At 36.2% G+C, this 72,089-nt stretch overlaps 2 protein-coding genes across 3 annotated transcripts; both read right to left on the reverse strand.

Moving 5' to 3' along the window:
- Window positions 1–10,026: 10,026 nt before the first annotated feature.
- LOC120297442 (polymeric immunoglobulin receptor-like) lies at window positions 10,027–42,914 on the reverse strand. The gene is made up of 11 exons (XM_039320073.1): window positions 42,745–42,914; window positions 23,815–23,903; window positions 21,423–21,761; window positions 19,620–19,949; window positions 19,185–19,508; window positions 16,584–16,898; window positions 14,989–15,127; window positions 14,229–14,347; window positions 12,871–12,993; window positions 12,653–12,711; window positions 10,027–11,697 (listed from the first exon to the last, which is right to left on the reverse strand). Exons 2-11 carry the CDS (start codon window positions 23,870–23,872, stop codon window positions 11,599–11,601), a joined length of 1,905 nt encoding a protein of 634 aa, XP_039176007.1. The 5' UTR covers window positions 23,873–23,903; window positions 42,745–42,914; the 3' UTR covers window positions 10,027–11,598.
- Window positions 42,915–46,333: 3,419 nt separating this feature from the next.
- Window positions 46,334–71,730, reverse strand: LOC120297443 (polymeric immunoglobulin receptor-like). Of its 2 annotated transcripts, XM_039320074.1 has the most exons (9): window positions 71,511–71,730; window positions 67,228–67,350; window positions 65,214–65,549; window positions 62,701–63,024; window positions 60,854–60,959; window positions 58,821–58,871; window positions 56,616–56,731; window positions 52,150–52,284; window positions 46,334–50,952 (listed from the first exon to the last, which is right to left on the reverse strand). In XM_039320074.1, the coding sequence occupies exons 2-9, from the start codon at window positions 67,262–67,264 to the stop codon at window positions 50,891–50,893; spliced, it is 1,167 nt and encodes a 388-aa protein (XP_039176008.1). In that variant the 5' UTR covers window positions 67,265–67,350; window positions 71,511–71,730; the 3' UTR covers window positions 46,334–50,890. The 2 variants fall into 2 exon arrangements, with proteins under 2 accessions (XP_039176008.1, XP_039176009.1); XM_039320075.1 differs by lacking the exon at window positions 58,821–58,871.
- Window positions 71,731–72,089: the final 359 nt, after the last annotated feature.

Raw genomic sequence — 72,089 nt, forward strand, 5'->3', positions numbered from 1 at the left:
TGCTTCTCCATCTTTCACAAGTTGATATCATACCATAGCACCAATTACATATTTCTTAACTAGTGCAATTTTTGCCTTCATTTTACTTCTCTGTTGTTTCATACATTAGTTGCACTAATACATAAACCTCAGATGTTGTAGGAAATAAAACACTGTAACATTGTTGTATGATTTCCGTACTCAGTGCACCTTCAGTTATCTAAGAATTTTTGTGTTTGTAAATAGAAAAAATGTTTCTTCTTTTACGTTTATGTCTGTGCATAGCATCTCAAGTTTTCTCTAATTGTGATGGACTTACAGTACATCAATGATGTAATTACTTATTAAGAATGCAAATATATAACCTATACAAGAGAATTCTTAGTAACCACAGGAAATAATGTTTCCTTTCTACAATCCAAGGGCATCTGACTCTTCCTGGTCTTTCAGACTTGTTTGGGAAATCCCAGCTTTGAAAAACCTCCAGAGAGGGAACATGTCAGGTGGAAATTAAAATATGCCAGGTGTTTTACATGATCACAAAACTGGCAAAAATTCAAAGGAGAAAAGAGATAAGACTGCAAATATTTGAAACAAAGCATTAGTAGATTCAGTACATTGCATTGAATTATATTCTTGTGAATCAGTTTGGAATTCAATAGATTTCTGCACATTACTCACATATCTATATGGGGCTGCCCTTGAAAAGCATTCAGAAGCTTCAACTGGCACAGAATGTGGCTGCATGGATAGTAAATTGTGTCCGATAGTTGATACATGTAACATCACTGCTATGTGAACTGGTTGCAATTCAGATGCTGGTTGTCATTTTTAAAGCCTTTCATAGCTTAGGACCAGGCTACCTAAGGGGTCCTCTTTTCTCAGTCGTTTCTTACCCATCAGATTTGGTCTGGCAGGCTGGACATGTTACAAGTCCCATCAGAGAAAGTATATCAACTGGCAGGGACAAGGAGACGTGCTTTCTCTTGCTGTAACCCTTGCCCTCTGGAACATTTTCTCTTGAGAGATTGAGATGACCCTCAACCCTATTAGCCTTTTATAAAACTGTGAAGACCTAGTTATGTGCCCAGGCTTGGGGTCTGGAGTGTCAAGCACATCTCTTGCCAATTGACATTCTTTGGCTACTGGGATTCATAACATGCCCAACCTGCCAGATCAAACTGGAGATGTGTTAATGTCTTGGCTATCTTAACATCTATGGCAATAATTTTATTTGGCAACATATGTATTTATGTTATATTCTTTTAATTGTTTTCAACTGTTTTGTTTTTATGATGTACATAACCCAGTGTTACTTGTTGAGATGGGCAGCTGTAGAAATCAAATAAGTAAAAAATAATATTTTTATTAAATTTGACCAATTATTTGAATTAACTCAATTCAAAGCAAGGAGCATCAGAAAAATACAGGATCTCATCTCATTTCTGCTCATCTGCCAGCAATTAAAGAAGTAACTGGGATACACAGAGTAGTCCAAAGTTGGAGATTTGGGGGATAAACTAGATTATTTTATAAAGGCTGCTATGTTCTCAAAAGACAATATAGATGGGATAAATATCCATTGTCATCCAAAGTAGAAATTAAATATGCTAGAATCAAATATAGTTTTAATCCTCGAAATTTGCCTGAAAAATTATTTAGTGATAACTTTTATGCTTTAGAAACAAAATAGAATATTTATGTTTATGACAATTTCAATCAGTGGACAATGAGGATGAAAGACAGTGTGTCAACTTTGAAAATGAGCATGGCTGCACCCATGTTCCTTATTCATTTTCGGTTGACACATAGCATGGAGAGACGGGGGTTTACCAGGTGCTTCGCTAGACTAAACATTAAACCAAGTCTCCTAAAAACTTCATTTTGGGGGGTGCTGGGCCCTGGCCGCCTACCCATTCACTTGTGGGAGAATGGTAAAGACTTGGTGAAGACTCAAGATGGAGGAGAAAATTGAAACCATTGCTAGCAGCAACAGGACTCAGGCTGTCGAAGTGCAGGCTGGTGCTCCAGCCATTGAGGAGGCATCACTGGCAGGGCTCGGCCAAAAACCAGGTTGATCCAACCTGGGAAACTTGTACCGCAGGAAGGAACTACAGCCTTAGTGGACCTCTTTCAAGCTAAGGCTGCCCCTCAGTGCAGGAGCACTCCTATAACCACTGGAGAGGAACCTTTATTGCTGCTGTCTCAGGGTTCTTCATCTGCGGATGGCAAGAAAGGAAAGGGCTCGATCAGATGGAACAACTCCGGAGAGTGGAGATTTTAGTCAGCAGTCCACAGCTTCTCGCTCAAACAGCTGAAGGAGAAGTTCAGCTGGCTGGAGGTAAAAGATATGATTCCAGGAGGTGGGTGCCATGGGGAGAAATGCCAAAAACTACCCATCACTCCCCCCTCACTGGAATTCCAGCCCAACAGCCAGAGCCGTGCTGCTTCTCTCACCCCCTAACCAGCTGTGATACTGAGCCCTGTATCACAGTCAAGCCCATTGCCACAGCCTTAGAATACCAGTCCCAGAGCCCAGCCAAGAGAAGTCCAGAGAGTGGTTCAGCCACTTCCCCAAGACAGCAAGCTGCCCAAGCCCAGCAGCAGGTGCAGGTGGCCCTGCCAAGATTTGAGCCACCTCCCATCAAGCCCACCTTTGATGATGATCCCGAGAAGTTGAACTTCTTCCTAAACTAAGTGTAGGCTCATTTGGATCGCTACGCTTATGCCTACCTGGATGGGGCTAGGATGGTGAATGCAGAAATGGCAAACTTAGAGGGGGAAGTGGCCGACTGGGTGACCAACCTCCATGATGCGGGGGCTCCTGAATTGCACAACATTAATCTATTATGGAGCAACTGAGGGGTCAGTTTGAAGATGAATCCTGAGTACTGATGGCTGAGAAAGAAATCCACCGCCTGAGGCAAAGAGGTCACCCCACAAAGGAGTACATCATTCGAGGTTTTCCTAATCTATTACGTGAGTGTTGATGTATGGCACTGGTGCTAAACATTGAACTGGACTGCCCCAAAATGTCAAGCAACACCGAACCCAAGCTGCCATGCGTCCAAGAGAAACGCCTCTATGGCCGACATCCCCAAGCCTCTGCAGCCACCAGCATCTCCCAAGCACCAGCATCTCCCAGGCTCCCATCAAGTGCTACTGGTGTGGTCAGATGAGTCATCATGCTGTGGAGTGCCCTGCTCCTCACCCTCAACCCAGGAGTATGCTGGTTGCTGCTACAAAACCATGAAGAGCTCCCATAGGGGGAAGAGAAAAAAACAACTGGGTGTGTCAAGGACAGGGTGTCAAAGTCTCCTCTCCCACTGAACTCGAAGCCAAGCCCCAAGCAGAGCTGCAGCAAATGCCAGCACTGTATGACAGCGATGAGGAAGGCAAAGAGGACTGCATGGTGAATCAGCCCATTCCCCCTTTTGCCATTCCCACCAGACTGATAGTGCCCAAAACAGAGGCTCACATGAATCTGAGCATCCTAATAGACTTGGGGTGCTTTCGGTGCTTAATTAATTTACCCACTGTACTGAAACTGGGCATCTGAACCAAGCTATTGCCTCATCCCATGGGGTTTGAGCAGGCTGATAGGTCCCTCATCAGGTGTGCCCCTGCCATGCACCTAACCATACCTGTACATTTAGAAATGGGAAATCATCCATTTTGTGGTGGTTCTGAAGATGACTGAAGCAGTAATCTTGGGACTAGTGTGGCTTGACAAATGGCATCCTCACATCTGGTGGGAGGAGGGAGTGGGAAAATTAAGACTTGGGACAGGACCCTCCCCACCTGATACTGATGATAAAATAAAGACACTGGCCATCTGTGAAACTCATGGGAAGTCCCGTAAAATCCTAAAAACTAGCCAAAAAGCTGCTGGGGATTCAACTTGTCCCTGCTGAGTACCAAGATTTGGTAGAAGCCTTTAGTGAGAAGGAATGTGACATTCGCTCCCCCACACCAGGCTACGTACTGTGCTATTGAAATTCTGCCCAGTGCCAAGCTCCCCAAACCAAGGATGTACTCTATGACACCCAAAGAGATGAAAGAACTAAGAGAGTACATTGATAAAAACTTAGCTAGGGGTTTTATTAAGCCAGCCAAATCATCCGTAACCACTCCCATACTTTTTAAAGAAAAGAAAGATGGCTGTCTTAGATTTTGCATTGATTTCATGTATCTCAACGCTGTCAGTATGGAAAATACATACCCCCTTCCCCTGATGAAGAATGAAGGGAACCAAGGTCATTGGCTGCTCCTGGTACTGCAAGCTGGGTGTTTCGTGAAAAGCCTGCCAAGAAGATGTATTGGGCAGGGCTTTTTTGTCATAGAATGCCCAGAACAGAGTTCTGGCACCTTTTCTGGATGGAACCTTGTAGGATTTATTTATTTATTAATAAAATTTATATGCTGCCCAATCCCTAGGGACTCAGGGCGGTACAAAATTAAAACAATATAACAATAAAAATGAGTGCATTCGTATAGCATGTCCCAATCGTATCCTGCCCCCACTGGGGACATCAACCCCAGGCCTGCCAGAACAGGAGAGTTTTAATGGCTTTCTTGAAGGCTGGCAAGATGGGAGTAGTTCGAATCTCGGGGGGAAGTTGATTCCACCACGTCGGAGCCATCACAGAAAAGGTCCTTCCCTGAGGGCCCGTCAGCCGACATTGTCTGACGTACGGGACTGAAGGAGGCCTAATCTGTGGGACCTCACCGGTCTATGGGAACTATGCAAGGCAAGGCGGGTTGTATGATGTGTGCGAGTTCCAGTTTTTTTGTTTTTTTTTTTTTACAAAAAAAGCATTGGCATTGGGGAATGTAGTAGCTTGCATAGCTTTATGGGTGGAATTTCTTAACTTTGTATTGGTGATTGTTGGAGGCATTCAAAGTCCACAAGATCAAAACAGGTCATTAACATAATAACACAAATAGTAAGCCAGTCAAATATAACTCATTAGATATACGGTGGTTTATTTTTGCTGCCTGTCTTTATTGAAACTAAATGAAGCAATACTGGAGAGGAACAGAGAGATCTCCACACCTGTTGGGAAACTTTCCATCCAAGAAGATGGATCTGTTCTTCTCAGGCCTCTGGCAGATCAGGTAGTAGAGAATAACACTAATTACCTTTGACAGATGTATTTAAGAGAATGAAAAGGCTAAAGATTAGGGAAAGTAGAAAGTCCTTAAAGCACTTCTAATTATAAACCTTCTACACTGTTCACCCACACAAATTTTTTCTGATGGAGTGAATCTCAGGAAATGACTTCAGCTGTAATTTAAAACTGTGGGTAGGGGTTTTGGGGTGTTTTTTTGTTGTTGTTGTTTTGTTTTTTAGCTCCTTGGCCTCCTGAATCTCCTCTTATTGTTCTTCAGGCCCTACAGGGCTGACTCATTTTACTGTTTTTACATATGGAAACTATTTAAATTTGTGAAATCAAATCATAACAGAGAAAATGTTTTAGGGAGCTGTATAATTGATTTTATTGAACACTTTCCCCTTCTCCAGATTTGGAGAAATTTGAAAATTTGAGAAATTCTAAACTCAATTTAGCATTATTGAATTTCATTGAAGGGACAAGTCACAACTAACCACCTAACCTGTAATGAGATCCTGAATCCAGATTGCTGGCAAGGAAAATGGCCCAGATTAATTTTGATCAAGATCTTGATCTTAATATTGATCAAGATTAGTACTGTTAGAGGAAAGAATATAAGCATTTATAAAATCTCTATACAAGATTATATAAAGACTATATAAAGAATATAAAGATGTATAAAATATATATTTGATCAGGGTTAAAATAAAAACAACAATGTTTGGATTTATGATTGGACAAAGTCAGTGTTATGGGAATAGATGAATTATGTCTAACTGCATAAAGGGTAGGAAAGTATTAATTTGCCTGCAAGGAAGGTATTAATTTGCCTGCAAGGAAGACCAAGAGTCACTTCTTTAAACATTCTTTTTCTATTTTTTCTAGTCTTCTAACATTTTAAAAGGGTATGAACTTATTTTCCATAGCTCCCAGAAGTAGCATAAGAATCAATGGTTGGAAGCTATAAAAAAAGGAGATCCAAATTTTAAATAGGGAGCTTCTTGATTGTGTGAGCTATTAAGCAGAGGAACATTCTATCTTCTGGAATCATGTCTATATCATCATTTTACAAACAAAATTAGCCAGTCTGGGATGGTATGCAAATTCCTGTCTTGGACAGGAGGCTATGTTGTCCCCAGTTAGGGTCTAAGTCTAGTGCTGAAGCAGATGAAGAACACCAGACACCAGGTGCAAGTTTTGTTTCCTTTTATTGAAGCGCTTCAAAAAAAGGGGTCCTGGACAAAATGCGAAGGATCCCTGAAAAATAGAATTATGAGAGGTTTTATACATTTTCGCTAAAGCAGAAGGTGGGATAAGCAGGATATATAAGAAATACCACCTAATAAACAGTTTAGTAATGTTCTAACAATTATTCTATTGCTCTCCAGCTGTCCCTATTCTTTCTTTCTTTCTTTCTTTCTTTCTTTCTTTCTTTCTTTCTTTCTTTCTTTCTTTCTTTCTTTCTTTCTTTCTTTCTTTCTTTTTGACTCCTTGGCCTCCTGAATCTCCTCTTATTGTTCTTCAGGCCGTACAGGGCTGACTCGTTTTACTGTTTTTACATATGGAAACTGTTTAAATTTGTGAAATCAAATCATAACAGAAAAAATGTTTTAGGAAGTTGTATAATTGATTTTATGAACACTTTCACCTTCTCCAAATTTGGAAAAATTTGAAAATTTGAGAAATTCTAAATTTAATTTAGCATTATTGAATTTCATTAGAAAATTGAAGGAACAAGTCAAATGTCTGCCAAAAGGACAAGTCACTACTAACCAACTAACCTGTAATGAGATCCTGAATCCAGATTGTTGGCAAGGAAAATGGTCCAGATTAAGATCTTGATCTTTGGCTAATGAATGCTTCAGGAGTTAGCTAATAAACATTCTATTTGCTTCAGGCCATCTCTATTCTTAACTTCTAGCTGAGCTATACAAAATGCCTAACTCTTTGTTAGCTTTACATGTGCATATTCTCTGTAAATAAACATTCTTTGTTTTTACCAGACAGACCACACAATTACAGGCTTCCTGGTCTCCTTTCATGTGTATGTCATAACCTTGCTTTATTTTAGCAGCCAGTCAATTAACTGGACTAGAAAATGTTCAAAATCTCTTTGAAGCCTATAAATCTATGAACCAGTTTATCTGGATGATCTATTATTTTCACTTCTATTTGCAGTTTGTAGATCCAATTATATAACTTAATTCTAGCTTATTTGTAAACAAATCTTACAGAAGGAAAGAGATTTGGACAGATTTTACAAGTTCTGAATTGTGTACAGCCTAACATAACAACTAAAACTATGAAGAGTATAGTTAATTGTGTTGCAAGTTGCCACAAGAAAATCTGGGTTTGAATGGTGACTCACAAATTTCAGAAAAAAATAACATAAATATGTGTGGTTTACAAAATATGGTAGATTTTACAGTATATTCCAAATTGTATCTTCTTACATCCTCGTGACACAAATATTGTTTCCCTTTTGTTGTGTCCTGGGCCTGATGAGGAAACTCAGCAGGCCCAGAATTGTTGCAAATGGTCCTGGGCATTCTAAAAGCTGCCCAGGACCAGACAGAGTGGCACTAGCCTTGCGTGCATGCGCAAGGCGTGAAGAAAGAAGAACTCTTATTGGTTCACTCTGTCTGGGGGTCAAGCCCTATAAAAAGGCCTGCGTGCCTTTGTTTGTTGCTTGGAGTTGGAGGAGGAGAATAAAGCATTGTTAGTTGCCACCTTGAGCCTTCATCATTCGCACGCGAACGGAGAATTCAACACCTTTATTGCCATTTTAGCACTTACCAAAGTTGGTAATATGACTAAAAATCAATTCAGTTATATAATTTCAAGTTGCCTCAATCAGTAAATTGCAGAGAATTGAAAAGATCATGTAGATTAAATGATGAACTCAAGGACTTCCAGAGGAAGAAATGACAGATAAAGATGGCTTTGTGAAAAGTAGAACTGGTGACTGCAGTGAAGAAGAAAGAGCTGATGAATAAACCAGCTCTTTGGAATCTCTCTTAACAAGAGAAGATGGAAGATTACTCACGTGCACTCCAAACAGTTGCTCCTTATGAAGTCATTGCAAGACAGCAGTCTCTGGTGGCTTTGGGCAATGAGAGTCATCTTGCTCAAAACCACAGTTGATGCTTTTTAAAGGACACTAAGTTTGCAAAAAAAAATTCCTAAACATATTTGGAAATTGTTTGTTAACTTCTATTAAACTATTGGAGACCTTTAGATTTACAAGTCTAAAGATACTGGGAGAATGTTCTTTCAATGCTTCATGAAATAAAATTTTAATGATAAGCTTAAGAATTTAAAAAGTTTTTGTGGGGCAATATTGGAAGAAAAACTCTTTGCCTACTATGGATGAATGGATAGTTAAGGTGTCTAATTTAGCAGAAATGGCGAAAATCTCTGCCTATTTGAAGGACCATTCACAAGAAAAATATATTTCGGTTTGGAGAAGAAGGATTGATTATATTCAAAAGAAATATGAGACTGAAAAGTATTATCTTGCTTATGAATAGATTTTAGATTGTTTTTAATAGTTCAATATGGTTGAATTTATATTATTTTTAGTATTATGGTTTAGTTATATTATTATTTTTGTTTTTAATTTGTTAATATTTGTTTTGAAAAGGAGTTAAAGTGTGTTATGGATTTGATTGATAGTATAGTCGGGTTATGTTAGTTAGATTATGTTTGTTTATTTTTTACCCTGTAATCAGCTCTGGGAAGTGGGGGAAGTGGGGGGGGAAGGGGTGGGAGGGGTTTGGGTTATAATGCATTAAATTTGTAAAACTTTTAATTAAAAAAAAGAATTTAAAAAGTTTAAAATAAATAGCAAAAATAAATAAAACTTTGATCATAGAAAGTTATAAATGGATTAAGGCTCCAGATAAATTTGTAATAAGATTTTGGAAGAAATTATAAAGAATCCTCCCCATATAGGAGATAGATTTGATTGGACTTTTACAAGACAAAATAAAGTTAAGCAGTTTTGAAAATTGGACACTAGAGGGAACTTAAGATTTTAGTTAAAGGGAAAAAATACTGTACATAAGCCTGATTAACCACTACTTAATTGGGATGTATAAAATATATTAACATTGAAAATATTGAAGGACATTTCGGAAAAATGGAATTAGAAGTTAATGTCAACAGTGTCAATAGAGATATTTGCTTCTATGGATAGACTGTGTCCAAAATATGTTTTGTAAAAAATAGCAGGCAAGGAACAAGTTCCATTTGACATGGCAGAGATGTCATGGAAAATAGATATACAAATGACAGTTTATGAGAATGAAATGGAAAAGGTTATCACACCAGACATACAAAAGAAACTATTGATATTTTAAAAATCAAAATGGGAATACAAATAAGAAACCAAGAGAGTGACCTGGACTATTCTTTTATGGTATATTTTCTTTCTTCTTTCTTTCTTCTTTCTATTTTCTACATTTTTTTTTCTTTTCTTTTGCATCTTTCAGTCTTGCATCTTTCACTCTTTTTTTCATTCTTACTTTCTTTTAGTTTGTATTAGATTTTATTATTGTAGTTAAAATCCTTAATAAAAGTTATAAAATTAATCATGACAACACTTATGTCTTTACAATTGTACAAAAAATGCATTACATTTTTCATTCAAGATTGTCTTAGTGTTGTTCAGGAGAAAAAAACTGAACTAACAGTAAATACATATACTGTGTCTCCAAGATCTGAACTATATTGGTTAGTAATGATATCAAAAATTGAGGATTTTTAATTACTATGACTCTACAAACTAAAGAAAACTAAAGGTGTCCAGATGCTTTAAAATTCTACAACCTGCTGTCTTCTCCCCTCTTTCTCTTCCTGATATGAGAAACACGAAAAGGTATTTGTAAGCATGCTTCAAAGCCAGAAATAAAGATAAACCCAACTGTCACACTCAAATTCTTAATCAAGTATTTATTCATGAAACATACCATAATAAACATTGTATGTGTCTTCAAATCATTGATTCCATAATGATCAGATAAAATCATTAGCATTATAAAAGATGGATAATTTTTTAAAAATATATTTTTCAAAAGCAGATCAATAGCTAAACTCAGCAGAGGATCATTTAGAACTCAGGGATGCTAATCAGCATCAAATGCTTTTGCCTTCAGTTTTGACCTTAAAATATTTGTGTGTTGTAGGATGGTGATTTTACATGGTTTTAATCAGATTAAGTCCCACACTGTAGTGAACACAGAACATTTTCGTACACTCAGTTAATAATTTATTAAGTCACTTGACCGATGGGGCTGGTAGCAAAACAGTGGAGGGTCTGCAGACTACACAGCTGACATCCTGCAATTATCATGGAAACACTGAGGCTATTAAACACACAAACAAAATTTTTTAAAATTTATTCTTATTGTATTTTTGTGCTTGGGCTTTTTCTGTTTTTCAGATGTAGCAGTGAGTGCACAATGTTTAATTTATTCAATTCTAGAAATTTAGTTTAAAGTAAGAAATTTAACCCTGTCTGCTGCTCAGAGTTTTTTATGGGTTATCCTATTCTTAAATATATTTACATTTAAATCATTCTAAGATTTGGTATCAATGGAGTTTCTAAGTGTATTGTAGCCAGAGTGTTTGTAAAATTGTAAAAGGCCCAAGGAGAGGGCATTCATTGGATACCCCTCTATAACCATATTCTTATTGTATTATAGGTGTAATTGTTGCTGTGGTTATTGTTATCATTGGTTAAAAAAAAGAAATATATATTGTGAAACCCAAAATATGTAACTAATTTGGGATTAAATTTTAGTTGATCAATTTCATTGCCTTGAATCAGAAGACAAATGCTTTAGATTGGGCCCCCCTTCTTATGTGGACCCCAGAGCTGTTGCTTTCTTTATCTTTCTTTCTCCCAGATGAAGGTCCAGGGTGCACCAGAGCTAGGGTCAGGAAGTAAAAATCCCTGGCCAGTCCTGAAATGTACTTAGACTAGCCATTAATGCTCAGCTTAAAGTCATCAGAACAAGTTTGTCAAAATGAAAAAAAAATATATAATGTGTTGCATGTTCCCTGAGTTTTCCAGAGAGAATACAATATGCTTAAACTTGGGTTAGTCTAATGGGGGAAAAAAAATCCTTCCATGCCCCTTTATTGAGTAACCCAGTATTTTATGAAAATGCACTGTCATTAGGATCTGTAGAATTTCTGCCTTTTATAGGAAGACAACCAAATCACATATGCAAAATTTCTGAACATCATTTCAAAACACAGTTGGTTATGTTTATAAGATTAAGAAGTTTATGGTTCAATTTGAATAAAGCTGTTTAGCTCTTAAACCAGTATATCAGACTCAGAAGTGTATAATTGGATAAGCTGTGATGAAACTGAAACAATCTGGGAAATTATCAAAATGAGTATAAGAATGTATTTGTTGATTCCAGTCATGATCTGTCTTCAATCATTAAGGCATAATTAATTTTCACTGGTTTTTTCAGAGCTGTCTCAAATGAGACTATTCAGCTGGCTGGTCTGAGGAGGATACTTTAGAAGAAATGTTGTCTGACTGAAGTAGGAATGTCGTGTAAGCCATTTCAGCTTCCTCTTTAGAGCCCTAAAACGAATAGAAATCCTGGAATTATTTTAATGGAGCCTGAGGATAACGAGATGAGGAATCTAACAAAATAGTCACATGCATTTTGCAGGTATGTGATCTCAGTTCCACAAAGTTTCCAGGTAGTATGGCTGCCTTAAATACTAATAAATGTACTACAGCATAAACTTTAATGCTATAATTTCACGCTAACATTCATCATACTTCATCCCATATGCAATTAATTCCTACAACATTAGCTATCTAGACTGCATGAGATCATTGGTTTATTTAACCCATTATTGACACTAATTAGAAACAAGTTTCAGAGGTTTTTTTTTTTTCAAGTTTTTTTCAGCCCAACCAGCAAAAAACCAGAACTGAACTATTGCAGGATTCTAAACTATGTATCTTCCAGATTACAATACCTGGTACAATATTTCAAACAATATGGCTTTTAAAAGGTTTGGGAGAAGGTTTTAGAATATCAAGTAAAATAAGATGCTAATTTTAAATTATAATGTAAAATTACATAGGAAAAGAAAATAACATGACAATCTTTTTAATTTTTGTATGCTGCTCAGAGTCCCTTCTGATGAGATGGTAGCTATGTAAATTTGATTAATAAATGAATAAATAAATCCAACTTCCAAAATTATCACTATGATGTGATAGAAAAGCACTGTGAAAACAAAAAGACATTTATTTATTTCCCTCAAAATTGAGGGAAAAAATAGCCAAAGTACTCCAAAGTACAGAAGATTCTGTAATTATGGATGAACATGAGAAAGTTTGTACTTGACAAAGTATTGCTAAAAGAGACTATGAAAGAAGTTGATAGAGAAAAGTCCCGGTATAACATCCTAATCTCTAAAAATAAATAAATAATAAAATAATAAATAAATAAATACAAATACAATTAATAAATCATATTAATCCATTATAGTCATGTCAAAATAATATAATTTGCCCTTACCCTCTTTGTTTTCTTTGATTTTCCATCTTCCTTAGGACTGCCAGAAGTACTTGAATACTCTGAAAAGAAAGTAAGATATTATGAGATGGAAGAGAATTTCATGTATTCATCCATTCTATAAATGGCAAAATAATGTAACTTCATTGCTGAAGAAGTGACAATTGTATCTGATTGATAAGCATCAAGCCACAATTAGAATACATTTTGAATAGCATTACCATCCTTCTTTCCCATTTGGGTCTCATGAAACTCTTCCAAATTCTCCTTTGCTCCATACTGTCTCACATTCTCAAACTCTGTCATGCTGATATTTGTCCTGTAGCTTCCAACGGATACAAGATCTATAAAAAGAAAAAGAACATTTCACTATAATTCATTCCACCTTAGATTCTATATACTGTACATAATGTATTAATTCTAGGAGAGAAAAGCTGATGTAGATCGTAGACTTATTGCTGAAGACTTATTGTGTACAGCAGAAGTATTATTTGAAACAGGTACCACAGGTCCAGCTTGGGATGAAAAGCTCACAACAGCATACTTGCATTGTTCCATTAATTATAAAGCCATAATCCACATTAATTATAAAACCATAATCCAACACAGGTGTGTTGGAGAAAGTTTTAGGACTAAATCTAAGCCTCTTCATACCCCTAATATTGCACTAAAGCAGTGTTTCTCAACCTTGACAATTTTAAGGCATGCGGACTTCAACTCCCAGAATTCCACAGCCAGCAATGCTGGCTGTGGAATTCTGGGAGTTGAAGTCCACATGCCTTATAATTGTCAAGGTTGAGAAACACTGCACTAAAGAGATCTATAAACTGTGACAGCCCTGAACAGATAACCTTAATTCATTCCTACTCAGTTTAATAGGAGAGAGAGAGAGAGAGAGAGAGAGAGAGAGAGAGAGAGAGAGAGAGAGAGAGACAGAGACAGAGACAGAGACAGAGACAGAGACAGAGACAGAGACAGAGAGAGATGGAACAAAACAAAACAAATAGAATCATCTCATCTCCCTTGACAAAATAACCAAGCAATGTTTTGGATGAGAGCAGTTGTTTTGCCACAGACTTTTCTCAATATTTTCACTGATAGGTTCAGGAATTTTAAACCTATCGGCATTGAAACAGTCTTTTGACTGAATTTTGACTAGTCAAAATTGTAAATGTTTCTGCAAAACAGGTACTTCATTCTTTCTGCTCTCTCTTCCTACCCACTCACAATTTCTGGAATGAAAGAACTTTTTAAATTATTCAGTTATAGTACATTTATAATTCAGACTCTAAAGTTTTTAATTTTTATCTTGTAATTTTTTTTTCTATGTGTAAAAACATTCTTTGTTCTATTTGATGCTCAAAAGTATGCAGTGGTGGGATTCAAATATGTGAACAACCGGTTCTCTGTGTGAATGTCGCTTCCAGAAGTCATTCTGGGCCTGGGCAGCAAAAAATTAGCTACCGGTTTTGTTGAAGTGGTGCGAACTGGCTGAATCCCACCACTGAAAATATGCTAATGCAATCAGTATGAAAAATTGAAGTGGTTTCCAAGGAGGTTATATTTAGTATACACTTACCAGAATTCCCAAATAATCTGAACTTCTTTATGGTAAACACTGTGATGAGAAGCAGAAACACAATTCCAAAGGGGATCAAAGTGGCAAGAAGAACAACAGAGTTCTTATCTTCAGTTTGGCTGGAAAAGAAGCAGAATTGGCATAGCCAATATACAGTATTAGTACAGTCTTAATAATATTTTTTAGAAAGACAATAAAGTAGTTCCAAAACTTAATGTTTAGGGAATTAACTTCATTCCATCAAGGCTCTCTTATTTTAATATTCCACCTTGATTATCAGGAAGAGATGGGAAACATTATCTTTTAATTTTTTTAATTTAATTTCTGATTGATTTCATCATTATTTTTCATTATTCTCAGTACTAATCAAGTAAACTAGAGAATTCTGGATGTATATGGCCACCTGCCTGGAGAATGTCCTGTTGAGCAACGTAGTGTATAACCAGCATGATTCAAACTTGGATCGTCTTTAAATATCTGATTAAGACTGAGATTGCCTGAAACTACTTATGTTTCTCTTCTAGAAATGAGATGAATTCCTGAACTGTGTTTTTGTGCAATTGCAATAACCCAGTATTTAAAGCACATCAACCTGCCACTCCTTACATCTTCTTTGCCTCTCCAGAATTGCAAATTAATTTTGCTATTGATTAATATTATTTAAGCCAACAATTATGAGTATGCCCTTCCCATTGAATACTTTTGCTTCTCTATATGCATGCATTTATAAATCATTATTAATTATTTTCAAAGTACTTACCTGCCTGATGAAGTTTCACTTTCAGCTGCCTGATTGGCTTTGTCTAAAGGAGAATTCCTATTAATAGGATTTACTCCAGGAACGGCAATCCCACTGAGATCTTCATTGACTTTGGGTGCTTCTTCAAAGTTTAGAAGTACTATTTAGGAGTATTTGGGGAGTTGGTAACCCAGAAGCAAATAAGAATATAAAAGGCAAGAAAAAAATCAGCAAAAAAATTGGTGAGATCATGCTTAAGTTATATTCTTCTACATAAGTCAGCTAATGAATGAAGACAATTATACCATAGCCAAGTATACAAATTCAATCAGTGATGAAATATTCCTTTTTTGTTTTTTGTTTTTTAATCATGATTTCCAATTTGCATTTCTTTTTCTTTGGGTATACCTGCAAAAATTAATGCATCCCACTAACTTTACTAAAGGCTCCATAAGGAAAACTGTCTTGTCCTGCAATATGGAAAGTAATTTGTAGTAAATGTTCAGGAACCAAAACCTTTTGTAAGAAGAGCCTAAGCATAGTATGTTACACATTAAGTTGATTTCATATGATTAAAATAGTAATAAATTACTGTGTCTGCTTAAAGCCTAAAGGGAATACATGGTATACATTTTTATGGATGAGAGACCACTTCATTATATGTATCTGAATGGATGGCAAACTGAGGAATCTTACATTAAATGATGTGTACTATAAGACTTTTTGCAGCAGTGTATCACTCCTCTGCCTGTTGCCTGATGTCACTTTTTTCCCAGGCCAATGCCTCATTCTGAGAAAATTTCCAAAAGCTTTTTCCTGGAAACATACAGCCTATCTCTCTCTGGGCCCTCCTTTGAGCAATTCATGAAAAGAAAGCTGGCTCAATTCATGAGATGTCTTCATCGTGGCTTCCTCAGACCAGTCCCTCATGTAGCCATTCAGGGCAACCGACTGGGAGATCCATTGCTAATAACAGTGCAGGCAGAGGTAAGAGGCTGATGGACATGAACTAGATTAAACCCTTGTTCTACTACCTGAGAGATCCAATGCACTGATCTAATGGCTTTTGCTGATTTAACACATCTAGCTCCTGATAAATCATTTTCTATAATAACTCCTTTTATTTCAGTGTAAGAAAAATAAGGATTTTTTTGATGCAAAAATTTAACTATACTTGAAATATCTAGTATTTTTCTTATATCCACACAGAAAGTGAAGCTCAGAGACTAATCATAATTATACCTTGTACTAAGCTTTTCCGTAATACTTTAGCTAATTCAGTAATTACCTGGGGAATCATCAGGGATGGTAGCATCATAATATGAGTAAGATTTAGCAGATAATCTATTTAAACCTGCCCAGCTAGGTGGCAGCACCAGACAACTTTGGCCAATCTTAAAAAAATAACTAGATTTGGCCTTGGTTAATACTTAGATGGACACCATTGGGAAATACCAGTGCTACAGCTAGATTGAGAAGCTGAGAAAACAATCCTGAAAGAAGGAAGAGTTCTATGTTGGTGGCCAAGAAATGACTTCCAAGACATGACTTTGACTAAGTATAGTGAAAACTGGAATGCGTATAATCCAATTTGGTTCCCTACTGATTAGACTCACCTCCTTGTACTTGCAGATGCAAGGCAATTGTTTCTCCATATTGTTGCCCACGTTTGATACCACACCAATACCATCCTTGGTCTATCGGTGTCACCTGGTCAAAGTTCAAAGATAAAATTCCACTATCTTTGTCACAACTAACTACCAAGCCAGTCTGGTTTTGTTCAGATGAGATGAGAGGTTTACATTCAGTGTTCTTCCATTTGCACCAATATTTCTCGTATGTAGAATATTTGCATGGATAAGAACATGATATGCTTAGAGGGGAGCCAGCAACAGTGTGGACTTCTTTCTTTGTTAGTAATGTAGGTTGCCCTGTGTCAAAAGAAAGAAAAACATGGATAATAACTCTCCCCACACACACTTGAAAACAGACTGCTTGATTTTTAGCATCACTAAAATGATTGACTATGTGGTCTATATAATACAGCTTTCTTCCCTATTAGGTCTACCCAGCTATAATGCAAGCAGAAATCTTTCCTTGGCACACAATCAAATGGGTAACTGTCACACTTGAATTAAGCAACTAATTTAACAGAGCTAGTTCCCATGAATCTTTCACAGGACAACCTTAGTTATTAATACAGACAACCACGTACATGATAGGTTTTGCACATTGCATTTTGAAAGTGTTGTGAAATCTTGATTTAAATCTCTAGTTAGCCAGTCAATTGTCTTCTTGAAAAAGTTTGTTCCCAAGGGAAGATGTTACAGAACAAGATATGCAACAATTTACTTGAGGAAAATAGGAACGATATTCTGATCAAAAATTTGTCATCAGTTATAAAGAGAAAACAGAACGAGGTTTTAAAAATTAAAAAAAAGAAATAAAAATAATAATCCCAGAAGACTGCAGTAATTTCCCTTTGCTGGATTTACAAATGACACTGTTTAAAGTGGTAAAGAAATATGTAACAAGAATCAACAATCATCATTCTAAATGGATTAGAAAGATTGTGCATTATAAAAGGAAGAAGGTCCATTAAGTCAGTTAATTTTATCAGGGATAAAATGGAATATGTTGCTACTTTGGGTGGTTCTTTTTGGATTTACTGATACCTTAATTAGAAAATGTGGATTTGCTTACATTTGACATGAAGTAAAAGTCTTTTTCCTTTTTCCTTTATGTAGATCTTTTTGTAATAATTTTATTAAGATTTTTAGAAAGAACAACAAAAGATAATATGAAGTCAAAGAAAAAGCTGCACATTTCTGAAATGCGGATATGGGTTGGAGTAGACCCATGAAATATATATTTGAACAGAATAAGCTGGTATTTGGAAAGTTGTATATTAGAGCTTGCGTTTTGGAGAAATCTGATTTTGTCATGTTAAATTGGAGTATTTTTTTAGGATATTCAGACACTTTATGCCTTTTAAATAGGATTTTGTTATATTTAAGAATTGAGCTGAGTATTATGAAGTATTATATATGTTAATTATGTTAAAACCTTAGAATTTTATTTGGATCTTTTGCTAGTAATTGAATTGAAGAATTGCATTACTTATTTGATTTGTTTATTGTTAATATAGGGGTTATGAGATGAAAAGTTTTACATTTGTTAGCTAAATGGAAGTGAAGAGATTGTGGAATTATTTATTCTTGCCATGAGGGTGGGAGGTCGCTTTCTGGGGGAGGGGGGGAAGCAGGGGTGCTCTTTTTATACTTTTTTCTTGATTTTTTTTAAAAATAAAAATAAATGGGAAAAATATTTGGATTATGGATGAATCCTGATCAAACATGTAGAAATTTAGAGTTGGAAATTATTGTGCTGACACTGAGGTATGCTGGGTAAGATTTTGTCTACTCTTCTTCAAACTAACATAGCAACTTAGAGACATATTTATAGACATCTATGATTCCAATAATTATATTCCCAAGCCACCTGAAAGGTACCCAGTGGACAAATGGTGATATAGATTTAAGGACTGCTGTCTTTCAGTACCCTGTATTTCAACAGCAAAATTAAATTTCTGTTTCTATCTACCTCTCCTACCAAAATAAATCAGAATTTAAAGGTACCGCAAGCTGGATATAAATATTATATATGAATTTTATTTATATAGAATATTTAATTTAATAAATTTATTTTTATTTTTAATTTATTATAAAAATCTTGAAATGCTGAGTTTGAAATGAATCAAAATCATGAACAGTGGGGAATGATGTTTTCAAATCAAAGAGCAGTTAATAGATTTTTTTGTTTAGATAGCAGCACCATATTATTTCTGCTAGTTTGTTCTTTCATATCTATTCTGACATTCCATCTGGGTCTCCCTAAAGATTCAGATGGCCCAAGCCAGCCTGCCTTTCAAAAGGCTTTAAGGACCTGGCTCTTCCCCTAAACTTACATGAGCCCATTTTTATTGTCCGAACATGTAAACTGTTTTTGGTGTAATAAGTTTTAATTGCTGGTTTTTTTTAATTAGCTGCCTAAGCAGGTGGCCTTATATACTGAATATTAATCATGTGGAATAGCATTTCTCTGTAAATATACCTTATTTAAAACCAAGAGAATGATTGAGATGGCTTAGGTTCATTTTTGCAGGATGCATCAAATAAGGCAAAGGATATTCCTAAGATAATTACACCAGGCAGTACCTTCTACAATCTTCACCTCTACTGAGGACTTCCTTTCCATTTTTCCATCAGTCATACACCAGTAGTAACCTATGTCATCCGTCTGCAGTTGGTTCAGTATGATAGTGAATGTGCCATTTTCTGGGTCATCATGCATCACAAGTCTCCCCTCATAGGAATCCTGCACATATCCATTATTGTTTATTAAGTCAGTACATCCATGTTGTTTCCACTTGCACCAATATTTCAATGTAACATTCTCTTTTGGATCATAATGACATACAACAGTCACAGAACCACCCTGGACTCCATTTACCACTGACTGTTGTTTAGGTGCCAATCCATCTACAGATAGAAATATAGTACATAACATTATAACAAGTTATTATAATTGTTTTCTTGATTAATTATGTATTTGTAGAGACGGAACTGGAATCCAAGAACTCTTTCACTTACTTTGATAGACATGTAGATCTAGTTGTTTGGATTCTCCTTCTGCTCCATAATTTCCTGCTCCACAAAGATATAAACCTGAATCTTCTTTCTTTAACTGACTCATAATGATACTGAAAGATCCAGCTGTAGCAAGATTGGTCAACAGAACTCTTCCTAAGTAGGATGGTTCCACATTTCCATATGTATCAATCACATTGTAACAGTTGGTCTTTGCCATCTTGCACAGATACTTCCTGTAACTTGCATGCTGAACACCAAAGTCACAGGTCATGATCACTGTTTTTTGCTGCTCAGCGTAATAAAGTTGAGCTTCCTCAGGTAGTACTGGATCTGCAGTAAAGTAATGACAAGTCATTAGATGCATTTATTCTGCCTTCCCTTATGCTGTCTCAAGTTGTCTTGCAGTATCACACAAGGTTTAGATTAGCATTTTGACTACTAGTTATTTATTTTATATTAGCATTTTAGCTACAACTCCTCCTCTAACAAATAAGTGGTACCAACCATCAACCATCAATTGGTCAAAATTCTGGTGACCATGATAAACTGTGCCTAGCTTGGCACCCTACAAGTTGAGTTCATTTTCTTAGCATGAGGGATCTGCTTCTGGATCTTGTGCTGTTCCAAAAGCAAAGAGTTTGCCCACTTTTCTCTCTGGCCAGCTGACCAGCATGGACTCTTGTCTTCCTGCTATAATTAATAACAGGAAACAAAACAAACATGGGTTCTCGTTGCTAGAAATGGAAGCACACTATGACTAATTGTTAGGGGTGGAAGAGAAAGAATAATGCTTTCAGTAGTATAATGTTTATATCAGGGGTCTTCAAACTCAGCCCCTTTATGACTCATGGACTTCAACTCCCAGAATTCCTCAGCCTGGCTATTCTGGGAGTTGAAGTCCATGAGTCATAAAAAGGCCGAGTTTGAAGACCCCTGGTTTATATGGATATGGTATGGCATGCATGTAAATATGCATGTGAAGAAATAGATATATGTGTGCAATTCTTGATCGTGGTTTGGCACTCTGTGCTGATGTCAGATCCCATGTCCTATAATGTCATTATGCTATCTTACAGCACAGTAATAAATAAAATACACTCTTGGAGGAATAAACAAATTATTTTTCATCTGCAACTATATATTAACATTGTATCTCAGACTATATTAATATTTTGTGGTTTCTCCCCCCCCAATGCCCAATTGTGGTATGGAAACAAAACAAAACTTTTCAAATTTCAATGTCTTTTTTGGGGGGGCATAACAAAATGCAGCAAACTGTAAACCTGAAGGCATTTGTACTCTCTACCTGCTATAGTTTATACTGAGCTATAATTCTTTCCCCATTCACCAATTTTGTCCTGCAGCTCTTTCAGAAATGTCTTCTTAGAATTAAACTGTAAATACGTACGTTTTTATTAAAGGGGAAAACATTTACATACAGATAATTATATTCACAAAGTGTATTTATTTTAAGAAATTTTAAGATGTTTATTTATTTTAAAATTGTTAATATATATACATTTCAATCTATAGTATAACTCAAAGTAACATGAAACATTAAATAACAATGCAATGAAACTGAACAATACAATAGTGAACTAGATAAAAATACAATTATTTAAAATGCTTTGGAAAATAAAGTTGGGATGAGACCATAGAAAAGTTCCTTTCATTTATACAAATCTGATATATTTCTCTTAGAAATGGGATAAATAAGCCTAACATATTTCTCCTAGGGAAGGCCCACATTTAGCAATCTTCATACATTACCTAAAGAAAATCTAGAGGATTAGAAAACAGTACCTTGAGTAACCTCTAGCTTGACTTTAAAGGACAATCCATAGTCATTTAAACCAATGCCACATCTGTAGAGACCCATATCTTTGAATCTCAGGTCTGATATTTCTATGATGAACATGCCATTCTCTGGAAAGTCAGTTATGGAGGCTCTGTCTTTGTAATCTTTGACAACAAAACCATTAGATGAAATAAAAGTATAACAATGTCTTGTTGATTCCTTGCACCAGTACTTCCTGGAATGAATATTCACACTAGTGGGAGGATAGAAGCATTTGATACTCACGGAACCGTCAACCAATCCTGTTATCTGTTTTGGCCCAAAGAGGATATTTGAGGCTGAAACTGAGAAAAGAAAATAATATGGGAATATGTAAGTGTATTATATAATACTGCACATCACTGCCTATCGCTTATTGCAGAAGTGATCAAATATAATGGTTGTTGTTGTTAATTGCGAAGTCGTGTCCGACCCGTCGCGACCCCATGGACAATGTTCCTCCAGGTCTTCCTGTCCTCTACCATCTTCTGGAGTCCATTTAAATTCACACCTACTGCTTCAGTGACTCCATCCAGCCATATCATTCTCTGTCGTCCCCTTCTTCTATTGCCCTCAATCTTTCCCAACATTAGGCTCTTCTCCAGTGAATCCTTCCTTCTCATTAGGTGGCCAAAGTACTTGAGTTTCAACTTCAGGATCTGGCCTTCTAAAGAGCAGTCGGGGTTGATCTATTCTAGGACTGACCGGTTTGAACACCTTGCAGTCCAAGGGACTCGCAGGAGTCTTCTCCAGCACCATAGTTCAAAGGCCTCAATTCTTTTGCGCTCAGCCTTTCTTATGGTCCAACTTTCACAGCCATACATTGCAACTGGGAAAACCATGGCCTGGACTATACGCACTTTTGTTGGCAAATATAATGTTAATGGCCATCAAATTGCAGATTTTATTTAAGGCTGAATTCCAACCAAGGAGATTCTGTCAAAATATATTTATTTATTTAACCTTAAACTGCTTCAATTACCAAAGCAACTGTAGGCATCATATCATGAACAAAGATTAAAAACAGAAATACCATGACATATGCCACAGCAGAACAGAGAGGAAGAATACCATAAAAAGATTAATCAAGAAGAAAGGGGTAACAAATTACCCTTCCTTGGGAAACCCAGGTCTTTAGAGTTCTTCTGATGGCTAGCAAGATTAGGGACATACAAATTTCTCTGTGTTGCTGTTCCTCAGAGCAGGAATAGACATAGAAATGACAAGTCTTCAGGATCTCACAAGAGGGTGACCACCAGCACCTTGAATTGCACCTGAAAGCCAACTGGTAACCAATACAGTCTATGAAGTAGAGATATCACATGGGCAAACTGAAGTATACCCATAATCATTTACTTGAAGAGGTCTTCAAGGGCAGTCATGCTGAACATGTGACATGATCCAAACAGAAGGTAACAAAGGCCTAGGTGACCCCAAGAAGAACCCCCTGGTCCAAGAAAACAGGTAATTGCAAAAACTCTCTTGACTATTGGTGCCACTAAGTCTATTTCTTATACAAAACAGAATGCTTTGCATATCTGTTATTCTTTTTCCACTAGAAGTAAGGTTGTTGTCCAGTTCATTCCAATTTGTCAGAACCATTTGTTAAACTGTCATGTACACTGCATTTAGCATGAATCTAATCAAAGAGAGAAGCAACCTAGAACTAAGGAGAAATTTCCTAACAGTGAGAACAATCAACCAGTGGAATAGTTTGCCTCAGAAGTTGTAGGTGCCCCATTACTGGGGGCTTTTAAGAAGAGCCTGGACACTCATTTGTCTGAAATGATATAAAGTCTCTTCTTGAGCAGAGGGTTGGACTAGAAGACATGCAAGGTCTCTTCCAACTCTATCATTCTATGTTCTATATATTCTATGTTCTAAGAAGAAATTTCTTTTTAATATGTATATATGCCTGAAAGTTCAAACTTCCTGCTACCACTTTTTCTACTTGATTCTTGAGGGTGAGTCCTTTCTGAGATTCTTTCATTGACCGTAAGCCATTGGGGGCTTCTGTCTCCCTTGTCTGATCGTTTCCTAGGCAGCATCTCACCTTACTATTATAGTAATTTTTTTAAATAAATACATATATATGGAAAGAACCAAAGCTCAACTATTTAAACTCAATTGTTTTAAATTTTTCTGGCCTATGACTAAAACATTTATTTGATTTGATTAAATGTGTTTTAAATGATATATGAAATATGCATGTAGTAGTCTGTCTTGATCATTAGTTGTGTATTTGTTCTGTCATGGGTGTCTGTGGGTTGAAAGCCCACAATGTGTGCTAAAGGATCAAACTACACCTACTTTTTCTTTAATATAGTTAATTTTTCTGATGCTTATTTAAATACTCACCGCTTTCAAATTCAGCCTGGATAAAACTTAAGACCAAGACAAAGAACAGGAGAGCCATTTCAAAAGATAGTCCAGAGATCCAAGGTTCCCTGAAAAAAATAGAATTTGTAAAATAAATCAAATAGCTTTGTAAGTATAATGTATCCTAGGTGATGTGTAGATTCAATCAAGTAAATAACTCAAAGAAATATGAGTATTAAACATCATGAGAATCTACAGCACTGATATGAAGACTGTATAGACTGGAGCTTTCTTCAAGATACAAGCAAGACCAGGTAGGCTTAAAGGGAGAGGGTATTTTATGTTCCATTTCTATCCAGATTTCAACATCCATGTGGTTGCATTTCAAGATTATCAGTATTTCCCAGATCACTAATTTCGTACCACAGGACTTCAGTCCTGCATTCTCTTACTTGAAAGAAAAGCTCTGTGAAAATAATGAGATGTCTCTCAGAATATGTTTCTCAGAGGACTGGAGGCTAAAACATATAAGGAACAGTTGCTGGAATTGGGTATGCCTAGTTTAATAAAGACTAGGGTGACATGATAACAGTGTTCCAATATCTCAGGGGTTGCCACAAAGAAGATGAAGTCAAGCTACTCTCCAAAGCACCTCAAGGCAGGACAAGAAGCAACGGATGGAAACTAACTGAAGAGAGAAGCAACCTAGAACTAAAGAGAAATTTCCTGACAGAACAATTAATCAGTGGAACAACCTGCCTCTAGAAGCTGTAAATGCTCCAACACTGGAAGTTTTTAAGAAGAGATTGGACAGACATCTGTCTGAAATGGTATAGGGTTTCCTGCCTGAGCAGGGGGTTGGACTAGAAGACCTCCAAGGTCCTTTCCGTCATCATCATCATCATCATCATCATCATCATCATCATCATCATCATCATCATCATCACTATTATTATTACTATTACTACTACTACTACTACTACTACTACTACTACTACTACTACTATTATTATTATTATTATTATTATTATTATTATTATTATTATTATTATTATTATTATTATTATACTGTGCTGCTATAAATCACTATCTCCATAAACATATAAACAAACCTGGTACCTATGTACAATAGAAGCACACAACCCTGCTTCCAAACTAATGTGTATTATGTGTGAACAATATTGTCGTACGCATTGTGTTACTTTAAAAAAAAGAAAGCAACTGTGCAACCTCACTTTGCATTGATCAAAGAGCAATTATGAGTTTTGAACTTTGTCATCATGCAAATAAAAGGCTGACCTTTGGTCAGCAGACGCAAATAAATATCCAAGGTGTATGTTTCTGGATGAAATGAAAATCAATTTAGTTGATTCGGAGCCACCCAGAGTTTGATATGAGGGACTATAATAATTGTTTTAAATAAACAAATAAATTGCACTGTTCTTAGGAAAAAAGAAAACTGATGGGAGAGCATTTGTACCTAGAACAGTCACCCCACCAGATAAACATTACATGAAAGAAATTTATTATAACTACTACAGCAGCCACAGTGACTGGTTTGCACCACATGCTATGATTAAAGTGTAGAATCTGGGGTTCCAGATTGCACTAATCTTCAACCCACAAACGAACCTCCTCCCAAATTGTAATATAGAAAGGGAAAATTATTATGGGAATGAATGATACAAACGGTAAATTAAATAGTAAATGTAATCACACATATTCTCTTATCCTGGCCAAGGATATCTGCAGGGAGGAGTTAGAGAAGTCAAGAGGGGGGTATGATAACATATGTGTATGTGCTACACATATAAAAAAATAGCCGGACCTTAAATCATGCAGCCAACAAGATGACTTTGTTTTAACAGTTCCATCCAACACACAATAATAAAGCATTAAAACCATATCGCATTTGGCAATGAGGAATATCAGGGTTCACATAACATGTGCATGCCATATTACACATAGCAGTAGCCCATTTTCATGATCACGTTGTAGAAGACATGGTTCCAAGCATACAGTATAGCCCTAAATCATATCTTATGGGCTTGTCATAATTTGACTCATATACTTTTCCTAATTGGGCAATGCATTTTTATTTATTTTTTACAAATAACTCAAAGCATCAAACATATGCAACACATCTTCCTCCTCATATTTGAAATGTAATTTAATTTGAAATTATGTTGTTAATTAATTAACTATTTAATTTGAGATTGTATCTTCAAAACTGGCATGATACAAAATAAATAGTTTTCAGTACTAAACATTCACAAAACAATTTAGCATTTAATACTATATTCATACCTCGTTAGCTAACGAAGTAACTAGTTTTAATTGGTTAAAAAAGATGACTTTTAATAGTTTTATTTTTTCAATAACCACTAGAGGGCAGAGTTGTCTTCACATATAGTCTACACATAACTTTTTCCTTCCTTCCTGGGATAATCAATCACTAAATGAAAGAAAGAAAGAAAGAAAGAAAGAAAGAAAGAAAGAAAGAAAGAAAGAAAGAAAGAAAGAAAGAAAGAAAGAAAGAAAGAAAGAAAGAAAGAAAGAAAGAAAGAGAAACTGTAATTTTGCAGAACTGAAAGTGGCCTCACTGATTAATCTCAAGGATACATACATTCCAATGATACATTCCAATGATATACATTTCCAATATGAAAATTTATCCTAATATCAAAGATCACATGATTCTTAAATTGTCTACAATTTTAATTTTTTTCATATTCATTATACCCTCCTCCCTCTATTCCTCATGGTTTCCCTTCTGGTATTTACCATCATTGGATCAGTATCATTTATGCAACTCCTACTAAGTTTCCTTAATAAGAAATGAAATTTTTCAAAATTTCCACCGTGTGATTCTGAGATATTATATTTGGAATAGATATTTCTAGCATGCTTTCTGGGTCTGAACATTAGAGCCTACCTTTCTGCAGATTTTTTTTTTCTTCCTAGCAGTTGCTTGTTCCTAACTGACTGTGACAGGAGCACTTATGGTTCCCCTTGTATGTTTATGAGAAGATCTTGTTTCATCAAATCTCATTTGTGGTCTTCTTACAGAAGATTTCCTAACCAGTTCATTTCTTCACTGCTTTTAATGTTTCTTCTTAGTAAATATCAACCATACTCATAAAGTTGCAGACAATGCTTTTTTTCTTCAGTCTCTAGCTTTTCACATTAACCTTTATTATCACCCTAAATGTTGTACTAATATTCAGTCAGATTTTTTTTTTTAAAAAAAGTAGGTTTAGATAATTATTTTATAGAATCAGGGTCCAAACCAAGGCAAGCTGAAGAATAAGGCAGATATCACTTGATTTTATATAGTCAGTTTTCATTTTCTAAATGGTAAGGTTCTTAAAGGTTATTTGGAATCCAGATCCATGCCAAGCAACTTTCATTAGTCTCAATTTAGGAATCAACCCCACAGATGCTTTCTCTACCTTTCCTCTTTCAGGAATTATACCAAAGTGAAATTTGATGCCTCTGCCCACTGTGTGGTATATTTTGATAAGATGCTATAAAACAAACCTCTCAAGAATCTTATCCCATTACTGTGCTTTGCTACCTACCTCTTTTCTCCCCCTATTTTTTTTTCTGGCATTCTCCTTGCAGTCTTTTACACAAGTACACATCAGAAGAAAAAAAAGTCTTAGGCTCCTGAAGAGTTGCCAAAACCACTCCTTAAAACTCTAAGTTTACCTCAGATTTGATCTTTGTTCCTTGTCCATTCTGAAGGAGAAAAATAAAGTTTACAAGAGAAATGTCTGTGTTTTCAGTCATAGTTTACTCTGGACAAACCAAATCAAAATCCTCATAGGTGCTTAATAACTTAAATGATCTTAAGCCACCTGTTGAATTAGGGCTACTTTGGCTGGTTTACAAAATGCCAATAGGGTGGGGACCATCGGTACCTTGGTGAGGGGATGGAGTTCATAGAATGGAGGATGTACCTGGGAAGGCCTATTACCTGGTCCACACTCCAAGTAGTACTTAAGGGGTTGGTAGGAGAGACATACAAGCGGTCATTCCTAGACTAGAGACTTCCTGGGTTAGACATGCCATGCAACAGTGCCCATATCTCTTGCTACTTTGGGAAAGTCACATTTACATTTTTTAAAAACACACATGCAATTATTTTTGTACTTAACACTTGTTTTGTGTACTGAATTTAAGAAAATTATTATTTGTTTTTAAAACTATCTGAAAACCATGGAAATCATTCCAAGTAAATGGTATGAAGATACAGGGAAGAAACTATGATAATTTCACAATGATATTGCATTACAAAATCTGTGGCATTTGCAGAATGTGAAGATGCATGCAATATCACTTCCCTCCACAATAGACACTTGTACCTGAAAAATAGAATAGAATGGTGGTATGATTCTTAGCAAAGTGAAATTTTGATCCAACTTCCTTATTTGTTAGCAAGAACAAATGGGTATTAGTGTAAATGTCCAGGGAGTGATGTTTTCATCCTCGACTGTTTTAAATTACCCAAAGGATTTATTTTCTCTCCTTCAAGTATGGACTTTATTGTCAAGGGTATTTCCCAGCAACAAAAATCTTTTATTTCCTCCTTTGGGTAAATAATCTTTTATTGAGATTTCTTCCTCTTGCTAAGATATTGCCCAATGACTAAATGCTGCAGGCTGTTGATTAACTGCTAAGCAGGGAAACAAAAATAGACTTTGAAAACTTAGAACCCAAAGTAAACTTTCAATATACAGCCTACCTATTGGCTTTATTAAAATAAACAAATGTGAACCCAAGGGCACTTATCTGAGGTGGAATTTAATATTCTCTTTCTGATAACTGACTTTTTTCTTCAATTATAAGCCCTACAAGGGGTTAAACTCTGCTCCAGAAGTTTGGAGAAATTTCCCAGAACAGATTTGGGAGAAGATTGTATCACATGAATTCATTTCAAAATTCTTCATTAGCTTCAGGATGGGAGGACCATTTCTCTTATAATCTAATTAACTTATCTTGGTGGCACCATCCAATATTATATTCTTCTGGATTATCCTTTGTTAGTTAACTGCTGGGCAACTCACTCTGGAATGAGGTCTCATTCAATATGCTGATGATACTCAGTTATACACTGCTACCTGAGGCTGGACTAGAGATGCTAAGGAAATTTTGAACCTAATTCCTGGAGGTTATAGGAGATTGGATGAGGAGAACCAAGCCCAGAATAAAGCCAAGCCAGACAGAATATCATCTATAAACATAATAGCTATGTGATAACTTCAGCCTGGTAATTGCTCTTGATATGGTCATACTCCTCCTAAAAAGATGATCTATCACCTGGTAATTCTGCACTCAATGTTGCTGCTTGAACTGAAGGTGGAGACTGTATTCTTGATGGAGTGTACATATTATAGCTTTGCCAGACTTTGGCTGGTGTGCCAGTTATGGCCCTACTTGTCAGGCCCAGCCTAAGAACAACATAGGACATTCCAGACAAAGTTCAGTTCTTCAACTGCTCACATCATATAGACAGAATCTTGCCACACTAAACCTATATTACTCTAATCCTAATAGATATACTCTGAAAGATCCTAGGGAGTGGTTATCCTAAATCTTTTCCTCTTTCTCCAATTGGGCACCAAACTGTGCTGTCCCTTGTCTTGCCTCCCTTGGAATATGCTCCCTTCTTCCTGGGAAACTCTGCTTCACTACAGTCCATTGCACCACCTCCCCCTTTGTAGACACAATCCATCATATTACCTTATGTTGGATTACTTCAATACACTCTACATGATTAAAAATGATTTGGAAGATGCAATTGGTTTAGATTGTGGTAACCAAACTGCTAAATAGGAAATCTATTATTGCAGAGCTCTGCCAATCTTAAGGTTACCACATTGATTTCCAGTAGACCTCTGGACTCATTAAAAGTGCTGATTATGTGAAGGGCAAGGATAGCTTCACCGTACATGATTTTCCACTCCAGTCCAAATATCAAAAAAGCTCAACTTAGGTTACCTCTTTCATAAAAGCCAAAAAGAGCATAGACCTGAGATAGGCCTTATCCATGGTAGCCCCCATATTATGGAATATTCTGCCCCCAAATGTAAGCTTGCCTTCAACTAGACTTGCATTTAGAACATTTATTTTTCAATGCATCTTTGTCCCTTTAGCTTTTACTAAAACCTTTTCTCCTCTACTGCTTTTGGAGGCTTTCCCATAATATAGGATGGAACAACTACCATATTTCTAGAAAAAAGCAGAGTTAGTGCTTCCAAATCCACAATATGCAACTTTTTTGTTTGGTACACATATATCTTCTCTCTCTCTCTCTCTCTCTCTCTCTCTCTCTCTCTCTCTCTCTCTCTCTCTCTCTCTCTCTCTCTCCATCTATCTATCCATTCATCTATTGGAATGTGTGTGTCTGTGTATCTATGTGTGTGTAAATATTCAACAGGTAACCATGAAAGAAAACTAAAAATAGCATCTCAGCATTGCTATCCATTGCTTATTGCAACAGGGAAAAAGTGAGTTGTCCAGTACAAAGAGAAATTTGACTAACTAATATAAATCACGAATGCGTATCAAACTACAGGAACTTGTGGTATAGACAGACTTAATCTGAGCAAGTAAATTTGCATGTTTGCTCTTTTACCACCTGGCTATTCAGTGGTTTAGAATATTTTTAAAAATCTTATTATTCATGTAATAATTTATGAGAAAAACATGTAATGCTGTTCCCAGCCTTACTTCTGCTATTACTAAACATTTAACAGAGTTGATGGAGTATTAAAACTATTTGAAACTGGTAATGTAACCAATTTCTTCATAGTTGATCTTAATTTCTGCAAAAGGATATCTTTTTGGTAGTATCTCATTTGCCATTGTAGGACTATGCAAAACTCTGTATTTACATCTAAAAAAGTAATTTTTAGATGTGTGCGGATGTGAATGTAACTTTCTTAAAAATCAAATCTTTAAAGTTGCAGAGCCCTATCCCTTTCGGAAATGTCATTATAAACACCCTAAAAACATATAAATTTGAACTTCATGCTAATTTTTTAGCAGAACTTTGGAAGAAAGCTCGCGGCTTTCTAAAAAGTTTTTCTTTGTGTAACTATTAATTTTAATACTGAAAATTATCAAATTACATTGTAGGTTAAAGATTTATTCCAACTTCTATGATATCAAAAAACAGCACAATTCTTCTATTGTTGCTATCAATCAGTAACCTCTGGTTACTAATGAACCCAGGGGTTTAATCAAACCCAGAGGAATTTTGATATTTTATTCTACGCATCACAACCTTTGCCTATTGTAATCTTTTTTAACAATCCATACGAGCTCCCTTGGCTCAACTGCATAATTATTTGTGTTCTGGTTAATGGAAGTTCACTCTGAAATGTCTGTTTGTGTTTTCACAATGTTAATGCATGTTTCCAGGGTGCATTTTCCAAGCATCTCCTTGGAAACTGAGGCAGACTCTAACAATTCTGTACACAGTAACTGTTGACTTTTATTGGACTAAGACTAAAATTAAGTTTTTTTAATATTGAAAAGGAATTAAAATTGAACATATAAATTAAACATATATAACTGCCAAGGAAAGGAGGATTTATTGGACATAAAATTCTTATGCTGTAAAATTCACATTTTCATCCTAAATTATATTTTAATCCTAGATTACATTAAGTCTTGCTACCAGAAAATGAATCCCCATTTTTTCATTATACTTGAACATCACAAAAGACCCAGATACGACATCAGTGGATTTGCAATTTTTGGCCTTTTTATTTGAAAAATCGATATATTTTTTCAAATATATATTGGACTTTGAAAGCTATTACAAACAAACAAGACAGATGTTTTAAGCATAATGAAGGTTTAAAGTATCCATTTTCCTTGTGATTTTTTAAAATTAAAACTTTAAATTCCTGTGTTTTGCAGCTGAATATCAATGTGCTGGTTGGTGAGATAACTACCTTAAACCATAGTTTAATGCCATTCTTCATAAGTTGAAGCTTACCTGTAAATTATTATTCTACATCAGAAACCTCTCTTAGTTGACCAATAAATCAATATTATGAGTTATCATGTAATTTATAAGCAGGAAGTGTGGGTTAGGTCACATTGTACAAGTATACAGGTAGTTCTCGGCTTACAACAGTTCACTTAGTGATCGTTCAAAGTTAAAACAGGCTGAAAAAAGTGACTTATGATCATTTTTCACCCTTATGATCATAGCAACATCCCCATAGTCACATGGTTTGCATTCAGATGCTTGACAACAGACTCACATTTATGATGGTTGCAGGCCCTGGGGTCATGTGATCCCTTTTCCAACCTTCTCACAAGCAAAGGCAATGAGGAAGTCAGATTCACTTAACAACAGTGTTACTCATTTAACAACTGCAGCGATACACTTAACAAATGTGTCAAGAAAAGTCATAAAATGGGCCAAAACTCACTTAACAAATGTCTCACTTAGCAACAGAAATTTTGGGTTCAATTGTGGTCGTAAGTTGAGGACTACCTGTTTTTAACCTAGAAAATCTCACTCATATGTATGGGCGTTAAGCCTGGCTGGAATATTTTTTTTCTTATTTAAGTGTGTCTGTGCTCTTGGGTGAAAAGGTAGGTATCTTTCTAATGATCCAGACAAAGAACTCTAGAAAAGTGGTATTTGCAGTTCAGGTCAGAGCTTGTACTGGCATCATTAATTATTTGCATTAATTTCAAATAATTTTGGAAAAGAACTCTTTGTGTCAACATTCGCATATAAAAAGGAGAGATAGAAAAATATGCTCATTATGTTCTAGAAATTAATGCCTTCTGTCCTTTGCCCCAAACTTTGACATATACTCTTTCTAATTTGATAACAGCATTTTAAATACTGACATTCTGATTGTAGTTTAATGGATGAATAATATTTTAGTTGACTTATAGCAGTCTTCTGCAACCTGGTGACCTCTAAATGTGTTGCATCACAATTATAATTTGGGGTGCATTCCCAATGGCCCTGCTATATGGGAATGACAGCATCTATAATGCAATGTATGTGAATAGAGAAAACTGAAAAGGCTAAATTGGTTTTGATAAACAATATTTTGAAATTAGGAAATGCTGAGTCCATATAAGTACTCCTTGTTCCTGCTTCAACTGTATTCAGGAAACATTTCCTGGAGTGATTAAAGAACGAAAAATAAGAGACTTGAAACTTTTTTTAATCAGTCAGCCTATTTTATTAATTATTTTATTACAAGGCTTAAGCAAAACCAGATAATATAACTGCAATATATACAGTAGTTGATTATTTAAATCCAGCTATAAGGCTGAGAATCAGATATGAATGTTCAGTAGGATGATTTAACATTATAAGCAGAAGCACTTCTAGCACTCCCCTGGCTCCTTGCAATTACTGTAACTAGATTTCTGGACAGAATGACCATTTTTTTTGGTGGCCAGTGATTGCACAAGAACTTAATCAAAAGGTGGAGAAGTGAGACATTTTCCTGTATTTCAGTTGTAGGGCTACTGATGTCATGCAAGCTGATAGGCCCACTGTTTTGCATTATATTTTAATGAGGTGGATTCTTAGGTTTTGAGGAATGTTTTGAAAAGCTTAGTAGACTAGTAGACCTATTTCTTCATTTTTCCACTAGAAATTAGCAGGAAATCATATTACCAATATTTAGTAATTTACCTTGAAAGGGATGGTAAAAATGTTTTGGTGCTTCATCTGTGAAAAATGTCTGAGGCCCATAAATTTCAGTGCACTTATTATTATTGTTGGAAAACAGGACCTCTAGTTTTTCTATGAAATATGTTGTACACATAGAGTGGTCTGCAAAATTTATTTGTGTGACTTTTAATTAAATCTGTATGGCTCACAGCAAAATTAATTAGACCGGAAACCAGAGTACTATTTCAAGATCAATAAGCCATTCACACTGAGATATGGACAAAAAAAGTTAAGATGGTGGCAACAAGGAACAACTGCTTAGATACAGCTACTGTCTTGACATTTTTAATCCTGCCTCCGTCACTTATGTACACTGTTTGTCATAAAATTAAAAGTCTCCATCGTAGGTTGTCAAAGCATGGCTAAGTCAACACAGATATTACACTGACAATGTTAATGGCTTATTTACTCATTATAAATAACCTTTCTTTGCTATAAAGTTCTTTCAACAGCTTTAACCACAGCTTCTCAGTCTTTTCAGACACTTTGGAAACACAGACATTTGATTTTATTTCTGTGTTTTCCAAGGAATGGATATTTTTCCCCCATCTTGTTTAATATACCACACTAGAGACCAAGAGACGGTTAGTTCTAGTTCTGCCTTAGCCACGAAAATGGCTGAATAACTTTGAGCCAGTCACTCTCTCTCAGCCCAACCCATCGTGCAGGGTTGTAGTTGTAGGGAAAATAAAAGGAAAGAAGAAATATTAGGTATGTTCACCACTTTGAATTACTTGTAAAAAAAATAATGGATTTGAGATAAGTAAAATAAAATAAGAGTTGTAAAATAAAATCCAAATAATAAATGGATTTTAAGTGGCACCATTTTTTTTAAAAAAACCACTTTTTGCATTTTGTTTTATTCACTGCTTCTAAGCCTAAATTTAAAGAAAAGGTGCTCCTGAGAGTGAAATAAATGGGCCTGATGCTATGTTTCCACTGGAAAAGTAGTCCTTTTCTAGCACAGCACTATGAAATACACTTAAATGATTTGTGTGAGGTAAACAATATTTTAGCATCTTCAAAGCCAAAAGAAAGAAATACATCCAAATAATGAAATATTATTTCATTATTAACTAAATAATTAACTAAACCTAAAGGAGTGTTTGCTATTCTTTGTATGCCAGACTCAGAACATCGTGTTTTCGAAAATTATAGAACATATTCATATATTTGGGTGATTCAGGGAGAAGGATTCTTTCTTTCTTGAATAGATGAGGTTCTCATATGTCCATAACAATATTACTCTGAGCAGAACTTAATATTCCTATTTTTTAAAGTTCTAAAGCCTTATACATGGAACTGGAATTAGAATGTTTATTCTCTCAGAATTACAGCTTGTCCTTGACTTACGACCATTTGTTTAACCACTGCTCAAAGTTACAATGGCACTAAACAAGGTGATTTATGACTGGTTTTTGCATTTATGACCGTTGCAGTATTCCTATGATCATATTATCACAAACTGAGTGCTTGGCAAACCCAGTGTCCTAGGGACCATGTGATTGCATTTTCAATCTTCTTAGCCACTTCAGATAAACAAATGGGGGAAACTGGATTTGCTTGACAACTGGTGCAAAAAAGATTGTAAAATTGGGTGTGGTCACAGGATGACTCACTTAATGACCACATTGCTTAGTAACTACGGGTCCAGTTGCAATTATGGCCTTAAGTCAAGGATTACCTGTATGCTTCCTGGAAGTAAATCTACAATCTTTGATATAACTCACTTCTAGGTAGCTACATTGACAAATTCAGCCTAAATGAATACAAAACTTGTGTGAAAACTAAGTTGCCTTAAAAGGCTAGTAGAGATTTTAACAGAATATTAATGCATTTAGTATTTATTACTTTGTCACAAATTTGAAACCTGGTATCTAGAGAGATGTTAAACATCAGTCACTCATTGGCTTTGATGACTTGCAGAGGGGAAGTTGAAGGGATGCCTACTATAGCCATAATGCAGGGGTCAACAATAATATTGGACTGTAGTTCTAGTTATATATTACTTCTGATACTATTCACTAAATATGGTGAGACCTGAGAATTAGCGTATTTGGAGGTTCATAAATCAACTCCTAAGTGTACATTTTGCAGCCCAGGTTAGCATGTAGCTTACAAAGAATTTGGCTATACCCCCAACATTTTTCCAAATTCTGGTTATGACATGTATGCAAATACAGTACTTGCATCAAAATTCCTCTACAACTGATAACTTTGCTACTTCTTCATAAATTTTGTTTGATGCAAAATGGTTATATACAAAATACTGAAAGTAATTACAAAAAACAGCTCTGGAACAATCATAAATATTTCATTAAAGGTACAGGCTGATCCTTTCTAGGAATTTTTTGAATGTGATCTCCAAAGCTTTAGCACTTGGAAGTAATTTTTATAAATCTGTTTTGTTTGGGGCAAGCTTAGGGGGATTTTGATGCTGGTTTTTAAGGACCATATTACAAGCATCAATGTAATTTCAGCTATGAAATACTGAAGAAGCATTACACACTATCAAGGCTTAGCTGAGCAGAGTAAGTTACTGATCCAAATCCTCTTTTTTTCAATCCTCCTATTTTTTTAAAAAAAGAAATCTTGAAGCACTTCTCTCTTTGTGTTTCTCAATTCATTAACAACAGTTGGTGCAATACTGAATTTCTTAAGAAATGAATGTTTAAAGACCTCCCCTTAGCTTCAGCTCTGTACATCTGTTGAGATTCTTAAAGAAATTATCAACCTCCCAAATGCATACAGCAATAGAGCTATTGTGCATATAATTGTGCAGACACCTATATGTAGAAGATATGATTTGTAGTTTGCACAATGTTATTGTGCTATTTTTGTATCCTGCATAGTGCTATTATGCAATGATCCATAGTCTGCCCAATGTTATTGGCTTCATAATGGCTATTGTGTCCTGGGGCTGATGAGGAAACTCAACAGGCCCAGAATTGTTGCAACTGGTTCTGGGCATTCTAAAAGCTGCCCGGGACCAGACAGAGTGGCGCCACCCTTGTGCGCATGCGCAAGGCACGAAGAAAGAAGAACTCTTATTGGTTCACTCTGTCTGGGTTTCAGGCCCTATAAAAAGGCCTGCATGCCTTTTGCTTTTTGCTTGGAGTTGGAGTAAGAGAATAAAGCATTGTTAGTTGTTACCATGTGTCTTCATCATTCGCATGCGAACAAAGGATTTAACACTGGTGACGAAGGTGGGATCCTTTGTAAGCTGAAACAAAAGATTTAAGGACTTACCCTAGAAGTCCTGAAGAGGGGAAGACGGCGTCTGAATCAGCGTCCCAGCCTGCCAGTATAGCATCGCTGGAGGGTGAGCTCAGCTAAAGGACCCTTTCCCCAAACAGCAGTTTGCAGAGGAAGCGAGTGGTGAAGATCGTAAACTTTACGATGTTGAAGATTGGCCGCTTGACTGATTTTGATGTCTCCCACCCAGAGAGATGGAATTCCTACGTAGCACAGGTGGAGAACTACTTCAGAGTAAATCAGATTAGAGAAGACAGCCTGAAGGCAGCAACTTTTTTGTGTGCCTGTAGACAAGAAGCATTTGAAATCGCAGAAAATCTGGTGGCTCCTGCATCTCTGGAGTCAGTAATATATGCTGGCTTGAAGAAAATGTTTAAGGAACACTTCCAGCCGAAGTTATCCGTCATTGCTTGGAGGCACGCGTTCGAGCAGAGAGACCAGAGGCCAGGTGAATCTGCTGTGGACTTTATTGCAGCCTTAAGGCAAGCAGCCAGACCTTGTGAGTTCAAGGATCTGGAAGAGAGGCTGCGAGATCGCTTTGTCTGCGGCTTAAGGAGCAGAGACTTACAACAAAAGATTTTTGCAAAAGAAGATGTTTCCTTCCAAGATGCATTGTGAGAGGTGGCAGTTGAGGAAGCAGCAGGTGGGGCTGTGAAGGCCTTGTGCCTCGCCAGGAATCCTCCAAACACAGCTACCGTCCATCAAGAGGACTCTTGAGAAGGATCAGAAGTGGATTCTGAAGAGGAGGTCGACAGACTTCACCAGCCAGCTGAGAGGAGGCAGAAGGGACATCCAGTCAAGGCCCCAGCATCTCTTCAATGCTGCAAGCCTTCTTGGGGCTCTTAAATTTTTATCATGCATTTCTCCCACACAAAGCTGCAGTGGCAGAGCCATTACATAGGCTCTTAGACAAGCAGGCTCCTTGGCAGTGGACTAAAGTCCATGACAAGAGCTTCAATGAGGTTAAGGCCTTGCTCACTTCTAATGCTGTTTTAGCGCATTTCAATGAGCAATTGCCTGTTTGCATCGCATGCGATGCATCTCCTTATGGGGTGGGAGCAGTACTTAGCCATCTGAAGGCTGATGGGACACAAGTCCCTGTGGCCTATTATTCAAAGACTCTGTCATCTGCAGAGAGGAAGTATGCTCAGATTGACAAAGAAGCCTTGGCCGTAGTGGCTGGCATAAAGAAATTTCATGATTTCTTATATGGCCGCCACTTCACGGTCTATACAGACCATAAGCCTCTATTGGGTTTGTTTACTACTAACAAACAAACACCACATATCATTTCTCCTCGTATGCTGAGATGGTCCATTTTCCTGTCAGCATATGACTACACTCTAGTTCACAAACCTGGAAAAGAAATGGGCCATGCAGATGGCCTAAGCAGATTGCCTTTAACTCAGGTAGAAACAGACCTTGCTCCTGCCATAAATATTCTTTCCATTCAGGAGTTGCCTGAATCTCCCCTCAATGCTAGGGACGTGGCTGCTGAAACTGCCACTGATCACACGTTTACATGCATGCTGACATGGGTGTTGTCAGGATGGCCTGACACGTGTCCAGATGCGACATTTCAAAGTTTTTGGCAAAGGAGACATGCACTGTCTACCTTTAATGGGTGCCTTTTATGAGGTAGCAGGGTAGTCATCCCAGCCTCATTGAGGTCTAGTGTCTTGATCTCTCTGCATGAAGGACATCCTGGGATAGTCAGGATGAAAGCGCTTGCGCGTAGCCATCTTTGGTGGCCTGGGCTTGACAAAGCTATCGAGGCTCAGGTGCACGGGTGCCAAGTGTGCCAACAATCACGGCCTGAAATGCCTCAGGCCCCTGAACACAAGTGGGAGGAGACACACACCCCTTGGTCAAGGGTACATTTAGATTATGCTGGCCCCTTCCAGGGGCAATTCTTCCTTATACTTGTTGATAGCCATTCCAAGTGGCTAGAGGTTGTTCCTGTTTCCTCCACTACTACTGCCAGGACTATCCAGGTGTTGAGAGGAATTTTTGCATCACACGGTCTTCCAGATGTCCTGGTTCCAGATAATGGCCCTCAATTTACCTCTTCTGAGTTCCAGGCTTTTCTTCAGGCCAACCTGATCCACCATGCAATGTCAGCTCCCTTCCACCCTTCCACCAATGGGCAAGCTGAAAGGATGGTGTGCACCACCAAGGACGCACTCAAAAGACTCACGTTCGGTAGCTGGCATCACAGGTTAGCTGATTTTCATCTTGCACACTGCGCCACACCTTGCACGACCACAGGGAAGAGCCCAGCTGAACTCCGCTGGAGTCACAGACTCATTACTAAATTGGACAAGTTGCACCCAGACTGGGTGGCTTCACAGGTGTCACAACCGTGGGCACCAAGGAGACTACAGTTGGGTGATCCAGTCTGGGCTAGGAACCATGCTCCTGGTCATCTGTGGGTTCCTGCTGTCATCTGTAAGATCTCTGGACCTCTATCATACAAAGTGACCTTGGGAGATGGCCGCGTCCTGTGGCGTCACATCGATCAACTGCGCTGGTGATTGTCCCCTGTGGATTTCACCCCTGCCTCCGCTCTCAGGGGGGATGGGGCCCAGGAATCACGTTGCACTTCAGGTCAACCTTCTGAGACACAATTTCACTGTTCCTGGGATGTACTGCAGGTTGCTAGGGATTTCCCAGGGGAGGTGCAAGGGCATCCTCAGAGTTCAGCTATTGTGCCAAACAGGGAGTCATGCGTATCCGCAAGAGCTCCAAACAGGAATTCACCTGAGGCGGGGTTTGCCATAGAGGCGGCCCCTGACTCTGGCACCTCGGCCACAGAGAACTGGGAGTATTGGGGCACACCTGCAATGCAGGTCACGTCCGAGACTGGTTGCGGGCTCGAGGGACTAAGTTCCCTGGAGCTATCCAGGGTTGTTGGGGAATCCTCAGCCAATTCAGAGGGTTGGGGAATTTCAGCTGCTCTCATGGAGCCTGGGGATAGCTCTGCCAATTCTGCTGGCACGCCTCACCAAGGGTCACCTGCAAAATTTGTGCATAGAGGTCCTGGTCTAATGAGCCCAACAGACAGGCCAGTAGGCCAGGTGCCTCTAAGAACAAGTCCTGGTCTGCCTAGCCGGGCAGGTGAGCTGACAGGCCAGGCACTCTCCCTAACCTTGCGTAGGTCACAACGGGCTAAGGCCCCTCCTAAGCATCCAGGCGAATATGTGAGGTTCTTGTCAGTACAAGGGACCTTACAGGTATAGGTTGAGGAGATGGGACCTATGTGGGGTAGAAGATAGACACACGAAGTCCACATTAGAGAGTGGGTTGGTTAGCTAACTCAGTTATAAGAAGGGTGTCTGCATGTGAGCAGACTATTATTTTCTTTTAATTTATTTTATTATTATTGTGAAGAAAATTGGAATTGTGTGTGTTCTATCCAGGGGGGAGGGGTGTTGTGTCCTGGGCCTGATGAGGAAACTCAGCAGGCCCAGAATTGTTGCAAATGGTCCCAGGCATTCTAAAAGCTGCCCGGGACCAGACAGAGTGGCGCACAAGGCACGAAGAAAGAAGAACTCTTATTGGTTCACTCTGTCTGGGTTTCAGGCCCTATAAAAAGGCCTGCGTGCCTTTTGCTTTTTGCTTGGAGTTGGAGTAGGAGAATAAAGCATTGTTAGTTGTCGCCATGTGTCTTCATCATTCACACGCGAACAAAGGATTTAACAATGGCAGTGAGGAATAGTAATGAACAAAGAGAGAAAGAAAGCACAACTTCTCTGGATAATATTTGCCAATTCTGTAAAACAAATGTGAATACCAGAATCAAGGCACGACAAGATTCTCGGGTCTTCTTAATCAACAGAATTATTAGGAGGCATCTTATTTTTGAACTGGATTGATATTTCATCAGATGAAAATTGTACTGCAATTCCAACTCTTCTTAAACCAAAACTTTTTGCTGCTCTTGTTTTGCTATTACATGAGAATCTGAATCAAGAAATCATAAATCAGGAGCTTAAATCAGAACATTAAGCTGATATTTAGTGCCAGTTATGACCCTATACTCTAATTGCCTTCCAGAAACAAAATTAAGTTTAGGAAGACCACAGCTCTAATTTTCTCCAGGAAGAGGCATTGGGTCTGCTTATATAAGTATGTATGTATGTATGTATGTATGTATGTATGTATGTATGTATGTATGTATTATTTATTTAATATAGCAAATTTATATGGCTGCCTATTTCAGAAAAAGTAACTCTGAAGAGTATATAATAATTAATGAATAATAAACATATAAATACAGTTACTATTAACAAATGTAAACAACTGCAAAAGAGAAAATAGATGGTAGTTCCAGCCAGGCTAATAGGGAACTAGGTATGTTTAGCCCAGGGGTCTTCATACTTGGCCCTTTTATGACTTGTGGACTTTAACTCCCAGAGTTCTGGGAGTTGAAGTCCACAAGTCACAAAAGGGCCAAGTTTGAAGACCCCGGGTTTAGCCTAATGAAGAGAAGACTTAGGGGATCACATGATAGCAGTTTTCCAATATTTGAAGGGATGTTACAGAGGGGATCAATTTATTCTCCAAAGCAGGACAGCAAGCAATGGATATGAGAAGCAATTTTCTGAGAATGAGAATGATTAATCAATGGAACAGCTTGCCTCCTGGAGTTGTGGGTGCTCCATTGCTGAAAGTTTTCAAGAAAAGATTGGACAACCATTTGTCTGAGATGGTATAAAAACTCTTACTTTGGGCAGCGGGTTAGAGTAAAAGACCTCCAAGGTATTTTCCAGCATTACAATTCTATATCCAGAAGGGATGATCAAGAGTCATTGAGGGGTAACACATAGAGAAATGCTAGATTTAGAGCTCCTCAAATGTCACTTCCAAGTCTCATAGCCGAGGTGCAGTGAGACTGCAGCAGTCTAGTACCAAAGTGTGATTTGTTGTTTATAATTTGTCTCCCTGCCTGTTCAGCTTTGGTTCTTAGGATTACCATAGTTCTGCATTATAATTCATGTCCTCTAATAATGGCTTGTGTTTTGATTTAGTTAAGTTGATTTTTATACAGTGCGAACAATTAGGCTTAACTTTGGGATTGCTTTTGGATCTGTAAGAGGGACAGGACAAAAACAAAAATATTGAATTGATTATAACCCACTAGATCCCATTGCAGTACAACTGAAACATGACTTTAATCCACATTAAGAAATATATGAATGAAACAAAATAATCTCTCATGTACGTTCAGAATTTGAGCAAATATCCAAACCCTTTGTTAGCCGCATGCTGACCTAAGCTGCAAAATGTGCACTTAGGAATTGATTTATGATCCCCCCAAATACATTGATCCCCAGTTCTCAACAGATCTAATGAACAGCAACAGAAATAAAATATTACAGGATCTGCAGTCCAATAACAATTGGAAAGTTACTTGCTGACTCCTGTATTATGGCTATAGCAGGGACCACTTCAACCTCGCCACCGCAAGTCATCAGAACAAATGAGTGATATTTTAAGCCTTCCTAGACTGAGATTGTGACAGAACAATAAATACTAAACACATTAAGTTTCTATAAGTATCTCTATCGGCCCTAGAAGGCAACTATTGTTTGAACACAAGTTTTTTATTCACTTAGGCTAAAGTGGAGTTGCTAGAATTGAGTTCCTTTTGTAGGCTTACCTCAAGGAAGCATAATTGAAATGTATGCAAATACTTGCATGAAAAGTCCTGTACAACTGGTGAGTTGTTACTCTCTCATAATTATTTCTGATGCAGACAGAGTATATACAAAATAATGAAAATAATTAGATTGATAATTGAACAATGTTAAATATTCTAATATACATACAGGCTGATTGTTTCTAGAAATTAATTGCTCTAAGCCTTTAGCACTTTTTCAAAATCTTTTTTGTTTTCTAATTTGGGATTTTGTTGTTGCTTTTAAGGACCATATTACAGGCATTATATAATTTCAGGAATGGAATAGTAAAGAAGCATTACTCACTGTCCAGGTTTAGCTGAGCAGAGAAAGTCACTGATCCAATTCTCTTTTTTTCAATCCTCCTACTCTCTCTCTCTCTGTCTCTCTCTTTCTTCTTTCTTTCTTTCTTTCTTTCTTTCTTTCTTTCTTTCTTTCTCTCTCTCTCTCTCTCTCTCTCTCTCTCTCTCTCTCTCTCTCTCTCTCTCTATATATATATATATATATATATATATATATATATATATATATATATTGAAACACTTCTCTCTTTGTAGCTCTTTTTCCCTGGACTAGGTAGGCTGGTGCAATACTGAATTTCTTAAAGAACTGAAAGTATTTAAAGACCTCCTCTTAACTCCAGCCCTGCACATCCATCCACCTGTTGAAGTTCTTAAAGGAATATTAGCCTCTCAAATGTACACAGCAATAGAGGTGTCACGCATATGATTATGCAGGCAGGTGTATATAAAAAATATGATTTGTAGCCTGCACAATGTTATTGCTTTTCCAATGGTTTCATACTGGCAGTAAGGAATATTAGCAAACATTGGAAAAAAGAAAAAACAAATGTTCTGGATAATATTTGCCAATTCCATTGCAGAAATTTGGACACCAGAATATAGAGTCAATCCATATGAACTCTACTATTTTTGATATATTTATTTTAGTTATATATCAAACGTGTATGGCTGCCATCTCACAAAAAGAGACACTTGACAGTGTACAGCAATTAATAAAACAATAAACATATACAAAGAGTCATTATTATAAATGCAAAAAATCACAAGGCAAGAAGAAATAATATATGTTAAGTTCCAACCAAATTGATATCCAGAGAACTTATGACACAGAGCTAAGAAATGCAGATGCCTTAGAGCAGTGTTTCCCAAACTTGACAATTTTAAGGCATGAGGACTTCAACTCCCAGAATTCCACAGCCAGCAACGCTGGCTGTGGAATTCTGGGAGTTGAAGTCCTCATGCCTTAAAATTGTCAAGTTTGGGAAACACTGCCTTAGAGTCATCAAGGGGGAACAGACACAGAAATTCTAGATTTTAGAGAAGGGTTCCTCAAATGTAACTTCCAAACATCTTAGCTGAGGCTTAGCAAGACTGGAGCAGTCCAGTACTAAAGCATGATTTATTGCTGCCAGTTAGTTCTGGCTCCCAGGATTACTGTACTTCTGTATTGTGATTCATGTCTCCTGACGATGCCTTGGGTTCTGACCTGGTTGATTTGCTTTTTATACAATACGAACAATTGTTCTTGACTTTTGGATTGCTTTTTGAGCACATTTCCCCGAACTACTTTGTCTTTCAAAGCAAGACGGGGCCAAGATGTCAAAAATAGCTTGAATGGATTCATGGATAACTAATGGATACAGAAATGGGAAATTGCTATCTCGAAGAATGTATCTATATTGTAAAAATACCCATATAGGTGCGTACCTTAGTTTGAGATTTCAGTGCCAAAACAAATATCATATTAATAAATTTGGAATACTATTATTCTCCAGACAATTGTTTTCTTTTGTATTAGAAATATATAAAAATAATGATTTTGTTATTGCAAATAAATAAAATATGAGATAAAAAACACTAACAGTTTTTAAAAATTGATGTTCATTTTTTAAAAAGCTTTTCACATTATATCCATGATTCTCTGAATCTTACTATGGGAAGGAGGGATATAGTTATTCACACAAACATATCTATCTATATATATATAGCTGGAGGGCTATTTTGAATTTTCAGAGAATTGGAACTGAACCACAAAGCCACATTACATTATAAAAATTGCTGAAATGTTAACATCCTATGAAAGCACAACCATCAATCATACAATGAATGCTACCACAAAAAACAAAGCTAAAGAAATGTCTACTGATTTTTAAACCAGATATATCAGCAGGGGATGGCTTTAAAAAAATCAATATGGCTGCTGAAACCATGCGGTTGAAGCCCTCTCCTTTTTTTATATGTGTTCTGACTCATGCAAAAAAGGGGTGGGGCTTCATTTGTATGATTGGCCTCCATCTTTAACTTTTTTTTTTTATCTCCTTCCTACTTTTGCCTCTAAAGCTATTTTTCAGGTTGGGAAATGAAATGTGGACAAATGATGGTCTAACATAACATATTACAACAAAAACAATGTATAATATATAATAGTAGATTATTACAAGCTCTCCGTCTAGAATGGCTGAGACGTGGACTTCAGACTGTTGTGTCATTTGGCTTTACAAGAAAGGAAAATAACCGGATTGGCAAGGATTTTTCTGAAACAGAAACTTTTCACCTGTTTCCCATCACAAGAATGAACAAAAGAAAGTTTCACTTGATCATAAATCACATGTCCTGTACCTTAAACTTAAGAAGGAGCTATAATAACAATATAACAGGTTTTATGTTTGCTTGAAGATATACTTTCCATAATTAACATCATTAAAGATGTGAAAGATTGTCATACATACAGACTGAAATAGAAGATATTTTAGTTTAAATATCCTTTAAGTATCCAGCTGATCTTATCTAGGCATGCATTTATTTTTTTCTAACTCTCAAAACTATAAAATAAGGAAAGATAAGCTAAATAAAAACTTATGATTAGCTTTTGTGCACAAATTATTTCTTTCATGAAAATGACTATTGCAGTTAAAAGAAGGTAAGTTTTAATTCCAAAGCAACATTTATTGCTTATTAACAGCATTCTGGCTTAATGCTCGTTCTGTGGCTGACAATAAGATCTTTTTTCACTTTTTCTATAACTTGGAAAACTTGAGTTTTTAACTTATATAACTTTTATAGAGGGAGTAGCACATTATCAGTTTGCCCTGCTATTATTTATAATTATAGGTAATCCTCAACCTATGACCAGAATTTCCATTGCAAGGCAGTTGTCAAGTGTATCACATCCTATTTTACAAACTTTATTGTGATACTTGTTAAGTAAATCACTGCAGTTAAGTGAATCATGCAGCCATTAGGTGAATCTGGCTTCCTCCATTGATTCTGCTTGTTGGAAGCCAGTTGGGGACATCGCAAATAGTGATCACATGACACACACACACCTGGGACACTTCAACTGTCTTAAACACTGTACATACCATTTGTCAAGCTCCCAAATTTTGATCATGTGACTTTGGGACTGCTGTAATGGATGTAAGTATGAAACTGACTGTAAATCGCTTTTTAAAATGCCATTGTACATTCAAATGGTCACTAAGTGAATGATTGTAAGTTGAGGACTACCTGTATTACATAATTTATCATAAAATGGCTGGAAAAGATGTTAAACAAATTGTTACCCTATCCAGGAGTCTTCAAAACTATTTGCAGTAAGGTATTTCCCTTATAAAGATTCACATATTTATGTTCAATTGATCTTGAAAATATGTCATTCAGAAAAAGAATTAAACAATTATAGTTTAAAAAACTGAATGGAAGGAAACAGATTGCTTAATTGCTATTTACAGTTTTTTCCCCATCAAAATGTTATCACAAGACAATATTACATATAATATTGATTTTATTTATTAAGAATTGATATTTTCCATCTTGGACTACATTTTTCTTCAGCCAGTCCTCATCATTTGTTTTTTTTAACAAAATTTGCATTTAATGAACACTTCAAACAGATGTGATCATCTCCCCCCCCCCTTTTTAAAAAAAACAGCTTACTATATAAAAAGATATTATAGGTGTAATAGTTAAGGTGCTGGCCTAGAAAGCAGGGGATTTCATTCAAGGCCTCCCTTAAATATGAAATCCAGCTGGGTCACTGGGTTATCACTCTCTCTCAGCCCCACTCAATTCCCAGAGTTATTGTTGGAAAATAGTAGGCAGGAGTAGGTATGTTTGCTGCCTTGAGTTATAGATATAAAAGTGTGGGATAAAAAAGATGGGATAAAAAATATAATCCTCTAGTGAAGCACATGCTCGTGGACCTTGCATGCTCTGAGGAAGGTGAGAGCTATCCCAGAGATTCAACCATACTGGACAGGTCCCATCTGAGGATCCAGATGGAGTGTGTCTCTCCTGTAAACAGTATGGGGACATATAACTTACAGAAAATTAGACTGTATCAATCCTTGCTTGGGTCAACTAGGACTGTGGTCAGTGTTGGAGATCTTGGACATCAGGTGACAAGTGGGCTATAGGACTCAGGACTATTAGCTGAGCAATCAGGAGCAGGAGCTGCAGGACTATTGAAAGAAGAATTGCTTACCCATCGCAAATATACAAAGACTGAAAACAAAAAACAAATAACAATTTGCTATTACAAATCAAGACCAGTGAGAAGAGGATATTGGAAAAGAATGCACCAGTTCTAGAAGAACTACATCCAGAATCAATAATAATAGGGCAGGGACTAGCATATCAATACAATTTATAATATGAAATAAAGTATTTACAGAAATAGAATTAGAAGAATTGCAAAGGTCTGCCCAGTGTAATAAACCCTGAAGTCTTGCTAGACGTAGCTCAGACAGAAGAGGAAAATGAGGAGTTGGTAATAGAGAAAGCCAGCATTGCTAATGAATCATTCTCATTCCCAAACAAAGCAGCTTCTCCTCTACCTTCTCCTCAGAAAGAACAAAGTCCTGCAATTGAAAAATAAGAGGAACTGAAATGAAGAATAACTGAGCATCTAGAACAGCACAAAAGTAACAGAATGAAGTAATCTGCTTTAAACAAAAACAAAAAAAACCAGTTAGCCAAAGTATTAAAATATGCCAATATTGTAATATCAAATATAAGCAATAGCTCACTGCAAGAAACAAACCAAGTGATGTACAACACAGCTGCAGTTATAACTGAAAATCTTGGATACAAAAGCAACCAATAACAAGAAAAAAACCTAAACTATGTACCACCACTAAAATGGAAGACTGGGCAAGAAAAGCTGAAAAGGAAGGAAAGACTAAATAATATCCAATCCAGAAATAACAACAAGAGACAAGGGAGATCAAGTAAGTCCTGGAAACAGTAAAGCAGGAAATAACAGCCGTAGCTAAGAAAATAGGCAGGTACAAAGCTTGAATTGCACCTTTCAGCCAGAGTCTCCCATTTTAGTCTAATCAGAAAAGTTTTTACCAATTCATTAATGGAGTGACTGCAACAAACCATCCAACATCTGACAAGAAAAAAACAGTGCAGTTCTGGGCACAATATAGAACAATACAAAGAAATACAACAAGAATGCAGCTTGGATAATGGAAGTGGAGAAGGGAAAAAAGTTGAAATGAAAGAACTTCTAATAACAACAGAAATGATAGAGAAAAGGGCAAGGAAGATCAAGAACTGGTCAGCGCCACATGAAAATGAACTGCATAATATTTGGTTGAATCATCTGGCCAGTCTGCACTCACTCATTTCCAAGCACTTTAACAATATATAGCAAGGAACTGAAATTGAAGATTGATTAACATCTGGCAAAATCTACCTGATAATGAAAGATCCAACAAAGGGGGCAGCACCAAGTAGCTACTGGCCAATTACCTGATTACCAACATTAAAATTGCTAACTAGTATGGTAGTAGAGGCAGTCCAACAGCATCCAGTTGAAAACAAGTTATTTCCACCAAAGCAGAAAGAAACAGCAGAGGAATAAAAGATCGGTTCTTAATTGACAAAATGATTTTGGAAAACTGTAAGAAAAGAAAGACCAACTTGAATGTAGCTTAATTGATTACAAGGAGGTATCTGACTCCCTGCCACATGACTAGATAATCAAGAACCTAAAAATAATAGGAGTCAGTAAAAACATCTGAAGCTTTGTGAAAAGACCAATAGCATAATAGAAGGCACAACTGCTAGTCAATGGTAAAATATATTGGGAGAGGTTAATATCAAGATAGGAATCTTTCAGGGAAATTCACTATCACCACTACTGTTTGTCATGACATTGATTCCTCTGTCAATGATACAGAAGAAGTCAGACATGGCTATCAAACATAAAAAACATCTGCCAGCCCCTCTACATTGATGATTTGAAATAGAATCACTACTTAACATTGTCCAAATATATGGATTTTGCACTGGACTTTGGACTGGCAAGCAAGAACTGGTGGGATCACAAATAGACAAAAAAAAAAAGAAAATAAAGAAAATGTGTTCTAGAACTTTAGAATTCAAACAGACAAGCATCTGCCATACAACACTGCAGGCATAATCATGTTGATAAGAAAAAAAAAGTTTGGATAATGGATATTGCAATACCTGGAAATAGCGAAAAGAATAGAAGACAAAGAACTGGGGAAAATCACAAAATACAAAGACCTGTTAATAGAACTAAAACAACTGTGGCAAAAGAAAGCAAAGATAGAACCCATAGTAATAGGTATCTTGGAGCATCTGGAGCATCATTTGAATACCATTGGCATTGACAAAATCATCAGTCAATTACAAAAGGCAGCTTTACTTAGAACAGGTTACATCCTGCAACAATACCACAAGTCTTAAAAGGACCAGGTTTGAAGACGTCTAGCCTATACTATTTACCACACAGAGAAGACCAAAGTCCCCTGGAGTACATAACCACAGTTGCAGAATTATTTGTTTCTTTGCCATTAAATATTATCAGAAGAATTGTGCCCAAGGCTGCACTTTACTAAAGTGTCACTGTAATCTTCCTGAACTATTTAGTTTAGCTCTTTAGATTGGACACTTCATTTATGCGGCAATCTGAAGAGAAAAATGTTGACTTATTGCTTGGCAGCTGATTTATGGTGAGTTGTAAACTAATTATGAGTTCTTATCATGAGGGCTAGGACTTCAAGCTACAAATTCAGATTTCAATAACTGCTATTACTCTTTGAAATTGAATTACCAGGAAACAACTATTAATATGCCAGCAATTTGAGAAATTAAGAGACTGTAGCAAATTGCAATCAAGAACTGTCTGTCTTTCTTTGAAAAAAAATTGGCTTAATTTAGCATAGTGTGAATAAATGTAGACCTCTGGTGTGTAATTATGTGTGTGTGTGTGTGTGTGTGTGTGAGAGAGAGAGAGAGAGAGAGAGAGAGAGAGAGAGAGAGAGAGAGATGCATACAGTGTTAGACATCTCTTAGAAGCCTCAAAGCATTATTTTTTTAAAAAAACAATTATTGTTTTTATTGTTATTACTATTTAATACGGTTACCATCATTACTAAATTCCAAATCAGTTTAAGCTAGGTAGGTTTTACATATTTCTACAGGCGCACACGTTACATCTATATATGTGTATTTATAATTTTAAATACACACATGCACATAGGCAAATATGTTACAGCAGAGCTTTGTAGCTACACCTGCTTTCTATCATACAGACAAATGTATTATGTCTAATTATACTACAAGATGGAGATTAGGTAAATGGCAATTTTGGTTATGAATGTAAAATGTACTAAAACCCTCAAGTTGATCAAGAACATAAAAGAACACTGTTGTATAAAATAACTACTGGATGTTATATCCAAAAAAGCTTCTAGCACAGCAAGTTCTCACAATGGAAATTAAACTGAGGGTCAATTAAGCCCTTCTTTTTGAATGAGCAAGATAAATGATCATCTTACTCATGAGACAACACAATAATTTAAGAAAAGAAAATGAGTAACTTTAGGAACTGGGAACACTGGGGTAATTATAACCAGCAGCTCCTATACTGCCAGCTGCTGCACTGGAACAGCCTATATCAGATATCTAAGTGCCCTTTAATAAAACTAAGATGGCATCCAGTAAATGCTGATCTACAATCACTGTAATTTGTGGGACTGAATTTGTGCCTCCTGGTGATTATTTGAACCTTTAGTGATGCAAGCTAGTTGTCTGTCTAGTTGCCTGTTTTCAAGGGGAAGTCTCAGTGCATCATGACATTGTCACACAAATGATATGATTATGTAATTAGCATTATTCCCATTTTGAAGACTATTGCAATTAAGAAAGTCACATCATTAGGCACAATGACATTGTGACATGGTTGTTACTCATTCCGCCATTACTCCCAGATTCCTAAGCATACTGCTAAATCTTAGCAAATTTCATTCCAGTAAAGTGGACATGGGAAGAGATTACATTACAAAATAAGGTGGAGAAAGAAGCTAATACAAAGTGGTAACTGTATCTGCATAATCTAACAGGTATCTCCATAGGTTCTCTATGTAATATGAGCAAAGATATTTTGAAGGCAGTCAGTCATTTTTACTGGAGTCTTCAGGATTGACCAAACAATAGATAGTAACTGTGGCCTTTGCTAAAAGAGAATAAAAAAGACAGCAATTAGTTTGATATCCTCTGAAGTATCCTATGATATCCTATAAGTCTTTTAGAATAATTGTCTTTACACAAAATTGACAGAAAAGAAAACTTGATGATGGAAATTCCTATCCTATGTAATATTTTAGATTTTTTTAAAAAAAGACTATTTTCTGAAACTTTATATTTTAATTATATAACCTTACTGTCTTAGCTGACAAATATGTGCTTACTAGTTTTTTAAAAACTGTAAACTATACCATCTTAAAGTCTCAATTTTTTTTTTCACTTTGAACTTTACCTTGGGGGACCTTGGTGCACTCTGAGCTTGGTTGTTTTCTTGCACTAGTACTGATGATGTTACCTAGTTTGGGTAATGAAATATCTAAAAGAAAACAATCAAGCTCAGAGAGTACCACTCATTTCAACTCTGATCTACAAATATTATTATTTATTTGAACTTTATATGAACAGAAGATAAGTAAGGCCATGGCTGTGCTATAGGATCCATTCAGCATAAAATATTTATATTGCCAATAACAGAATTACTATTATTGCAAAAGTTCATACAAGGAGGGTAAATACAAAACCATAAGAATTATTGAGAAGAAAAATATTATCATCTGTTCACAACAATGTGAAGTCACAGTTGGTGTTAGTCTTCATATGCATTGAGTTCTTCTCAAGAACCTAAGTACTATTGAAGATGTCTCATTTAACTAATGAATAGACAATTTAATGCTCTTCAGAGGCCTTAACTTTCATTGGTTATGGAATTTATTGTCCAAAACAGCTGATAGGCATCAGAATGCTTGATTCTGATAAGTTGCTGCAGCCTAAATTCACTTGTATCCAAAGACAAGCATACCATATCTTGCAAACTCCAGATGACTTACTAGATGACAAAAAAAGGGTCATGTTATCTTTTTGTTTCCAAGTAGGCCAGATTTTGCAACCCAGCTACAATAGATCTATTTGATAAGGAATGAAATTTGAAGGGAATTTGAGAGTCAAAATTATTGCTATTTGCAGGGTTCCGACACCTTTTTGGGATGGAACCTTGTAGGGTAGGCAAGGCGGGTTGTATGACGTGTGTGAGTTCTGGCACCTTTTTTTTTTTTTTTACAAAAAAAGCACTGGCTATTTGTATGAATCAAATAAAGGACTTTTGAGTCAGAGAGGTAAAATATTGTACCTTCATCAGAATTTAAAGCACACTCATCTTCATTTGCTGAATTTCTATTATCATTTTGGGTATGTTCCTCCAAACATTTTTGACTAGTCGATGGCATTTCTCCTTCAGGACTTTTTGAAAGAATGTTAAGTGATGCTTTAAAAAAGAAAACAGATCCTTACATTTTTATCCATTAAGCATTGATATAACATAATAGAATTACTGATTTCTTGTTGAAATGTGGGAGCAAACCATATATATGCATATATATATATATATATATATATATATATATATATATATATATATATATATATATATATACACACACACACACACACACACATTCACACATGTACCAATACAGATATGTCTGTGCCCAGATATACCATGTATGTCTTTGGAAATATCCATTTGGAATATCCATACTCTTTGGAAATATCCATTTTTGCCAAACCTGGCAGTAAAAATATATCTAATAAAGGCAGTACCTAAGTATATATATGCTTGCAAATGTAGCTTTTGTTCTAAAATATCAGGTGTCTACAATTAAACAGGACAATCTAGGCTTATATATATATGCAGGCTTGTATCTATATAGGCCTGTATATGTACATTACATTACAGAGTGGTCTGATAGTCTGGCAAGATAGAGTAGTTCCCTGTTTTTAGCCAGGTCTAAATGATATTCCATCTTTGACTTTGCACTGTATGGTACTTCTCCAAATTGAGCTGGTGCACAGCTTGAGGGTGCTTCTGGACTCATAGTTCCTGCTCAAGGAACAGGTGGCAGCTGTGGCTAGGAAGCTTTTGTACAGATTCATCTAGTGTGCCAATTGTGCCCTTTCCTGGACCGGGAGGCCTTGCTCATGGTCACTCATGCCTTGGTCACCTTTACATAATTTAGATTGTGATCCTTTGGTCAGTGAAAAGCTTTTTTTAAGATTTATGATTGAAATAAAAAAGCAAGGTCTGATTTCAGACCTAGAGAACTGATTGGTCCATCAAATCTGTATACCACCAATACAAGTCGTTTCCAAATTAAAATATTTAGGGATAGTTATTTCAGCATGCTGCTCATCAATTAAAGAAGACAATTATGGCAAATTGGTAAAGAATATAAAAGTAGATTTAGACCGTTGGAAAAATTTGCATCTTTCATTTCTTGGGAAAATTGCTGCAGTGAAAATGAACATTTTACCTAAAATGATATTCCTGTTTCAGAATATCCCAATTCAATTAGATAAGAAATTTTTCAAGGAGCTGAATAAATTAACCTTAGAATTGGTGTGGTCCAGTTAGAAGGCAAGAATAAAATTAAAGGCATTACAGGATGCCAAAGAGAGGGGAGGTTTAGGTTTCCCAGATTGGGAGCTATATTACCAAGCAGTGGCCCTAACATGGATTAGATACTGGATAACCTTAGAAAATAAAAGATGTTTACATTTAGAGGGTTATGACCTCCAGCAGGGTTGGCATGCTCACATATGGATGGGGCAAAGCAGAAGCCACCAATATTTTTTAAGACATAAGGTTCGGCAAGAATTAATAAAAAGCTGGAATATAGTTAAACATCAATATTACACAAAGATTCTGGCTTGGCTATCGTCATTGGAGGCAGTCACATATCCCAATCTGTATAGGAAAGACAAGGCTATTATATATAAAGACATCTTGACAGAAGAAGGTTATTTAAAACAAAAACAAGAGCTAAAACAACAAGGAATAGACATGGAGTGGTGGTCTTATCTCCAGATACAAGCAAGATACATGAAGGATAAGCAAGAATGGGGTATTAACAGACAAGATATGGGGTTAAATAAAATACTGCTAGGCCCGGAGAAAAAACAAATAAAGAATATTTATAAACACCTGTTGGAACATAAGCTATATGAGGAGCAGGTTAAAGAAACAATGGTGACATGGGCAATTGATCTAGGATATAATATAAATATGGATCAATGGCAGCAAGTATGGGAGAGAAATAACAAAATCACATTGGCAACATCATATAAAGAAAACCTGTATAAAATGGTTTACAGATGGCATCTCCCTCCAGCCAGATTAGCCAAAATGTATAATGGATATTCATCTATGTGTTGGAAATGTAAAAAAGAAAAGGGCACCTTTTTCATGTATGGTGGACTTGTAGAGAAGCACAGGTGTATTGGCATATGGTCTGGGAATGGGCAATAGAAATGAGTAGGCAAACATTCTATATAAACCTGAAGCATTACTATTAGGAATACTAGAGAAAAATGTAAATAAAGAGGACACATATTTAATTATTCACGTGGTTACTGTGGCAAGGATATTATTTGCTCAAAAGTGGAAAGCAATGGAAGTACCGAGTGAGGAAGTACTAATAAAGAAAATTATGTATTACGCAGAACTAGATAGGATAACTAAAAGATTAAAAAATCAGGAAGAAAGAGAATTTTATCGAATATGGAATAAATTTTATAAATGGAGGGGGGAAAATGGAGGTCACAAATAAAGAGACAAGTTAAGATAGAGACCAGAAATGTACAGTTTGTACACAGATATATTATATGTAATTAATGTACAATATGGACTGAGATGTCGGTCAAAAGACAATTTGCCATGTTCAATGTTTTTGGTCCTTTTTTTTCTTTGTACTCAATAAAAACTTTATTAAAAAAAATCTGTATACCACCAATTTCATTAAACTAAACATATAAACTTATAAACAGCTTTCAAATTTCTTTCCTGACTGTTTTAAAAACATTGACATCCCTTTATTTTCCAACTCTTGTAGAAAACAAAAAGAAAAGATTTAAAGAGTAGCATCTGTGGGATTAGTTACAATTGTGCCCAAAATACAAAATTCCATAAATGTAAGAAGTTTAAAGAGTCCCTTCTGTTATTCAGAAAAATTGGCCTAAGTCACCTAGTCTGAGACTAGTCAATTTATTGTTTGTTCAAGACATCACATGTTATACATCTCCATGTAGAATGGTAACATTGTGAGATTACTACTTCATTATTACTTAGAAGTAATGAAATAAATATGACATACCAAAAACAAACTTTTGAACCCTGTATGTCAAATCAAAAACTCCTAGAGCTTACTAAATGTAATGAAACTAATACTTAAGTAGTTATTTCATATAAAAGAGAAGAAATACTTCACATGAGCTTGACTTTTGAGTATTTAACAGTGAAAATTAATTCAAAATATTTCCCTCCCTCTTATAGAAAGCTTCAAAATGATTTAGAACTTTTCTAAATTAAGGACAATATTGACTCTGGTCTTGTGTTATTGATTTGGCAAACATGGATGTAGGTGCTCTGCCTATTCAACTAAGAACTTGGTTTGCCTAGAATATTGAATGGGTGCAGTTACTAAGAATACTTAAATGCATCATAATTTTATGCAATTTGGAGGATCACATCTATGAACGCCATGACTCCAAAATCTCTTCTCTTCTCTTCTCTTCTCTTCTCTTCTCTTCTCTTCTCTTCTCTTCTCTTCTCTTCTCTTCTCTTCTCTTCTCTTCTCCTTTCTTCACCTCTCCTCTGTTCCCTTTCTTTGACTAAAAGGCCTGCTGTTTGGGGATTTTAGAATTATTATTTATAATTTGGTAACTTCTACATTAGAATTCTGTAATGCTAGGTGAAGGACTGTTATTGAAGATACTTCGGAAACTCCATTGATCAGAAATGTGATTGTAAGTAACTTATTGTTGCCAACTGCCCAGAACATATTGTGCAATTATTGAAAAAATTGCATCAATCACCAGCTCTTTTTGAACTTAAAATCAAGCTATTGTTGTAATATTGATTGTGAAAGTCCCATGTAGTCAAATCCATAATATTATTGTTAATACTTTCACCACTGCAACCAGTCTCAGGGACAGAGATTTTGGATTAGTGATGCTCTGGATGAGGTGAGAATGATGCCCATGAAGAACAGACTCTTTGTAAATTCTGCATTCTATGTATTCCCTTATATGATCCATGTTATTCTTTCTGCCAATGAAAATTCTTGTTTTTCAAGAATAAGGTCCATCTTATTCTACCAAATATTTGGAAAATTATTTTCTGGTCTGTTGTTGCCTATGCCTCATAGACATTATCTTTTTGATATTTATTATTGTGGGATTTTTCTTATTTCGGCAATATATTTGTTGACCTTATTACTTAAGTTAAACCTACACTACATGTTAAATAATTGGCTGATCTGCAATACTATGGTGTTACTGTAAATAAGCATGGAAGTCTGCAGGGACCAAGGAAGACAAATGATAAAACATGCATAATGGCATTGTCATATAAATGCTGCAGCTTTTATACTTTCATTTAGCTGAAAGTATATAATGGTGGCATTTATATGAAAACAACACAGTATATATTCACATTTTAAAATAATTATGGTTTGCTGTAGATGGTGCTATATCCATGTTTTGTCCTTCATTTAAAAATTTAGTTTGAAGGCTCCAACAATAATTTATGATTTTACTTACCAGTCTTCCTTTGTCTTAGTTTAAGAAGAATCAAAATAACTGTGACAGCAAAAAGTAGAAGTAGAACAGGAACTGGTATCGCAATTGCCAATAGATTTTGTTCACTGTATGAAGATCTGAAAAAAGATAAATTATAAAGGTCCAGAAGATCCTTTACCAGAATTTGGAGTTTATTTATTCATAGTCCAGCCATAACAATGCATCAATCCTGTCAGACAAGGAATTTCAGCTGGTGGGGTCCAGGAGAAGAGTCTTCTCTGCTGTGGCTCCTGCCCTTTGGAACATCTTACCTGTCCCCTGGATGAGATTGGCTTCTGCCCTCCTGACCTTCTGTAAGGGCCTGAAAACCTTGGTCAGTTGGCTTGGGGGCCCAAAGGGGGGTTTAATGCTGGAGGTGGTTGATGGACCAATAGCAGATCCCACCTTACCCTCTGAACACCTTGTTCCTTCCCTCCCCATCTGTTTACCTTAACTTATCATTTTATTGCTATATAGATTTGCATTGTTAATTGCTTTTAACTATATAAGCCACCACAGTTGCTTTGGGGCAAGATGGACAGCAAATAAAATTAATAAATAAATAGTCCAGATTAAGACATATAAAAATAATCAAAAGTTAGAAGAAAAGCCTGAAATAGTTAATAAGGCAAGGAAGGAACCAAATGACTTCTGTAAGCCATATCTATTGATATTTTGAAACCTTCTTGAAGTATGTGGAAATTGGCCAAATACTGTATAAGAGGAGAATTGGCATCTTGATCATAAAAGGACTTAAATACATGTTAAAAATTTATCACATATGCTGTTAAAATGTCTATTGTACATTTAGCGTACTACCAACCATCAGAAAATTTAACTGTTCTCCTGATGCAGAGGACTCTTTATCAATCATGATGATTCCACGTAGCACTGAGGAAAAATGTAGATGATAATATTGAATGCTCTGGCTTTTAAGAACTGTATCTGTGCCTCTTCATTCTATTTTTTGAGGGGGGGAATAAGTGGTTACCTCTTCGAGCAAGAGAATAGAAATTATAACTGGTGAGTTAAGACCACCTGGAAACCTCTGGAAAACTGTTCCAGAATGCAGCATTGTGAAAAGCAATGGGCCTGTGACACCCCTATTAAATGAACTACCTTACATTGGTTGCTAGTTTGCTTTTGAACCTGATTAGAGGATTAGAATGTGATTAGAGGATTAGAGTATGATTTATGAGGTCCTACATCACCTACATCACCTAGTACAGTGCATGTTGTACTTTAACAATAAAGGTTGATTTGATTTGATTTGATGGACTTTTCTTGTGGTGTTAATCTAGTCACCTTGATCCAACAGGCACAGCTTTGGCACATCTTTGATTAAGCAGTGCCATCTATAGGGATCTAGGTAGTGTGCCTTTTCTGGCAAGATGCCAATGCTCTGAAATGTGGTTCCCCCAGAAAGGGCAATATTTTTTATTTAATTGGAGGAACGGTTATTTTTTATCTCAGTTTATGCACCTGATGGCATTTTGGAGGACTTTAAATGCCTGACTCTTCTTTCAGGCTTTGGGCTAATCCTTAACTTACAACTATAATTGAATCTGAATTTATGGTTGTAAGTTGATGTGATCAGAAATAATTTTTTGCCCTTTTAAGAGCAGTAATTAAGCAAACGATGTAGTTGTTGGGTGAACCTATTCATTTGAAACAGAGAAAAAAATGAAAGCATTACATATTATGGTCATGCGTTATAAGCCTCCCAGAATTGATTGGATTTGGGCCACATTTAAGCCAAATAACATTCATATTTCATTTTTTTATTCCCTCTGTTTCCAGTATAGCTAGTCCTTGACTTACAACCACAATTGGGGCCAGGATTTCTATCACACATTGTGATGGTGGTAAGTTGAGGCACCCACAGGACCAGGCCTGTTTTTACAACTATTTTTATAGTGATTGTTAGAATCAAAACAAAGATTACTTAACTGATCAAAAATTACCTTTGAATGATATGGGAACTGCTAATTGGTTTGATCATAGGAAGGTATAGCACCTTAGCTTTAAAACTCTTAATTACTGCAAGGATGTGTTTGTTGCTCTTCATGTTAAATATGCAATTATTGCATTGTAGACTTTTTAGGCATGCAGAGAAAGATCTGAGGAGTGAAGCTTCAAGGAAGAAGATTACTGGAAATAAATGCCAAGATATTTAAAGGCCTTTACCTGCTCAGTTCAATTGCTGTTGATCTTCCAACTGTGGGGATGATTAGTGTGCTGCAGTGTGAACACATCTTGGTTAGAGCATTATTAATTTCTAGTATTTTAGGTTGGCAATAGGAAGCTACTGTGTGAAGCTTGTGGTGCAACTCTACTTGAGATACACAGAAGATTACCCATCATTAGCATATAGCAGAATGGAGATTTTTTTTTTCGGGCCAAGGAAAGGGGAGTGGAATTCAGCTTTATTAAATGCCTGAATAATGAATACCATTGATATAAAATTAAATAATGGGAATGGGAGAACCCTTTTCAACTGTTAGAAATTGGAATAAGGTCAGACCATTTTTCACTATTTGAGTATTGGATTTGCTTTGCAGTACCTTCACGCAACATCATAAATAGAGTAGAGTGGAGTGAAGTGAAGTGGAGTGGAGTGGAGTAGAATAGAGTTGGAAGGGACATTGTAGGTCATCTAGTCCAACCCCCTGCCCAAGCAGGAGACCCTAAACCAGGGGCCCCCAACCTTTTGGGCATCAGGGACCGGTTCTGTGGAAAGATATTTTTCCACGGACTGGAGGGTGCATGGTTTTGTGTGCTGCCTGCATCCCGTGGATGGGGCTTTGCTTGTTTGTGCGGACTGGTTGCTGGCATGCCACGCCCAGTACTGATCCACGGACCAGGGGTTGGGAATCCCTGCTCTACACCATTTTTTTTACTAATTGCCCAAACATGCAATCAGTAGAGGTAGCTACTAATTTTTGCCAAAACCACTCATGAGGAATTGAGTCAAACTCTGCTTTCAGAGTGATAAAAGAAACCAAAGAAGTAGCCTACTTCACAAGAAGTAGTGCAAAATGATGCATTGTTCCTCAGCAGAAAAACCTGTTCAGAGATTGGCATATTCCACTGTTAAAAGTCTTTCTTGAACCATCCAATCAACCATCCAAGTTTATGGTTAAGAAATTTGTGTATACTTATTGGGAAAATAAACTGGATGGTAAGATGATGATACAGATTATCTACTTTTTGCTTATCTTGTAGCAGAAACCACATTTTGTTTTCTAACTGAAATGTACATCTCCACCAATATAATAAGACATAAGAAAGGAGTGCCATCTACTGGCTCATCTTTAATTAATTAATTAATTACAACCCAAGAATTATTTCCAATTTTTTCTTAGATATGATATGAACAAGTATGGTTTTTGGTTAAGTTGTTTGAGAGAATAGATATATGAATTCCAAAGTTTAATGCATTTTCCCCCTGTTTGTATATTCCAGTAATGCTACTGTATTCCAGTAATGCTAGTATATTCATCCTGCTGGTATATTCTAGTAACATGCTATAAAATATTAGTACTTAATATATTGGTGTATAAGGCCATCTGTGGGAAACCTGACTTTCAAATTTTTAACTAAAATATAAAAAATATACCACCCATATTTTCATGATATTTTTGATAAAAAATTGAGGATGGACTTACTTGCAGACATATATGGGAAATATGAGTACTTTAAACAAGTATTACAGTATATACTTGAGTATATATACTCTTATTTTAGGCGTATTTTGACAACTAAAATTCTTTGCTTATCCCTGACTATATCTGGTATATATTTCAGGAGAATATTAAAATATACAAGACAGGTCAGCATGGTTGATTATGAAGCTGAATTTTAAAAGTAGCACAAACTAAACCTCAGAACTTTGGGTGGTATTCAGACAGCCATGCTCTGAACAGGCCTACTTGAAAAAATAGAAATAAATTGAGTCCAAATCCAAGTATTTAGTTACACCAGTGTGGGAAGCACTTAAATAATATGTTTCTGTATTTGGGTTCAGCTCTTTCTTATGCTATTCAATCCAGTTTCTTATTTTTTCCTGGATCTTATTTTTCAAAGGATCCTGGTTAGGGATGTCTAGTTTGGAGAAAACTTGTGATAAAATGTTTGAAGCTTACTTTTCAAAAGCAATTCTTATCACTAATGAATGGAAAATGTTTTAACTAGAAACCATCTGTGTTCATTAACTATACCTTTTTTTGTAGACTTCATCTGTAGATGTCACATGCCAGTACGAAGGTGTAGTCTGTGATTCATATATAGTTTGGGTATCATTTAAGATATTAGAGAAAACTGATTCTGTTTTAAAAATAAAATAAAATAATGTTATAGCTTCAAATTCAAAATGTTTCTGAATCAAAGTGAAAACTTCCTTGTTTTTTATATATTAAAAACCACCCTTCCATCTGAGTAACATTATTTGGAATTGTTAGAAACATATCAGAATTGCAGCCGACAGGAATAAATGTTGGAAACATCTAAGGGGCCTTCTAATTCTTATCTTTTGTTCTAGAAAAAGCAGTGGTAGAGGAATATGATAAACACTATGCAAAGGCTATTTACAGGTCTGCCTATCTCCCGTCGTCTTTACTTGTCCACCAGATCCAACAAGGAAAGTGTGATCTAAGTCCCTTCCATTAAATAACATGATCTTGTTGGATCCCAGAATCATGACTTCTCTGTGGCAGAATGCACTCTCTGGAGATTAAGATAGCCCTAATCCTGTTAGCCTCTAACTTCTTGCCTACAAAGCATGTACTTTACCAGTGATTTTCAGCTCTTGTTTTAACGAACATGTAAACATTCTACACTGCCATCAACTGTACAAAAGTTAATGCTAGTTAAACAACATTAACAGGACTGCAAGTAGAATCTCACATAATTGGATGTTTTGCCATTTTTACAGACAAAGGATAATTCTAATAACCATATTTATATATAGAAAGATTTTTCTTTTGGGAAATTTATTTTGAAAGTTTTCTTTTTTCCTATTTTGTTAAAAAAAATGCAAAGTTACCACAGGAAAAAAGGTCAAATTCAACAGTTTTATCATTTCTGAATTTTAGATGGGCCTTTAAGATAAGGAAAGCTATATGTCTTGACAAGTTATACTATGCTGAATTTGATAATCCCCTCAGGCAAATTATAGTCAGAAGAGATTTTGGGAAGTTAGTATTAAGTCTACACATTTTCAAGGAATTACAGGTAAACAGACTTTTTTCAAATTCGCATATGATTCCATATTTTGGGAAGCAGCTTCATTTAATAATGGAATTTTGTCTGAATTATGAGTACGAAAAAAACTATTATTGCAAGCATAAGCCCTTGACTATCTTGAGCTAACAGATAATCTGAACAAAAGAAAATGGCTTGATGCATCTATTAAGTGTAGACAAATAGAACTACAGAATGCTCAAGCTACTTAACATTAATTTAAATCAAGTACAGGCTGTTCTTTGTTGATATATATGCATTACAACCAGCTCTGACAGTTCCACTGTTACCATTGCCATGCCATAAGATACCAAACAGCTGATGGTCATTTTAGGAGTTGTGGCTCAGCTCTGCTCTCAACCAGTCACAAAACTGCAGGAAATCTACCAAATGAAACATGAAAGAATAGTATACAAAAGGGTTGAAATGAGAGATGGTGGTGGTAAAAGTGAGACATAAAAAGTCAAAAAGAACAAAGATATTGGTAGGACGATTTGTCCAATGAGCAGAGAGAGTCAACCACTTTAACTTCCTTCCAAAGAATGAGGAAAATCATCATGGGGAACATGCTAGTTGAGAATGTACTTCCAAGGAAGAGCAAGAAGAAGCTTATGCCCAGGTGCACCCTCAATTTAAGCTGATGGGTGATAATTAGAATAACATATTTGCCTGGAGCCAACAGCATGGAGTCAGAAAATTGGATAAGAATAAGGGATTGTACAATGAAGAATCAGTTTCCTTTCTTCATTTATTTTAATTCTGCTCCTTTGCAGTTTTCTTTTGTGAGGCCACAATTAGCTTTTACAGTTTTTCTGTTAAGGCTTACCCTCCACAACCTGCAGTTGTATGGTTTTTACACTTGCATTCTTGTCCAATTTTCTTGTCCCACATACATAGACTCCAGAGTCTTGTCTTTTCAAACCATTTATAGTAACACTGAAAGTTCTTGAACTATTTCCATTTGTCATAATAATTTGATGACTGTGCTGTCTATTCTTGCTTTTGCCCACTATGGGAAAACAACCAGTACGGGTCATCTTGCACAAGAATGTCTTCATTTCCAGCATGGGAGTTTCAGATGGACATTGGAGCTCCACTGATCCAGTCAGCTTACCCCAAACAATTTGAGGGGATTTGGGCAAATACTGGCCTGTTTGGAGAAAATAAGCCATCAGAGCTGATTATGTATTAATTTTTCTATCAGCCTAAAGCAACTAGTTCAAAGAGTATTTAAGTACTTTATTTGCTAAAACAAAGTCAAAGGCAGGACAGATAGCAACAAAACAATTCCAGTTATACATTCCAAATGCAAAGCAAGAGGAACAAATAAATTAGTATGCCTAACACTATTAATTGCTAATCAGTCACAGAAACTCTTTTAACATTTTTTCAGAGTCTGGGCTTTGAACAAATACCATTAATTTAAATCATTCTAAAGACTTGCACTTTGGGGACCAGATATCAGAGATGTTTAGCTATGTCAAACTGCTTCAGTTTCAATCAGATAGTTTGGATTTTGATCATTTTGATCATTCCCAGATTACTCAAATTGGAATATCAAAAAGACATGAGCTTGGAGATAGATGAACAATTATTATTTAAGATCAGTCAAGTAAGATAACACCAGAGCAACATCTCTTTTATTTGTTTGTTTGTTTGTTTGTTTTTCCAATTTGCACCTAGTTTAATTAGTTCAATAGTTCACAAAGTGCATTAATTCATTGTTTCTGCCAGAAAATGTTGTGAACTAAATCAAACATTACAGAATCTTATCTCAATGCCATCTGAGGGGTTTTTTTGTTTTTTATTGCCCCCAGACTTAAATGTTTGATCCTGTTCAGTTCTGGTTTGTTCAAAACAAAGCCCTAAAGATAAATCTATCTATTCCTTAATAAATCACATGATAACTTCCCAATCTTGCAATATAAGTCATTATAATTTATTTGTTATCAGTGCTTCTAACCACTCAGGCAAACTCATTAGTAATGACTTAATACATTCAAATATTGAGCTAATAAATTCAAATAAATAAATAAAATTAACAGACTCCCTTTGTGATCTGGTTTTATGCCCATCATTACCAGACTGTGATAACCTCAATATATCTTTTTAATAACTTTATTAGTAACATACTGTCACATTTAATTTTACATTTTTAAGGACTATCTCATCCCAGTCATTTCTGCCCATTCTTTTTTGGCTGCTGCTGCACACTGCTGGCTGATAATCAAGTGATTATTCACTAGGACTCCAATGTCCCTCTCACAGTTGCTGTACTTAAACCTTTGGTTTTTCCTGCTTAAATGTAAAATTTTGATTTTCTCCACATTAAAACTCATTTGGATAGGGCCCATTGTTCAAGTTTGTCAAGATCTTTTTGGATCCTGAGTTTGTCTTACAGGGTGTTGACTATTTCTGCCAGTTTGGTGTCATCTGCAAATTTGATGAATTCCCTTTCTATTGCCTCATCTAAGTCATTAATAAAGATATTGAAGAGTACTGGGACTAAGACAGAACCTTGTGGTACCCAATTGCTTACTTCTCTCCAGGTGGATGTAATACCATTGAAGACTACTCACTGAGTATGATCTGTCAGCCAGCCTCAGATCCATCTGATCTTGTTGTCTATCCCACCTTTTTCTAGCTTACTAAGCAGCAGGTTGTGGTCTACTTTGTCAAATGCCTTACTGAAGTCTAAGTATACTATGTCCACAGCATTTTGCTGGTCTACTAATTTAGTCACTTTATCAAAGAATGAAAATAAGATTGGTTTGGCATGATCTGTTTTTGACAAACCCATGCAGGCTCCTGGTTATAACTTTATTTGCTTCTAGTTGTTCGCAAATCTGTTTTTTTTATTATCTTTTCCAAAATCTTCCCAGGTCTTGATGATTGGTCTGTAGTTTCTTGGGTCTGTTTTTTTTCATTTCTTTTATGCTTTTTTTTAATAAATCCCTTGAAGCATTGTGAACTGGACTTACAAAAGTCTAGCAATACACATAAACACAATCCAAATGTGTAACTTTACTACTGCAATCAGTAGTATGTAAACATGGTTAAATATGGATGTCACTTGGTTCAAAGAGTATAAAGGAATTTATAATTTTGTATAAAATAATTTCTTAAAAGGCAGAGTTAGTACTATTACTCAATAAGTTGCTTATTTTATACCTTTGAAACAAGTGACATCTATATTTATCCAAAATTAAGTTTATTAAACAAAAAATATTAGTAGTACTAACTCTATTATTACTACATGATTTTGTAATATTTTAGTATAAGCCACCAATAGGGTACACATACTCTTTGGAGAAAAATACATTTATAATATTTACTGACCTTCTAAAATTGTTAAATTCACTCTAGCATATAAACCATTATATATCTTGCCAATGCCACATCTATAATAACTGGAATCTGTCTTTTTCAGCTCTCTTATTGTCACTTGCAAAATCCCTTGCTGAGGGTTGTTGTACATTGACACTCTTTCTTTGTAATTCTGATCAATGAAAGCATTGCTAGAAATGATAGTTTGACAGCTTATATGTAGAGATTCCTTGCACAAAAATTTTCTGTCGTGTCTATTCACTGATGTGGTTACATAATAGCATTTGATTGTCACTGATCCACCAACATGACTTATCAGTAGCCTTGGTCCATATAATGTGCTTGAAACTATTTGGAAGAAAAGAAGAAGGAATGCAGTTAGCACATTATCCAAAAAAAGAAGAGAAAGATAAATACAAGATTTACAAGAAAGTATTTGAAAGAAAATTAATAATCTTAACCCAGATCCAGTTAATAAATTAATCAGATAAACCCTTAGTAATCATGAATTGATAGTACATATATTTATTTTCAGTTTATTTGATCTTAGAGAAAATGATTTATTCAAAGCCAAAATACTTAGAACGTAAGATCATCTAAATGGTTTTACACTATGCTAAACCCAGTCCTTCATGACATAATCATCCTGTTTCTTTTCCAACCCAATTTATGCTGGAGAAATCTCATAATAGGTCACTATTAGTCCTCATTGTACTAATTAGTTCTCATTGTAAACAATGTCCTTGCAAAATTATCATGAAGGGCATAGCTTCCTTTATTAAGGTACTATAGAAGGATCACTTTGAATGGATCACCATTTTGGGAATGCTGTAACAATCTCTGGGCAGTATTCTGAACTTAGTGATCTATATGCAATATAGTTTCCATGTATCTTGATTATTGATTAATAGAAACTGTATGTATCATTAGATCCAGGATGTTCCTGAAATGCTGAAATGGGTTGAACCACAGTTACTTGGTCAATTTTGGAAAAGAAAATGGAAAGGATGGAGAAGGGTAACAATTCTAGTCTATGCCACATGTTGCTTATTACACTTATTGCCCTATAATTTCATTTGATAATAAGTACTGGAGTAGTACTGGAGTCAGTGGGACTATCTTATATTATTGCAACACTTCTTTTACAAGAAATTATAGTAATATGCATACATATTTAAACATTACTAACTAATACATTAAAAGATAATCAACTAGCAAATATTTAATTATTTGAAAAAACCCAACAGAAAAAATTATAGTTTGCTAAATCTTAGTTTATTTATAGATTCTTTAATGTAAATATAAATTTCTGAAAAAATCTAAGAGCCATTTTATTTAATAGTAAAATAAACATTCAAACTTATAGGAACTGGTTTAAGAAGAATAAAAGCTGAGGTGGATTCTAGAAATAGCAATGTATTAGCCATATTGATTAAGGAATTGTTTAGTCCATAAATTAACCAGTTTGGTCTAGTGATTAAGGCACCATGCTAGAAAGTAGGTGACTGTGAGTTCTAATCTCACCTTAGCCATGAAAGCCAGCTAGGTGACCTTGGCCCAGTCCCACCTACCTTATTTGGTTCTTGAAGTGGGGAAAATAGGAGTAGGGAGGTGTATTTTGCTGCCTTGAGTTATTTGCAAAAATAATAAAAGTGGAAAATAAATAAAAATAAATACACAAGTAAAAGCTTGAGTGGTTCACAAAGAATGAACTCCCAAAATTAGTTTAGGAGTTGCTTTTCCCCCATTGCTGTTTAAGAATGCTATGAGCTTGTCTTATTCACAGAATTATCCAGACGAGTCATCTTGGTTTTTTTCCTTACTTGTTCTTCCCTTATTTTCCCTTCCAGTGAAAATCAGTTAAGAAGAAAATGGCTGAATATATTATACCTGGTACCTTTTGATAGCGCTCTATTTGTAAGAATCCTACATCTAACGGCTGAATGAATATTGATTGGGTCATTAGTGTCATTCTTTCCTAACATGTGAGAGAAAAGCTAAGGAAATAAAAGTTCTGGCTACTCACCATGTATCACAGTGAACAAAACAAAGATGATCAGCATCCTGCTTGAATTCAGAAATAGTCAAGAAAAAAAATATCTGAACTGAATGGTAGAAACAGAACAGATTCCAGGCTGTCTTGCAGTACCTGATAGAGATATAAAAATCATTTCACTTATTAGAGATCAGAAAGAAAAGAAGTGGTGCCCCATTCTGAAGACGGGTAGTTCAATTTTTCTCTATCCCCAGAAACCTCTGAAATTTGCTGCCACTTTACATTAGAAACTATATGAAAACTACAGTATACAAAAATAAGTTTAATACTGCTTTGAAAAACAAAGATTTCCATCCAAATTAGAAAAATATTGGTCTGTAACCAAGGAATGGTTTTGCCATCCATCATTTTGCATCGCCCACTGTGCCTTTTAGTCCTATTGACACCATTAAGGGGAGAGAGGGGGAGGGAGGGAGGGAGGGAAGGAGGGAGGGAGAGAGGGAGGGAGGGAGAGAGAGGGGGGGAGGGAGAGAGAGAGGGGGGGGAGGGAGGGAGAGAGAGATTCAGTGGAATTCAGTATTTGACATTCACACAGAAGCTATGAGACATTTAATTAAATGCTTTCTACAGAAATAAGTAGTTTTCCCAAAGGGTTTTTTTCTTCCAAAAATTCTTCAAATTCATTTGTAAGATCCATCTTTCAGTCCCTATTTTTTGTTGCTAGAACTTCTAAACAACATTGCCAACAGATGAATGAAAACAATATTTATGTTCAAGATGTTATAATCATCAGGACATCTTCATCTGAATTGAAATATTTCTTTTTTAAAGTGCTATTAAAGTATTCCTAAAAGATGCTCTTGCTTCAAATTCTCCTAAACTGAATTCCTGAACATAAGTAAATACTCAAGATAAGCTTAATATGAAAACAAGAGCTTATTTGAATTTACAAAGAGAGGAGCAGTTAATATATTTCTAGAAATCCATGGCTGGTCCAACAGTATATTGAATCCTACCAGCAGCCTAACAATTTCTCCTAACCAGTGCTTGGCTGCACATTATCTAGAGCAGTGGTTCTCAACCTGTGGGTCGGGACCCCATTTGGGGTCGAACGACCATTTCATGGGGGTCGCCAAACAACACAGTCCGCCATTTTTCCCCCTTTTCCTTAGCTGTGCTACTCCCTTTTATTGTATTGGCTTTTGAAAACCAATAGAATAGACTCTCTCGAATAGAGTCTAATTCTATTGGCATTCAAAAGCCAATAGGAATTGTCCAGGCTGTCTCTGCCCTGCTGAGCCCGCCAAAAGCCCCATTCTGCAAACGGTGCTGCAAGTTGTCTGCAGTGAAGGCGAGCTGTCTGGAAGTTTCCACCCCTCCCTGCTGAGCAACTACTAAAAATGTAAGTAAAAGAGGGCCAGGGGTGGGAGGTGGGAGGCCGGCGGGCACAGGGATGGTTGCTGGCGTGTGTGGGGCCCGGCGGGTGCCTTACCTCCCTTGGGCTGGGCCAGCTGGTGGCCCAGCCAGTGGTCGGCTTGCGCCATCTCTGCCGCTTGCCTGCTACGCCTTGGCTGGCGCAGGGGGAGGCACCACGCATGCGCGGCACTCCTGATCAGGAAAGTCCTCGACTTACGACTAGTTGGGTAGTCCTCGACTTATGACTGGTTGGGTAGTCCTCGACTTATGACCGCTTGGGGTCACCCGCATTAAAAAGGTTGAGAACCACTGATCTAGAGCAATTAACCATGCAGTCAGATTCCCCCCCCCCCGAACTCAGAGCTATTTAAACAAATGATCTTATTCAGGTCTGGGTCCTTTGGTTGCTTCTCTCTGGGTGACTAAATTGGGTGCAGTTACGCTTTACATTTCAGTCTCAATCAAGTCAAACTCAAATCCCACATGTTAAAACTCAGTTTCGCTATGCTCCATATCCAAACTCTTTTCTCTAAAAGTAAGTAATGATTCATAGCAAAAGTTCATATTTGACCAGGTACAGCACATATTAACACCCAGCCTGTATAGCTCAATTGGACCTGAGGCTCTCTACCATATAAATTAATCTCTCCCCATTTGCTCTAAGGCCTAATCTTCCTGTAAAAATTAATTAAGAATTCTTTAATGTTTCTATATGCCCTTGTCTCAAATGCAAAGAGCAACCATTTAGTATTACCTTTCATCTCTAAGGAAAGAAACCCTTATTTATTGGAAGGTGAGGTAAGTTGTAGGCAGTGATGGAAAAACCCCTTGCCAAGTAGAGTAACTCATGTTTAGTTCCAGTTTTTTTATGCAAGCATTCTGTCAGGCCGGAATTCTGTCTAGCATAGCTTGGTCTTCTATGGATAGCATGGCCATTTAAAAGGGGAAAGCAAGAGCCATGGCAGTCTACTTCAACAATTTACAGAACACATCTGGGAATCATCTTGATACAACCTTTGCTGCTATCATAAGATAAATTGTATTCCATGAAAATGTCATAATTATTTCTAAATTTACAATATATCCATACTTACTATGACAATCTAATGCAAATCTGCACACTATTTTTCTCCTTTTTTGATAAAGCATAAATGAGTTGGGTAATTTAGAGCACACACTAAAAACTATGGGGTCAGATCCTAACACAGCACATATCCAGGGCAAATTTATTTATTTAGTTATCTAGCCTTCCAAAAATATGCTTAGGGGTGCCAGTTCGTTTGCCCATTTAAAATGGAAACAGCAGAATGTCATATAAATACTTTGAATATATTGAAAAATAGCCTTGATAAAATTGGGTCCTTGGTTTGAGCACATATGGCTGAACCTATTTACTTGATGTCATCCTATAATCAAGGTAGTTTACTTTCAGAAAGGGCCAAAGTGACTGTTGCAATGAGGCTCTGGAATGCCTAATCCTAATTCTAATCTAACCAACTTTTTCTTTTATTAAGTCAATCAATTTGAATTGAAACTGGAAAATTGTCTGGTTTCCTATGCCAAAAGTGGACAACCTGCCCCAAGTCCCCTTTTAGTGACCTTTGGAATTATCTTTGACCGTGATTGCTAAAAATTGGCAGTATTTTGTGCCTTGTTGAAAAAGGAAAAAGAGACTGGCAGGATAGATCTTCAAACAGGATTATTAAAAACTTGCATCCCCAAAACAAGCCTCATTCTTATGTCTGGAATAGCCCCATTCATTTTGCTGGCATTGGTCTCCAAGAAATAATTGTGCTCCTTGTTCATCAAAACTTGCTTGTTCATACAGTATCTAAGACTATTGTTCAAGTTAAGATTCCTTCTTCAAAAGTTACTATGTGAGATTCACTTTTGTGGCTACTTTTAATGAAGTAATACTTAGTAAGATTAACATAATAGATAGTTACAGTAGTGGCCAAAATTGTGGAAAAAAAGTGTACAGTAGAAATGCTACCTTTGGTTAAGTTTCCACCAATTTTTCTTCTAATTTCTTTATAACTGTAGCCTTGTTCACTTAATAATACTATTTTACATCACTTTCTGGGCAACCAGTCAACTCTTTGCACCATTACTTTAATTTTATTACATTTTACAAGCTCACTAAATGAAAGAACACAAAACCCCAACCAACTTGATAGCAATCATATAACACACTGACAAATGTCCTCCTCTCAACTTCAATACATGACATCAATAACTGAATCCTACTATGATCTGATTGGCTCATTGCCAAAACAAGATGACACCTGATTGGCTCTCTAAACACTCATGCTCATTGGCTACAATTAGATGAAGGAAAGCTACCTGATATCAACCTAAGCAAACTGTGCTTCCTTTTTCTGGTTATTTGGCTATAACTTTTCATAGAATACAGTACAGATATTTGAACAAACTTTGTTGCATTACATTCTTGATTAAGTTATGTTTCCATTGATATATAATTTTATGGTACTACTCCAAAAAAAAAAAAAGTGGTGCTATTAGCCATCAAACCTCAAAAATACACTTTTCCCAAAAGGCTTCCACAATTTTGGCCACTACTGTGGTCTTCTTAATCAGTGTAATCTTATGCATGTTTACTTAAAATAAATATCCTTATGATCAAGAAGTCTAAGATACACTTATGTTGCAATCTTGTGCAAGTGACCACAGAAGTAAAATTCATTCTATTCAGTATGGCATGCTGTCAACACACTACTAGTTTTAGGAAAAACCTGTTTTATAAAACACAATATACATTTTAAATATAATTTATCATATTCCACTTTGCAGTAATTTCAACATGACATTATTCAGAAAAAAATCCTTGTTTGATATTTCCCTTTCATATAGTTTAAAAAAATTGCTTTCTCACTTACCTAATAATGATTATTTCACATAACTTTATTTTCCAAATATTGTCTTTGATAGTTGCATCACTGACCTAGAAGTCCACAAAATTATAAAATTTCAGCTGCATTTCAAAATATTTTCTTACTATAGATATGGCTAATTTATTTCAGTCCAGCCATTGAAAAATCTCTGTTTCATGCTATATCTTCTTCAGCAATTGGGCTACAAAGGAAAACAGTTGCTTATTTAAAAGAGGAAGCCAGACTTTTGGCTTTATATATCTCAATTACCACTGTCTGTAGTCTAATGAAGTTCTTGATTCAAAAGAAGAGGAAGGACCTGAGATCATAATGAAACAAAATCCCCTGAAAATAGACAAGCTGCAGAATTTTTTTTTAAAAAATCTAAGCCCAGTAACATATACTGGCACTTATTTCACAAGTCAGCAACTTAGTTCATAAGGTCATTTCCCTTAGTACTCACCACATGTTCTGTTTACTTTTTAGATTCTTATAATTTTTTAAAAATGATTTTAGATTCTTTTGATTCAAAACAAACAAACAAGCAATACCCTGAGAATGTAGGAAACTGCAAAAGCTCTTCTG

The sequence above is a fragment of the Crotalus tigris genome, unplaced genomic scaffold (genome assembly GCF_016545835.1).
Source record: "Crotalus tigris isolate CLP2741 ecotype Arizona unplaced genomic scaffold, ASM1654583v1 scf7180000023618.1514416, whole genome shotgun sequence".
Classification (NCBI taxonomy): domain Eukaryota; kingdom Metazoa; phylum Chordata; class Lepidosauria; order Squamata; family Viperidae; genus Crotalus; species Crotalus tigris.

What these genes read in the sequence shown, in the direction of transcription:
- LOC120297443 (XM_039320074.1), bottom strand. Translation starts at nt 67,264, where the DNA reads ATGCTGATCATCTTTGTTTTGTTCACTGTGATACATG. An exon ending in ACAACTGCAGGTTGTGGAGG is followed by an intron (nt 60,960 to 62,700) that starts GTAAGCCTTAAC and finishes TTTTTAAAACAG; the next exon opens with AATCAGTTTTCTCTAATATC. An exon ending in TGCTTTAAATTCTGATGAAG is followed by an intron (nt 50,953 to 52,149) that starts GTACAATATTTT and finishes ATTCTCTTTTAG; the next exon opens with CAAAGGCCACAGTTACTATC.
- LOC120297442 (XM_039320073.1), bottom strand. Translation starts at nt 23,872, where the DNA reads ATGGCTCTCCTGTTCTTTGTCTTGGTCTTAAGTTTTATCCAGGCTGAA. An exon ending in AGTGAAACTTCATCAGGCAG is followed by an intron (nt 14,348 to 14,988) that starts GTAAGTACTTTG and finishes CTTCTTTTCCAG; the next exon opens with CCAAACTGAAGATAAGAACT. An exon ending in CAGATTATTTGGGAATTCTG is followed by an intron (nt 12,994 to 14,228) that starts GTAAGTGTATAC and finishes TTCTTTTTATAG; the next exon opens with ATCTTGTATCCGTTGGAAGC.